Source organism: Thermobia domestica, chromosome 7 (assembly GCF_964235325.1).
Source record: "Thermobia domestica chromosome 7, izTheDome1.hap1.1, whole genome shotgun sequence".
In the NCBI taxonomy this organism is placed as follows: domain Eukaryota; kingdom Metazoa; phylum Arthropoda; class Insecta; order Zygentoma; family Lepismatidae; genus Thermobia; species Thermobia domestica.
Window position 1 is genome coordinate 196,669,750 of NC_137460.1, and position 72,089 is coordinate 196,741,838.

Sequence of the window (72,089 nt, forward strand, 5' to 3'; positions counted from 1 at the left end):
ATTTCTCGTATCCTCTCTGTGTCTTACGGCATAGTGTGACAGGCGACACTGGGAAATTCATTGTCTTCTTCAGGCGGGACTGAGAAAGTGGGTAGAGAGTCAGTGGGGCAGAAGCCTGGTTTTTCCACTACTATTGATATATCGCAAGACTACCTTTCCATTTCAAAAAGAATCACAGATTTCAGAATGGTGGCTTTCAAGATTTTTGCTGAGGTTGTTCATCTGCTCTTCGCATTATTCCTTTACCAATATGTGAAACTACCAATATTTGCAATCTCTATTTTTCACTACTTTTAAAACTCAACAGTTTATTTTATGTATATCAATAAATAGTATAGCCATTCTTCTAGCAAATTTGAACCCTCTCCCCCTGCGTTTCTCATGGCATTCAGCCGGTATATCTTTGCTCATACACATATTTTCAAATCCTGTATTAGGTGCACTATGTCTCATGCCGGAACTCGATTAATCCTTTGGACCCTTTACTTGTTATAAAACGTATGGACGTTAATTTTACAGAAATTCGATAAAGCCTAAAACCAATTGCTGTATCATAGAAAACTGGCGTTACTAATACAAATTTGTAGAAGTAGATACAGGAATTAAAATTGGAAGACTTCAGAATCTTTCATAAGGGGAAGTTACTTTCTGTTAGACTTTAAACAAAATTTCGTGGATGCGGTTATTATGCAGGAAAGTACTTCTTTTATAACAGAGAATTTACGTTTTCTTCAGAAGGAAAGTAGAGATACAGAGTAATTATCTTAGCGACATTGATCCAGAAATCAGACAAAAATAAGGATAATTTTTAAAATTATCGATATTTAAAAATGAATGTATTGCCGAAATTGATTATCGTCGCAGTAATTATAGAAACTGCTCTGTTAAAATGTATAACCAATTCGTCTCTCAAGAAACTTCGCCCATTTTCCCGAAAGGAATTCGAAACCATTTAACTGTGGATGCTGCCTCTACCCAAGGTTACGATTTACGCTGTCTTTTAACCTTGCCGAGACCTTTGGAATTGATCAATTTTAATCCATGATACGTAACTATTATACTCATTTTTATAAGACACAACAGTGTTTTGTTCCTTTTTTGAACTGACATTTTGAATTGGCATAGTAAATATTGCGAAATCCGCTATTGTTAAATTGATTGCCTATAAAGCATTTGAAAAGTAGTTAGGATAAGCTACTTAATATATGCTCTGTGTTTAAGAAAAAGGAGAAAACTTCTTCTTCATATTAAATCTGTGGTTATTCTTGCATTAAAATAATTAACATTCATGTTTTAGACTTAATAACAAATGAGAAAAATAGTTTTGCACTACTTGCAATAGCAAAGTAACATTGTTTGGAAATAGATAACGATGAAGTTTAACATTGAAAAACTTATATAAGGAAAACGAAAACGCCAGTAGAAGAATTGTGTTCGTTCTAATCTTATATGAAAACAGGGAAAATTTGCAGAAAAATAAATCTAAATCAGCTTTATCTCTCCGTATTTAACTGCAGGTATGAAATATTTGATACGAAATATGGAAAATAAAACGCCACCTTATACCCTATATTAAAAGTCCGAACTGTATAGTAATGAAAAGTTACGAATGTTCGAAAGTAAAAGTTTATCTTCCTCACGTTCCAAATTTTAACGTGAAGGAAAGATATTGAACTATAGAATGGAAACAAATTTTGTGTCAAACTAGCATAAATAAAATTTTGTTTTCAAATAACCAAAGCGGTTACCATTTTCTAGTATTTTCCAAAGATTTATCTGTTCCGAACAACCAGCATCGATTGCCTCTCTTGCTGATTTAACTTAATTTGCACAGATAGAATTAACAGAAGGCTAGGTTAAACGGATCATCATGTCAGTCGGATGATGTTGGTTAGGTTAGAGAACACCACTGGGTCGAGGACTCAAATCCGTAGTGACCCGTTAATTCGACTGACACTTGGTAACCAAGAGGATGAAAGAGATTTTAATTATTCCTGTTCCGTTTAAACAGTATTTCTGTCAGAGATGACCATTACTGGAGATGTCATTCACAGACCACGAAAAATACGACACCAAAGTTCGCAGTTAATTAGATTTTCCGGACCAGGCATATCGATTCTTGCTTCTTTTAACTTTGGAACACGCACATGCACATGAAGTGTGTGTGTGCATGTATGTATGTGTGTGTTTGTGCGTGTGTGTGTGTTTGTGCGTGTGTGTGTGTGTGTGTGTGACAGAGAGAGAGGGAAGAGGATATAAGTGAAAGATGCTAAGACAGGATAGAGAAACGTCTAGAAAGAGAGAGGGGTTGACGAATATAAATACGAAACATACTTATCGTTGCAGTGTATGGTGTAAAATACGCACACTGTTTATTGGAATTATCGCCAGTGTTACTTTGCAAGTTCTCCAATATGAGATGAATCGCGGTTTGCAGCCCTTTATTTTATGCGACAAAATCATACTACCTAATGGGGAATCGAACCAAGGTTTTCCACTTGGAAGTCTAGCGCTTTACCAGTACACCACCGATTCCTTTTCCCAAACTGTTTTACAAATTCTGTAGTTTTTTTCTTTCTGGGAATGATAACATGAAAAGTGTATGTCCTGGTATTTGGAATGTCCTGGTAATTCCCTATCTCTTTTCCAACCAACATTCGTAAATTCTCTCTATCATGATAGAAGTGTTTGCTTCCACATCCTTAACAATTGCTAGTCCAGCATGACAAGTCGCTTCTTCATAATCACTTTGTAAAGGAAATAAACTTTGGCGTGAACAGGATTTGGACCTATGTTAGATAGCTGTATTGTTCATAAGTTCATTATCCTACCCTTACACTACCATACCACCTGTAAATTCTAACCAGATATTACTTAACCTACTTATAAGCCAAATGTTATTTACTATCCAGCCTTGATCTTTGGAACGAATCGACTTCTCCTTGTAAGGTTGTTTACTCCAACGTGTATAACGGAATTCATTTATTCCACGGGGTAGAGATAAGTTAGTGCCTTTGTACAAGGAAAATAACATACATGCCAGGAAAAGTCACAAAAATAAAAAATATATAGTAATTTCCGCATGCAAGTTCAAAAGAACTTGAAAAATAATAATAACATATAAAATTGAAAGTATTTTTGTTTGTGGCTAATAATCTCTTGAACCAATCAGTAGAGAGGGAATGGGGATTTTGCAGACAAATTTATTATTAGCTCATTTAACAATATGCCACCCTATCATCTCTAATAACTTCTAATCTACCCCTAATAATTTCTAGCGCACTCCCTATCCCAAATAACTTCTATCACATCTCATATAACTTCTATCTTACTCATAATAAGTTCTAACACATTTTATCACTAAATCTAGTTACAAAAAAACACTAAATCTGGTTATAAAAAATCACTAAATCTAGTTACAAAAACAAAAAATCACTAAATGTAGTTATAAAAAATCACTAAATCTAGTAAAATAAAATTAAAAAACACTTTTATGATATTACCATAAAAGTTAACTAAATTCTACATAATTACATAATAGTTACAAATTAGTATATTAATAGTTACAAATTCGGATATTGATAGTGAAATTTTCTGCTAACTTCATTCTCTATAGGAAACAATGACTTCTTAAACTCTGTCCACTGATCATAATTCAAGCTGAATAGACAGCCGTTAATATCAAAAACTACTTGAACTTCGGTTTGCACATTTTTCACAATTACATTGAAATTATTAGTAAGTATAAATTTCTTTTGAGGATCCATTCTATTCACTCCATTTTTTACTTCTGACGACATATTTTTGATCATTTTTATTATTCTTTGAATTCACAAAACCGATCATCATTTGAAATTCACATACAGAACCCAACAGTTGGATAATTATCTTTTAATCCAGTGTATTTGATTTTTATTCCATCTTTAACGATCTCATCGATCATTTTATCTGTTAAGTGTTTTGTAAATCTAGGTGGAAGAAATACCTTAAACTCCTCACACTCAACTGAAATGCTCTTTAGAAAATTAGTTTTAATCTTTTCCATTTTCACAATCTTATATTCTGTATTTAATTCTAATTCTCTTAATCCAATAACTTGTTTTTGCTCAAGACTTCCAAGCTTATTTAAAAGTTCAATATGACTTGCCATATTTATTATATAGAATTTTTCTAATAGTCACGAATTTCATTAAGTATGTCATTGATTATGTTAACAATATCTCTTACATTTTCATCTGTTAATTCACCATTCATGAGCTTAATTACATTAAGCTCATCTTTAAACAGCCCAATTCGATTCTACATATTTTTATAATATTCTTTCTTTGAAGCTATATTGAACTGTGTTGATAGACCAGTGATAACAGCAGAAGCCGAAGCAAATGCAGTTGTAATAATTGAGTACACTGTAACAGGAATAAATACATTGATAAACCCTGTAGAAGCTGATGATAGAATTGATAACGTAATAAGAGTAGTATAAACACATTTTATTCGCTTAAACTTCCTTTTGTTTTTCATTAATAACTTCTCAAGATTTAATATAGTATCTTCAATTAACACAATTAAATTCTCACGTGGAATGTTATCTGGAATTGTCATTTTATTAAATAGGTTTTTATGATATTATCATAAAAACACTTACAAACTAAACAAATCTAATAAACATATAATTGATTTATATCTTCTCAATAATTTTTTCTTTCTCAACATCATACTCTAAATTTTTCTTACCAATCATAACAACATAGCAATTGTTTTATCTGGTACATCGCTTTCAAAATTAACAGTCAGTTTCAAATTAGTTCTATCACTTACAGTTACTGATTTATGCATGCTTGTGTTAATTACGAACATCGGCCTATTTTCTAAAAATTCTTTAGGAAAATAAAACATCTCAGTATTCTCAATTGTAGCTCGCTTATATACCGTATACATTTCATAAACTTTCAAATACTTATGTTTTGCAAAATCTAAGTTTAAAGATTCTAATGGGAAAGATTCATTTCTAGAATTACGAAAATGGATATTCTGAACTTTACAATGATCAAAATAGCATGAATCTTTTTCTTGATTATCATTTCTATCAGTTTGGAAAAAGGCAATCACAAAATTAGGCATATCAAATTCACTTGAGTTAAATTGTGTGGTTAAATCGAATTCTAAATATTTGCCACTAACTGATTTCTGTAAACATTGATATGTGTTGAATGAAATAGGAATCTTACCTTCTTTTAACATATTAGATCTTAACAAGGTGGCATAGTTAGGTTCATAATTAACAATAGGCATTCTTAACTCCATATTTGTAATTTTAATTTTACCTGGATGCGGTTGATCATTCTCATATGTTCCATCCTGCTTTTTTGTTTTCCGAATAGCAAATGCATTATCATCAGAACCACTTCTTTTAAATGTATATTTCAATCCTCCTTTCCACATAATATCTTTAAAATCTGAACAAAATCCTGGCAAAAGTCTTAGCAAAAACACTATTTCTTTATCTGTTCTTGCCCACGTAAATCCTTCCCATACACATTCATCATAGTGATTTGCCTCTGGTTTTGAAATCGTACATGTGTTTACAGCTTTTGAAGTTAAACCAGGATAATCTATAATATCTAATATCTGTCCATGCTTACTAATTTGAATTTGAGAAAACAAATGTGGGAAGAAATTATTAATAAGTCTAATATTTTGACCAGTAGTATATTCTCCATCAGCATCTCTACCTCTAATTTCAAAAGTTACATAAATATCAGCATAATAAGGATGTATGAAGCCATCATCCACGTCAATATCAAATTCAATAGACCTGTTTGGCTTATTTAAATTCTCGATGGTTTTTTGATTAGGTTTAAAGGATTGTAATTCATATGATTCTATCTTATCCATATTTATTATAAAAAATATTTGTAATCGTTTTATGAATTAAGTCCATAAAATAAACCCATAAAATCTTAAATATAACTTGTCCAAATATCCTTATTCCTGTTCACCTGACTAATAATTTCTGAAAAACTATATCCATCTGTAAAGATTTGTAACACTGTAATGCATAAATGTCCACAAATTACCGCGTTAAAATGTTGTATACGTCTGCTATTGTACTCTATATTATGACCAAGATATTTTACGAGTGTTTTTGGCGGATTACCTCCAAATGAATCAAACACATACTTTCTATTTCCTTTTTTCCAATAACAAATCCAATGCGTTCCTATATTTTTAGACGTATCAAAATTAACAATACTACACTCATTCTTCCTTGGTTGTTTAGGCAATTCATCACTCATAAATACAGCTCTAAAATTTCTTATCTTAAGTTTTTTAACAAGTTGTATTAGGTCTAAATTACTTAAAGGTATAATTTCTTCTTTTTCTTTACTGTTTTTGAGTTTACGTTTTTTGAAAGCTTACCACCTTGTTTTTCTTCCATTGCTAAGTTATGTCGCTTTTGTTCCTTTAATTCCATTTTATTCTTTTTTGCATCATCTACAGTCTTAGCAATAGCAGCCGCACCTCCAGCAACAGAACCTAGAGCACCTATTAAAGCTAAAATCGTTGGAATAGTAAATATAAAACCAGCATAATGAACTTTATTATCATTTGCCTTCATTTCTGTGTTTATTTTCTTAAGTTGTGGTATAGAAAGAGATAGAGACATACATAGCCCTTTACTTAGTTTTGCTTCCTTTTGTTTGAGTTGTTTGTTAGTTAAAATGTGATCTATATTTAATTGTTTAAGTTTCTCATTAGGAATCGTAAATGTAAAACCTTTTAAGTGCATATTTATTATATAATTAAAAGATTTTTATGAAAAATTTCCATAAAAAGTACATATAAACCTAAATCTAAAAAATACTTATAAGCCTAAACCAAATCTTACTTTTGTTACTTATAAACGTAAACCAAATCTTACTTTTGTATTCATCACTAAAACAGTTCCAAGAGCAGGTAGTTTTTCAGTTATTAAATTAGCATCTTTAGCAAAAACTCTTTCCCAAGCTTTATTTTCTAATTCCTTATCTGCAATATGTCTTTATTCTCTATGTTTATTATCCCTATAGCATATATCATGTTCTTTACAAGCTTCGTCTAATGCATTTATACCTTTATCACCTCTTTCTAATCTTTCTTGAGGTTTTGTACCCGGACCGCAAAATCTAAGACCTGGAATATGCAACTCAAATGGAAGTTTATTAATCAAATCATTTACTAATCCTTTTCCATACTTTTCACTATTCCAAAATTTTGTTGGCAGCGTATTCGATATCTTTATCAAATAACCTATACCCTTTTGATCATTAGGTATAAATTGTGAAAGTTTAGAAATAATCATATCCATAATACCTACTTTCTCATTATAAAAGTTATCATTTCCAGATTTTTCTTCTCCATCAATAACAATCAAGCGTTCAATCAGTTTTCTCACATCATCCATCCATATGTATTCTTTTGATAATTCGTTATATACCTTTATTCCTTCTCCAGATTTTGGCGTCTTTTTTGAAGGTGTTGTTGGTTTTATATATTCATCCCAAATAGGTTTGATAATTTCTTTATATTTTTTACCTTTACTAGATTTTTGTTTTTTTTTTGTATTCGGATCATTATTATGAAATGCAACACTAGAATCAATTACTATTTGTTTATATTTTTCTCGATCATCATCATTATAATTTGTTGGATTATGTTTTGTCAATAATTCCCATAAACCATCTGTTCCTGTATAATGTCAATTATTAATCACTAAATCATCACCATGAATTTTAACTTCTGCATTTCCTATCATATGTATAATTTTCACATCTTCATCATATGGTTGTATTCCAAAACTTTTATCATCTCTAGTTCCATAATATCTTGAAGCAATCTTACCAAAATGAGTTGTTGCTAAAGATTCTATTCCTTCTACTTTATATTTGTTTGTTTTTTCATGGGTTTTATTTCTTCTGTTATAGGCGTATCACTTTCATTTATAGGACTATCATATGTAGGTGGTGTTTCTAATAAGCTTGAATCCACTCTCGCACTTTTATGCACAACTGGAACTAACTCTTGAATTAGATTTTTATTTCCTTCTGCTACTTTTGATATATCTTGCCCTAAATCTTTAATTGCATCAATAACAGGCTGATCTTGTCCTTTAAATTTTTCATACTTACTTCGATTACTTTGTTTAATTTCCTTAAATCTTTTAATAAGTTCTTCTTTTAACTTAATATACTTCTTAGCTTTATTAACATCCATTTATTATATAAAGAAAAAATAAAAACATAACATAACGTAACATAACATAACAAAACATAACATAACATAACATAACATAACATATACGTTCACCTGCATTCATATACGTTTAGTTTACACTTTTAGAAATTCTTTAATTTTATTTCTATATTTACCATTATTCACCTTCCTAGTCATATCTATTCTTAAGAAACCATGTTCTTCACTGCAACACTTGCTACATAATAATTATAATTTTTCAAACGACATATCAGATGCAACAAATTCATCATATATATGTTGTAAATTTACATTGTCCTGTCTAAATATACAAAGAAAGTTTAAGTTGTCCCTAATTAATTGTTTTGGTACTTTAGAATATGTTTGTCCAAGATAGAAACAGTTCAAACCCTTATGACGACCTCCAATAAAATATTCTTTAACGGTTTTTTTTCTTCAAAAATGAAATCATCAAATACTACCACAGAATAGTCCTCACATTCATCTAATGGAATAATCTCTTCATTGTTTCCTTTTATTATTGCTACTGTATCTTTAATATTACGTTCTATATCTCGAAAAAGTTGTATTAAGTGTTGGTATTTAGGTTGATTTAGACTTTTAGAATAGATATAAACATTTGCATATTTTAACCATTTAGGTGCCAACAAAAATTATCAATCATTAACGTCGTTTTACCACAACCACTAGGCCCAACTATTAAACATCTTATATCATCAGGTAACAACTCACCATTCCTCTTTCTCTTCGCCGTTTCTTCTGTTAACCTTACTTTAATATCCCAATTATCCATTTTAATTATTTATTATATAATAAATGAAAGTATTTAATTTAAATGGTTATTCATCTGTATTAAACATGTATTTGCACTACCCATTTGAAAACGATTTAGAAGTAGCTGTTGCAGGATTTTACACAACATACTTAACTCCAAACATTACAGAAAAGAACAACAAATTAACATTTTGCAGTGAAGAACCTGAAGTTACAAGACAAGCCATAGTTCAACCTGGTCAATATAGTTTAAAAGAATTAGAAGAATATATTAAATCAAACCTTCCATTGTACACTGATGAATTCAAAGATACTTTTGAAATTACGGAAGACAGGAAGATAAATAGAGTTAATATATTTAGTGAGGTTTGTAATATAACCTTAGATACCATTAATACTGTATTAGGTTTTAGTGAGAAAGAGTTAGCTAATAATATAGAACATGTTGGAGATAAGCCACCAAAGTTTCATCCGTTTGATACTATAAATATCCGCTGTGATTTAGCAGAAGGTATGATTTTAAAACACAATGACACAACACACAACGAAACAGACTTAATTGCAACATTTAGAACAAATGCAGAGTTTAGAGAAACAATTATATATAAACCTAATGAAAAGATATTTTTCCCAATACATCACAATAAATTTAATAATTTCAAAGTTTCAATTAAAGATGAGAATGGTGATTTGATTGATTTTGGTGGAGCTCGTATAACTGTTTTACTTGCTGTTAAATAATTCAAATTATTATATAATAAATATGGACATCTTTGGTAATACTAAAAGGAGGACTACAAACCTCAATCATGTAAGTGAAGTTTTTACATCAAATAATATAACATGGGTTGATTTCAAAAACAAAAGACTTGTTAATGTAGGTGATGCAATTGACCAACATGATGTAGTAACTTTACAACAGCTAGAGTTAATAAATAGTAATGTTAATAGTGAATTGGAAGGTGATAGAAACAAATTTGAAGATGTATTAAAAACATTACAAGACACATATATAAAGAAAGAAGATTTTCAAAAGGTTAGGATGGATACTACTAAATTGATTATGCAAAAAGAACCTATAAATTTATTATGTCGATTGAGAACTAGAAATGTTCCAGATCCAATCTTTAGAATATTTAATCTCTCTAATGGTTACAAATTTCTCTATAATGGAAAAAAAATGCACATGGAATTAAGTTCTGATAAATACTTTCTAGAGATATATTTAGGTGATACTTTGATTGAAAATTTACCTGTAAACATTAAAAAGGGTGATATAATTACGTTTCAAGCAAATAAGAATTCAGCTATGGAAGAAGGGCAATTATTGTTTGTTATAATGTACATAGAAAGAGAGCTTTCATAAAACCATTTGCTATATTCAATCTATATAACAACATTCTAATTCAATCTATATAACAACATTTTAATTCAATCTATATAACAACATTCTAGATTGAATTATACAGATGAATTATAAATTGTTATATAGATTGAATTATTGTTTGAATTATAGACTAAGTTATAGAATGTTATATTGATTAAATTATATAGATGAACAGTGTTTGAATTGTAGAAGTTATTATATAGATTGAATTATACAGATGAATTATAAATTGTTATATAGATTGAATTATTGTTTGAATTATAGTATTAATCTACAACAGCATTAATTATAGTATTAATCAACAACGGCATTAATTATAGTATTAATCATCAAATATCGACATCCGTTAATTATAGTATTAATCAACAAATATCGACAACAGCATCAAACAAACAATGCTTGAATTATAGTTTGAATTAGGCCGATCTTAAGAATGATGCTGTTAGTTGAATTATAGTTTGAATTAGGCTTATATTTAGAATGATGTTGTTAGTTGATATAGTGTTTGAATTATTGATTGAGGTTAATAATTTTCCATATAATAAATAGTATGATGTATTGTGTTAAGAGTAAGAAATCAACAGATACAAAAATAGATAACATTAGAATAGAACAAAGAATGGAAGATATATTAAGAAAGGAATATATGTTGTATGTGGTACTAATAAATCCAAATTCATTAAAAAGCTCGATTGACTATATGAAGGTAAAGGTATTAGAGAAGACATTATAGAAGAAATTCATAAACCATCTAGAAAGAATTATCCTAGGTTAAGTGTTATTGTTAAAGGTATAGATGATTTATGGCAAGCTGATCTTGTGGAAATGGATAGTGGTGTGTTAAAAGGTGTTTCCAAAATCAATAAAGGGTATAAGTATCTGCTAACGATTATAGATGTGTTTTCAAAATATGCATTTGGTGTTCCTGTTAAAGATAAGAGTGGTAAGGATGTTACAGAAGCATTTGAACCAATGTTAAAAGTAAGAAAACCTAATAATTTACAAACTGATCAAAGTAAAGAGTTTTACAATAAAGAATTTAAGAAGTTGATGGAGGAAAATAGGATTATTCATTATTCAACCTATAGTGGTAAAAAAGCTTCTGTTGTTGAAAGATTTAATAGAACACTCAAACAAAACATGTGGAAGAAATTTACTGTTCAAGGTAATTATAAGTGGTTAAAAATATTGCAAGGTTTGGTTGATGAATATAATAAAAAAGTACATAGAATAATTGGTGTGAAACCTGTAGAAGTGAATAGGAAAAATGAGCATGTGATATTGAAAAAAGTATATAAGAAAGAATATAAGCCTGTTAAGTTAAAATATAAGATTGGTAATTATAATCGTATAAGTAAAATTAAAGGTTTGTTTGAAAAAGGTTATACACCAAATTGGTCAGCAGAAGTGTTTGTTATTAATGAGGTTATACCATCTAATCCACCAACATATAAAATTAAAGATTTAAACAATGAAGAAGTTAGAGGAAGATTTAATGAACCAGAATTATTGAAAACTAAATATAAGGATGAGTATTTGGTTGAAAAAATATTGAGAAAGAAAGGTAATAATGTGTTTGTTAAATGGTTATGGTTTGATGATTCGCATAATAGTTGGATAGATAAAAATAATGTAGTATTGTAAATGTTATATTTTATGATTATTTCATAAAAGGTGTAAAGTTTATTAAATGGTTAGGGTTTAATAATTTGCATAATAGTTGGATAGATAAAAATAATGTAGTATTGTAAATGTTATATTTTATGATTATTTCATAAAAGGTATAAAGTGTTTATTAAATAATTAGGGTTTAATGATTTGCATAATAGTTGGATAGATAAAAATAATGTAGTATTGTAAATGTTATATTTTATGATTATTTCACAAAACATATAAAGTGTTTATTAAATAATTAGGGTTTATTAAATGATTAGGATTTAATAATTTGCATAATAATTAAATAAATAAAAGTAATATAATATTATAAATGTTATCTTTTATGGTTATTTCATTAAAGGTAAATAGGATAAGAAGGTGAATGATAATTATGATGATGAGTGAGTTTATGAAAATGATTCAGATTTTATCATATTAATAATGACTTTGATGGGGTGATCCCATAAAAGCCCTTTACTAACACTACACACTAATATATGTAGACAATGGCAGGAGTGTACAAGTATTAGCAGTTGTTTTAGGAAAAATAAGTATGCTAATATAGGTATATATAACATGTAAAAATATTATGAAAATGAACTAAAAAATTTGGTAAATATATAAATAAACGATACAATATTTTTTCATATAAGATAAGTATAAATAATGTTAATTTTAGTGGTGAGGAGATGAAGGAGATGTCGATTACAAAACTAAAACTAATATGTAAAGTCAAGAAAATCCGTAACTATAGTTCTTTAAATAAGAGTGAATTAATCAAAAAGATCGAACAATATCAAAATGAACCAGATGAATTGAAAGTTATATACACAATGAAAGTTGATGAATTAAAAAAAACATTGTAAAGATAAGGGAATATAAGGTTATTCTAAATTAAGAAAGGCTGAACTTATTGACCGTATTAAAAATATGAAGATGAACAAAACAAATCACAAATTAGAAACATATTTGCAATTAAAGAAGATGTTTTTGAAGAATCGAAGCCACAACGAATACCAATTAAAGTAGAAACAAAGGAAATAGCAATACAGAAACGATTACAAACTATCACAATTGAAAACATAGGATTATATAAAGATCCGGTGAAGTTTTTAAATATAATTGGGAAAGTAGTTATTAACAAAATCAAGGAAGAATTAAAACACCACCCATTAAAAGTCAACCTTGTATTCATTTGTGATTATATTAAAGATAAAGAATTACAAGAACGCAATTTTAAAACTATGAATGAAAGAATATTACAATCAGCTGACTTAGATGAATATATAACCCATGCTAAACAAAAACTATGTAGAGAGATGGAGGAATTTCAAGGTAGAGGATCAGGATGGACATTACATCAAATTAAACATTTAGAAATCAGACTAAATAAATATGTACCATTACGAGCTTCTTACTACATTGACCTTCCTAAACCAATTAAAGATAAGAAAGCAGTAATCAATATTAAAAATCAAGATAATAAATGTTTCTTATATTCAATTGCAAGTTATTTAAAACCTATTGATAGATGTTCTCAATATCAAAGACCTTCACACTATACAGAAATTGTGAATGAGTTACAAGATAAATATTGTAATGGTATTGAATTTCCTGTACAATTAAAAGATATAGTGAAGTTTTAAAAGAGAAGTAACATATCCATTAACGTGTATAGTTATGATTATGAATATAATATATACCCACTTCAAATCACAAAAAATAAGCAGGACAAACACGTCAATTTATTATATGTAAAAGATGAAAATAATAGTCATTTTTGTTGGATAAAGGATTTATCGAGATTAATAAGAAGTCAAGTAACAAAACATAAGGAGAAATTGTACTTTTGTGATAGATGTTTAGTAAGACATTTTAGAAATGAGAAGCAATTACAACATGAGCTATATTGTAAGGAGCATGAATCTGTTAGAATAGAACTTCCAAAACCATATGACAATCAAATACAATTCCAAAATTATAATAGATCATTAAGAGTACCATTTACGATATATGCCGATTTTGAATGTTTGTTATGTAAAATGGAAGTAGACCATAATTGTTCTAAAACTGTGAAGTATCAAAAGCATTTACCAATAAGTTTCTGTTATTACATCAAATACTCAAATGGTATGTATAAAAGTCCTGTTAGTTATATTGGTTTAGATGCTGCAAAGGTGTTTGTGAAGAAGTTAAAACAAGAAGCAATAGAAATAAAGAAAATATATAAAAAAGTTGAAATGAATAACCTAACTAAAGATGAGGAAAATAGACATAATAATTCCAATAGTTGTCATATATGTGAGAGAAACTTGAATGATTTACCACCAGCAATTGAAAAACAAATAAATATGTTAAATAAGAAAATACAATTCGCTAAAGATAATGATAGCATGGTTGAAAAGTTAGAAGAATGGAAACATGAATTAGGAAAATGTTTAAAGGATACAAATAAAAATAAAGCAAAAGTAAGAAATCATGATCATTTAACAGGAAAGTTTAGAGGTACAGCTCACAGTTATTGTAACTTAAGCTATCGAAATTTTAATTTTATACCAGTATTTATTCACAACTTAAGTGGTTATGATACTCACCTGTTTGTTAAAGAACTTGATTATGATAAGAATGAATGAAACTAATTGCAAATAATGAGGAAAAATATATAACATACTCAAAATATGTGAAGGTTGATAAAAAGAATGGAATTAATTTACGACTTCTAGATTCATTTAGGTTTATGTCAAGGAGTTTAGCAGAACTAGCAAATAACCTTACAAAAGAACAATATAGAGAAACGTCAAAGTACTTCCCTAATGATTTGTTAGATTTAGTAATTAAAAAAGGTGTGTACCCATATGATTATATTGACTCAATTGAAAGATTAGAAGAAACAAAACTACCTTCAAAAGAAATGTTCCTTAATAAACTTACTAAAACCCACATCAGTGATAAAGATTATGAGCATGCGGAAAATGTTTGGAAGTCATTCAATATTAAAAATCTAAGTGAATATACAGAACTTCATAACAAGACAGATGTATTAATATTAGCTGATGTATTTGAAAGTTTTAGAGATGTGTGTTTAAAAGCGTATGGTTTAGATCCTGCTTGGTATTTCACTGCTCCTGGTTTATCGTGGGATTCAATGTTAAAGATGACTAAGATTAAACTAGAAATGTTAACTGACTACGACAAAATATTAATGATAGAAAAAGGTATAAGAGGTGGAATTTCACAATGTAGTAAGAGATATGTAAAAGCAAATAATAAGTACATGAAAAGTTATAACAAAGACGAACCTTCAAAGTATTTAGCTAATCTAGATGCAAATAATTTTTATGGTTGGGCTATGAGTCAATACATGCCTTACAAAGACTTTAAATGGGTTCAACCTTACATAAACATAATGAATATTCCAGATGATTTAGAAACTGGCTACATATTAGAAGTTGATTTAGAATATCCAGAATACTTACATGATAAACATACAGATCTACCATTAGCTCCAGAAAATATGTGTCCACCAGGATCGAAACATTCAAAATTATTAACAACGCTTTACAATAAAGAAAGATACGTTATTCACTACAGAAACTTAAAATTGTATATGTCACTTGGGATGATATTAAAGAAAATTCATAGAGTATTAGAGTTCAAGCAATCAAACTGGTTAAAGGAATATATTGATCTAAATACAAATACGAGAACAAAAGCTAAGAATGATTTCGAGAAAGATTTTTACAAGTTAATGAACAATAGCGTATTTGGTAAAACAATGGAAAACATTAGAAAGCGGCCATCTATTACCTTAGAATGTGATCCAATGAGGGTGGAAAAGTTAATAGCGAAACCGAACTTCGATTACAGAACAATATTTACTGAAGATTTGTGTGCGATACATATGAAAAAAGAAAAATTGACCTTCAACAAACCAATATATGTTGGTATGAGTGTGCTAGATTTGTCAAAACTATTAATGTATGACTTCCATTACAATATTATGAAACTTAAATACGAAATCGATATAGACGTATGTTACACGGATACTGACAGTTTTATATATGAAATTAATACAGATGACTTCTACAAAGACTTAAAGGAAATGGTTGATCTATTTGACACAAGTGATTATGGAAAGGATAATCAATATGGAATACCACTAGTAAACAAAAAAGTATTAGGAAAGATGAAGGATGAAAACAAAGGTAAAATAATGACAGAGTTTATTGGGTTAAGATCAAAGATGTATGCCTTTAAAGTTGAGAATGAAGAGGAGAAAAAAGCAAAAGGAATAACGAAATGTGTAGTAGCAAAAGAGTTACAATTTGATGATTATAAGCAAACCCTATTCAATGATGTGAAAACATACAAAAATATAAATCTAATTCGAAGTTGTAAGCATGATGTGTATACCATAGCTGTAGATAAGTTAGCATTAGATTCAAATGACGATAAAAGATATATACTAGAGGGTGGTGTAAGTACATTAGCTTGGGGGCATTATAAGATATAGTTAAAATGTATTTATGTGTAGTTTAGTTTTAGGTTATATTTATTAACTTTTATGTATAGTTTAGTTTTAGGTAAAATTTAATTAACTTTTATGTGTGGTGTAATTTACTTTTAGGTCATATTTAATTAACTTTTATGTATAGTTTAGTTTTAGGTAAAATTTAATTAATTTTTATGTGTGGTGTAGTTTAGTTTTATACCATATTTAATTAACTTTTATGTACAGTTTAGTTTTAGGTAAAATTTAGTTAACTTTTATGTATAGTTTAGTTTTAGGTAAAATTTAGTTAACTTTTATGTGTGGTGTAGTTTAGTTTTAGGTCATATTTAATTAACTTTTATGTATAGTTTAGTTTTAGGTAAAATTTAGTTAACTTTTATGGTAAAATCATAAAAGTGTTTTTGTAATTTTATTTTTACTAAATTTAGTGATTTTTGTAACTAGATTTAGTGATTTTTTTGTTTTTGTAACTAGATTTAATGATTTTTTGTAACCAGATTTAATGATTTTTGAAGTCAAAACCGGTTGTAACCAGATTTTGTAACTAGATTTAGTGATTTTTTGTTTTTGTAACTAGATTTAGTGATTTTTGTAACCAGATTTAGTGATTTTTTGTAACTAAATTTAGTGATAGAATGCATTAGAAGTTATTATGAGTAAGATAGAAGTTATTAGAGATGAGATAAAATGGGCTAATAATAAATTTGTCTGCAGAATCCCCATTCCCTCTCTACTCCAATCAACCGACCTCGATCAAACTCGATGAAACAAGAATGTTCGGGTTTGGAATTTGTAAATTTCTGTTTGAAAAAAGAACAAAAACAGAAAGTGAATTTTTCGTCATTTGATACTAAAATGTTTTCAAGAGCCTGAGTTTATGAACATCCTGCAGGTGCAGTGGAAAATTATCTGAACTGGTGACAAGGTCGTCTGCAAAATTTATGTTTTTATCGAGTAGTCCTTCTAAAATTATTCTCGTGGCAAGGGACAAGCTGTGACTAGATGTACGATGGCTTATCGTACACCTAAAAAATTCGTATGATTTTTTAGTATGATTGACCTCGAAAGTCATGTATTTGCGGCTCTTAGAATGCAACAAAATTTGTAAGTATATAGTCGAAAGATCGACAGTTGTTAAAAGGTTTTCCCCTTTATAGAGTTTAAAACGTCCTTTATTGATTGAAACGGCACCGATAAATACTTGGTATAGCTGTTACGTTTCTGTAGATTAAGAACTATCCGAAATTCTTACGTATTAGGCCTTTTGAGCACCAGAAGTGGGAAATAAAATTCATTATTGTTAGTAGGCCTATTTTTTTGCCTTGATAAATTCTTGAATCTGTTTATCTACTTGACTTCTAACATGTAATGGAATCATTGGGGAACGGTCGTAGAATACGGCAGATTTAGAAATCATAATTTTATTGAAGTATTCTCTAAAATAACCGATTTCATCAGGGACATACGGAAAAACGTCTCTATGTTTAAATAATAAATCATAAACTGCTTGTTTTTGCTTTCTGTCCAGGCCGGGGTTGACGTCAAAGTGATCTTTAGTGAAGAGTGTTTTTGTGTATTTTAGACGTTCTTCCATTTCCTCTTTTGTCTTAAACTGATGTGCTTTTTTCTAAGAAATGGGTTCTTCTAAGGCGTCGAAAAAGACTTCGTGTCCTTCCTCAAGAACCGCCTTTTGTGTATTCCGTTTTAAAGTGGCGTTGTTGCTATTAGGATTTGGAATTAAAATTGTTATTTTATATACTTCTATGTTCTGGTCAAGAGCATTTAACATATGTTTTTCGCATATTCTAGGAAGCAATGATGCATACAGGTACTCTTTTTCAGTCATTTTTCTTTCCTCCACTTGTATAAATGTATGATAAAGTAGAGGTAAAGTCATTTGCTTAGTCACGTATAAACAGTTCTGGTGTGTCTGGGATACTACCTGAGCCGTAAAAGCTGTCAATGTATTTTTTTTGCTCTCAAGTGTTAGCTGTGGCTTCCTTGGAAATTTAAGGAAAGAGATTGCATTCTTGTTTAAATCGATGGAAGAATGAGAACGTTATAGAAACTCAATCCCTATAATTATTGGCATTGTCTTGTCAATTTCTCTAAAGTAATGAGTATATGATGTTTGACATATTTTAAATTTTATCAATGCTATTTGGTTCAAACAAATATTATTTCCTGAAATTCCTTTCACTATTTTCTGGAATGGAATAAGAATTGTCCCAGGCTTTAGGGCGTGGGCTTGCCAGAGGGATACAGTTCTGCGTGTAACAATTATCGCATTCTGAGATCTTGATTTAGTTTTAATTGTTAAATGCGACCTGTTATTTTCATTCTCTAATGCAATGGTTTCCCCTTTTTCTGCCAATTGTCCTTATTGTTCTTTTATTACAGGAATTTCGTAATTTAAGCTACTTTGCTTGCTAGTTTCTTTTGGGTCTCCTCCTTTGGAGTGATACTGACTGTCGACTCCCCTGCCAAGTTGCTGCCACGGGGCTGCCTTTTTTGACGGTTGTAACAAACAGATGCGCCATGTCCCCGATTCCAGCATATTGCGCATAAGAAAATTTGATCTTTCGTCGGTGTAGCCTGTTGATTGTTCTGCGCTTGTTCATGCTTCTCCTTCCCGTTATTATTGTTATTCCTTTTGTTTTCCTGGTTTCTTTGCTTCGGTTGGTTTCTGTAGCTTGTCTGGGCTATCACCAGCGACAACTTTGCCATTTTATTGGCCAAGGTAGAGAGGTCATTTTGTGGATGATTCTGCTCTTTGTGGGGAATGGTCTTAGGTTCTTGACTTGATGTTTGATATTCTTGAGGGCTAGGTTGAGAAATTGCCATGGGAGGGTTAATTTGTTGTTGATATGTAGGTACATGACTATTCATCGGTTGCATAACAGGTTGCGTTTGTACGGGATACGTATGGTGATTTAACCGCTGTACAGGGTAGATCGTCTTTGGTTCGGTTGGTAAGCTATAGGATGTATTCTGTGGGTTAGGTATATGGTTCTGGCCGTATAGCATGTGCTGCTTTTGTGATAGCTCTGCATTTTCCCTCTTAATTAACAGGTCATCGGCGGCTTCCAAAGTGTTTAATTTACTCTGTAGAGCGTCTACTGTGCTATCTTACCAATGATATCTTATTAAGGAAATCCCTCTGTAGTCCCAAGGATTAATGACGAATTTTTGCTCTTCTGTCTCTTCCAGTAGTAACTGCCTGATTGCTCGGAGTTTACGTAAAAAGTATGTGTCTATGGACTCATCCATTCCCTGTTGAACCTCGAATAGTTCCTGTTCTGCTTTATAAGATGGGACCAATGGCCTATTTAATGCTATCAATTTAGATTTTTAATCGTCACATAACATTGTACAAAATTAATTTTGTTTTATATGCTGCAACACGAGATCCACATTTTAGCCGGTGACTATGATTGTATGGTAGATATGTTGTCAAACAGCATGAAAAACCTGTCCGGCTCCTCGTGCATGAGTCCTGCATACTTCGTCAAATGTGGCATGTTAAAAGATACACCCTCCGTCATATTTGTGCTATTCTCTTTTGAATTGTATTTTTGTTTATTTGATCTAGATTCCGGCACAAATCGCACTCAGGGAAGGTTAGAAGAGGAACGAAGGGAAATTATATGAAATTTAGTTGAATTTTGATTTTAACGTAATCAGTTCTTTTATAAAACGTCAAGAAAAACAGCGCCCTATACAAATCTTTGGTGCCTACGCTACGCAATGTGTTTACACGTAGAGTGAAATTATGGTCCGTTTTTTTTCCTTCACCAAGTTTCATTACAAAATGTAATAAGTACAAGTGTTTCTAATTCAATGTCTCTTCCTCATTGACCAACTGAAGGAATATTAAATATTTTTCCGGGTGCCCCTTCCACTCATGGCAGTTTCCAGAACACTTAGCAGGTTGTAGGTTAGCTTAGGATTATAAGTTTTAAGATGGGATCCCTAGTCCACAGCGACATAGGAAGGTAATGTTTAAACGATCAGTTAGTCGAGTGATGCTGGGTTCCTCGGTGGTCCGGCTTTTATCTGTCCTCTTCGGATCCTTCCGTGAGGTCCGTCTTCTTTCGGTGATCCTCGGTGCCTTTCGTGTCGGCTTCTTGTCTGCTTGGCTGTTGACAATCAATAGCACGTGTTGTGTTGACATGTGCTACTGTCGTAATGTGGGGTTCCCTACAATATGTAAAAAAATGAAGGTGGCTCTCTTTGTGACTTTATCACTCTTGAACCACCAGACCGATCTCGATCAAATTTTCAACATAAATGAAGTTTGAGCGTAAGATGGTATTTATCTATTTACTTTGGCGATATAACCTAGTTGGGAGGGGAGGGAGGACTTAAGAAACATAAATAAAACTTGTTAATCCTTGAACCAAGCGACCAATCTCGATAAAAAAAATTATCATGGATGATGTTCGGGCCTGGGATGATTCTTAAAATTCCACTTTCATGGAAGAACTTGGGGACGGGAATGGGAGAGGAAGATATATAAAAATAAATAAAACGTAATGCCTCTTGAACCACCAAACCAACCTCGATCAAATTTTCAACCTAGATAAAGTTCGAACCTTAGATGGTTCCTGTAACACCACTTTGATGGTGTAATTTAAGGGAGGGGAGAAGGAACGACATTTAAAAGAGAACGAAAAATGACCGGTATTAGTGTCGAATCTATATTTTTGCAGTCGCTGAGATTAACAGTGACACATCTGATGTTTCTTTGAATCCAAATTCAGTCCGGAAACTTGGAGGAGGTGGAAACATAAAAGTGATCGAAATAACCAATATCAGTGTCGAATTCATAGTTTTCAGCTCACTGAGATAAACAATGACAAAGCAGATGCCGTGCCTCACAACACAGGGTGGAGAGGGAATATATGACTCATGAAAAATGACCGATATCAAATAGCGCTTTAGAAACAGTAAAAAGTGACTGAGTAACGGAATACATTACTACTTTCTTCAAAATTTAACCTAAAAGGAGAGTAATTAATAATAATATTTGAGAACTATTCCGTGAATGTGAACATATTATTATTATTATTATTATTATTATTATTATTATTATTATTATTATTATTATTATTATTATGCACGGTGAAATTAGTGCAAAATATGTTTTATTTCTGTATTTTTTCCTGGATTGTATGTTTTTCCTCTATTAGTGGGCATTATTTTCTCTCTCGCTCGTCTAATAAATTAATTTCGTTCTGCACTTTGGTATAAATAGGCTTACACCAAGAAGCCAGTTCGTTCTAAAGATAGGGTTCTAAAGTAAGTAATACTTAGCTTCTAATTTAAGGTATCAAAGTATTGTATGCGTAACGTAATGACCTTATGAATAATATAGCTATGTTACATAAGTCCAAATCCTGATCACGCTAAAGTTTATTTCATTTACAAAGTGATTGTGGAGGAGCGACTTGTTATACTGGACTAGCAATTGTTAAGGTATGGAAGCAAACACTTGTATCATGATAGAGAAGAATCACGAATGTTGGTTGGAAAGGGCAAGGGAATTACCAGGACATTCCAAATACATCATTGATCCGCAGAATACACTTTTCGTGTTATCATTCTCAGAATGAAACACTACACAATTTGTAAAACACGGTTTGGGTAAAGGAATCGGTGGTCTAGAGGTAAAGTGCTAGACTTCCAAATGGAAAATCTGGTAAGATTCCCCATGAGGTAATATGATTTTTTCGCAAAAAATAAAGCACTGCAAACAAAGATTCATCTTTTATTGGAGAACTTACAAGGCATCACGGGCGATAGTTCCAATAAACAGTGTGTGAATTCTACACCATACACTACAATGATAAGTATGTTTCATATTTATATTTGTCAACCCCTCTCTCTTTCTAGACGTTTCCATATCATGTCTTTCCATCTTTCACTTCTCCCCACTTCTCTCTCTCTCACACACACACACTTGTTCCAAAGTTAAAACGGAGCAAGAACCGATATATTTAGTCCGGAAAATCTAATTAACTGGGAATTTTGGCGCCGTATTTTTCGTGGTCTGTGAATAACATCTCCAGTAATGTTATCTCTGACAGAAAAACTGTTTAAACGGAAGGGGAATAATTAAAATCTGTTTTTCATCCTTGGGTTACCGATTGTCAGTCGAATTACCTGGTCACTACGGGTTTGAATCCTCGACCCAGTGGTGTTCTATAACCTAACCAACATCATCGACTGACACGATGATCTGTTTGAGCTCTAGCCTCCTGTTAATTCTATCTGTGCAAATTCTAAATCTATCTATCCACAAGAGAGGAAATTGATGCTGGATGTTGGGAATAGATAAATCTTCGGAAAATACTAGAAAATGGTTATTTGAAAACAAAATTTTATTTATACTAATTTGACACGAAATTTGTTTACATTCTATAGTTCAATGTCTTTTATTCACTTTGAAATTTGAAACATGAGGAACATAATCTTTTCATTTCGAACATTTATAACTTTTCAATGTGATACAGTTTGGAATTTTAATATAGGGCATTTCTGATAGAAATTTTGCAGTAAAATTGAAATTTCAATTTTCTCTTTCTTTCTCTAATTTTCTTTTCGTTTCGTTTATTTATGTTCAGTTTGCATTAGTAGTCTGAAATGTAGGATGTGACCAAGCTACCTACTGGGTTTATTATAATGTAGTTTGGATCAGTACGTCCAATGAACACTACCGAATTTGAATCGAACCACGCGGAAACAAAGCGCGTGTGTTAAAAATTTGACATTATCCTAGTTATGTCTAGGAGATCTACAGTTCTACTGGAAATTTAGCGACCTAATGAAAGTTTAAAGTCTTTTCTATATATCCGAATAGTTCTGAAAAAAATTGTAAAAACAAATAATAATAAAATTTGTTCTATATTAGTGTTAGATTACTGGAAACGGAACTGTATAATTTTAGGTTCTTTTCTTACTACGTTTAAATTTCACATTTTTATCTATTCTCCCTTTTCGTTTCCTTCTTCTCTTCTCTTATCCTTCTCTCTATGCCTCATTTCTGAATTTCTGTGTAATAGTCTTACAAGAGTTTCAATTTATCATTGTGTGTGTTTCAGTTTCTCACTACATCAATTTAGGAATCTTGTTTCGTCTTGGTTTTGTTCTTTCATTTTATCAAAACTAATACAAGTGTAGTTTGAAATTAGAATTACGCTCAAGTTGTTAGGTAATTTTAGCGTGGAGGAGAGAGAAGGGGTATGTGTACCTGATACGATTATGGGATAAGATGTTGTAAATTAGGTGGCCTAACTTCATGGCGTTAGCTTTCGCAATTATTTTGATACGGAGTGTACCAGCAAAACGAATGCACCTTTAGTACTTATAGGATTATCCCTATATCTCAAATTACTTTCTACAGTTTATTTCACCGATAACGGAGAGTGTTAAAACATAGATTTCTAGATTGAGCACAAACTAGCTTCTGTGTGATTCCTTAAACCGCTTGGGATAGACCGTATAGTTTGTAAGCCAGGGAGCTTTGAAATGTGTTTTTTTTTTAAATTTTCGTAAGTTCATAACTCTAAACCTTTGACAAAACTTTAGTAGAACTTTTCTCTTTCATAACATGTAAGGCATCACCTCCCAAAGGTTTTCGGTGTTGTTACCTTCCACCCTGTATATGCTGAAAAATATAAAACTTAAAATATCGTCGCTTTTTAACACACACTCATCATTCTATACTGTATCCTTTAAGATGGAAGTAGATTTTTTAGTGATAAAACAAATTATATATTTTTCATAATGTTTTATTTCACTTTTCATAAATATACCTATACACCTGCTCTAATCGAAAAGTAAAAGGGAAATCTTTTTTTTTGTATTTTTCTCTTAATTTTACTTATAAGTTTCATAGAAAAGTATCTTAAATTTTTTGGCTCGAGCTGTACAAGAGAGAGGCAAAATTTGAAATCTTAAGAAAATTTTATTATGAGGTCTTTTATTCTGTTTCTAATTTTCTTCCTTTTCCAGTTCAATAGAAAAGAATAATTTCAAAGAAATAAGTGAAGCACGTTAGAGACAACAAAGTCCTTTCTAAGAATAATACAATTACGCTGTGTAGTGCAATCTGTCGTCTTTGTGTTCTATGAAAAGGGTGTTAGAGAAAATATGGAAATCCAAGAAACACCCCTTTAGTTTATTGTGCAATCGTTGTAATTTTTTTATCATTGGTCCTATAAGAAAGGAGGTAGTAATTTCAAAATATTTTTCTTTCTGGTATATTAGCTGCAGTTGTTATGTGGAATGGATAGTTTTAGTTCCAACCTTTATAAATAGATAATTACATAAGTTTGCGCAATACAAAAAAAAAAACTTAGAATTTGCTTCCTTACTTGATTATAGAACCAAAACATAAAAGAACCACATTCGCACTACTCAACCTAAGTAATTATTTTTCGAAATTCCATATTCCCTGTACCAGCCATTTCTTTGAACGAATAGAGGACAGATTGCATGACACACAATTGATATAATGTTGAAAAGTTCATTGTTCTCTCTAACGTGTCGGAGTTATTTTTTTTAGAAATTATTCATTTCTTTATAGAATAGAAAGGGGAACAAAAGTAAAATAGACAATTATAGCACATAATGTAATTGTTTTTTTCTTTGAAATGTCAAGTCCATCTATTTCAATTACAAACATAAATCAAACATATTCTGGGAAAAACAAAAAGCAGAAATATATTTATCTACATAGGACTACAAAAATTGGATTTGTATAAAAAATATAGAAAGCATATATATATATATATATATATATATATATATATATATATATATATATATATATATATATATATTCTCGTGTGCAAAGTGCACTACTCATTCAAATAAATGAAGACTAGGGAAAAGGTGGGTTGCATATTAGAAAGCAGCGATATTTTTGTTAGATATTATCGAACAATAAAGTACTTTTATATTGTAATAATAAATTAGGAGAAACAACCGTAGATTTCCACTACTGATCTCATACTCATCCCTGTTGCTGGTTTTCGTATTTCTTATTTCTAAATCTTTAAATTGAAGATTAACATATGTAATACTTGTTATCTGTACTTAAATGCAGATGAGAAAATCCCGATCAACCGGTTTTATCTGTCATGTTAACAAACTAAAACAACTCATCTACGTCTTCTTATAGTGCAAATGAGAAAAGACAAATTTCGGTTTTTGGAGTTAAATTAATGAAATTGAGCCCCAATAATGTACTACGTACCTTTTTTAAAAAAATTGCAGATGTCACAAATAATAACTAGGTATAAATGTTTTGTGTAATGGTGAATATTTATTATTTAAACAATAACAATCTCTGTTTCAAATGGACCTTTAACAAGTACCTGCAAAAGTGTGGATAGAAACTTCTTTAGACCTTTACACATTGTAACGGTAACTTTATAACAAAAGAATAAAATAATATTTCTCCTTTTTTCAGAAAGTGTTGTAAGAGCTCGTTTATTAAAATAGGGATTTGAAAGATCATGAACAGCTGCTAACCTTTTGAAACGATTCTTTATATATATATTCATACGTGTTATTTCTTAATGTACAATTGACAATTCTTTCTTAGCATTAATAATCGTAAAAACATGGATTTACACATTAGAACAACCAATACATTTCTCATCTGCACGAACGATATAAAACGTAAAATTGTGTCAACACCTGTATGTAGAGAATTCTTCCTTCCCACTGCAGAAAAGGAAAATACTATTATTAGAGATTTTTAATAAATCTAAAGCATTCATTTTAGAAACATCGGTCAGGCCAAAAGTAGGAACGTTGGATGTATGTATAATGGCCTTATCGACACATTCAGTTCTAAAAATACACGTAGACTTAACGAGACCACCTTTCTGCATGGGAATCCTCATAACAGAAGAAACTTGGAATAAATAATCCCCACAGATATGAACCTGGGTTACAAAATTTTCTATGGCTTTTATGCAATTTTTATTACCCTATACTTTATTTCATTTTGCACTTTACGTATTTTATGTTACTTTTAGAGCACACAACTATAAAGAAACTTATACATTATACGTTTACGAACACAATTAAAAATAAACATAAATATGAAAAAACACTCGCTCTTTCTGCCTACAAGAATCACTCTTAAAATTATCTAGCATAATGCTATATATAATTTCTTAGCTAACCGATTTATCGCTAATTTATTTCTCTGTCCGGTAATTAGACGAAAAATGTTTTGCAAATTTTTACAAGTTAAGAATACACCTAAGCCTTTTTAGAAGTAATTTTTCTAATCGCTTTTATAACTAATTTATTCCCAGTGTTTCAAACCTGAAATTTCAGTAGACTCAATCCGATCCAAAGTTAGCCTTGGGGCCGCCGTGGCTGAGAGGTAGAGTGTTCGCCTCTGGCACATAGGGCCCTGGTTCCATCCCAGTTAGGGGCAAGTGAACATTGTACTGGACAAACACCGTGTGAGTGCGTTTCTTCGGGGTTCTACCGTTTCATCCCACTTTATTCATTTTACCATTTAATTTATTTCTCAACATCGTCCTCTCCTGTAGCCTACTAGAAAACTAAAACTAGTGAAATTATAGGGCTTAGCCTAGAACTAATTGGAAAAGATACGAAACTAACGAAAATTTCTTTAAACAAAGCCAACGTAACTACATTAGTTTTAGAATTACAACCCAGTCCACAATTACATCTGATGGCCTTTAGATTATTTGAAGGAGCTGCACTGATGAACATTGGAATCAGAAGAAACTATTTTCAACCTGTTTCCATCCGTATTCCTCGGCTTTAATTGCTTATTTGATTCAATCCATTGTTGTACTTGCATATACACACGCATCGAATGGAACGCTAATGCATCACTAGTGGGTGGGGACATAGGGGTTTCACTACAGATGATTGCAATGAAATTTTTGACAAAAAGTTTGGTAACGTAACTTCTGTAACGTATCAGTAGATTTACCATTTAACAAACTACGGTTTTCTCACTAGCAGCGATGATGTTATTTTTGATGAACGAACAATCTTAAAATACTCTTGCTTGGTGAAAAAAAGAGTTCATTTTAATTTTCTCTGATGGCACAGTTTTACCTATATCAAACAAATGTGATGTCATATCACATCCAGCAATCTCATGAATAAATGGAATTTGCCTATAAATTTCTTCACCAAAAATGTTCTATGTCCAAAACTCGTTTTGAGCTGAAACCGCTTTGTCCATGTGATCTGAGTTACATTGGCAATCCACCTCTCATGCGAAATAACAAAGTAATATCAAAATATCAGTATCTCCTGTATAAACAAGAGTCTTCATTTTTCTCACAGAGTTAACAGACGTTTTTCATTGTAGATATCCGTGTTGCTAGTAACATTCATGTCTGGAGGCCCTCTGCTCGTAGTTTATCAATCAGCATGTTTATCAGACGCTGCTTATTGTTTAGGTTTGCGAAGAACAATTCCTTGTTAGAGTGAAATAGCATGTCCTCAGTAAAAAAAAAAAAAAAAAAAAAAAAAAACTTAATCTCCTTTTATTCCCAATGATCGACGAACATACTTTGTGTCTTTTATACTTGGTCCAGAACTATAACCTTCCAGGACAATAATAGGTTTGGGGTAGTTTTTAAAGGCAAGCTGCTCATAGCTAACACATCTAGAAATACAATTATCACATTTTTGCCACAGAATGTGATAGAGAAGAGAGACGCGATCCAGACCGACTTGTTCTGCTAGTAATATTTCACTTGCCTCATTTATTTCATTTAATATCATCTTCCACAACTCATCTGCAAAGTTACACTTTTTCGCTTCTCGTAAGTTCAAATTGGTGAAACATGTATGAAGGTATACTGATAATTAGTACTTGAACACCCATTCCGTATTTCATTATTTGATGGAGCTAAAAGAAGCATCTGAAAAAGAACTTGTTCACGCATAGGCACACTTTGACCATCCATAACAATGTTTCTTTTATCATTCACAGAGACAACCTAATGCGATCTTGTACATGAATATTTACCAATTTGTTTCTTGACCAACGAGCTCAGAATCTTATCTCCTACTTCTTTTGCAATATCAATATTAACATTCATTTCTAATTAACTTCCATTTATAGTATTGTGTAACTGTCTCTCCAATACGGAAGTACAAGGGGTTGGTTCCGAAGGCACTGCAAAATAATTGAAATATACTTCTGATCTCTTTTCCCTCTAGCAGATGTACTCTCCTTATGTTGAAGAATTGTTTGATATTGCAGTCCCGTTACCTCTTGTAGAACGTAGTTAATTTCAGTGCATGCTGGCATAGACAAAATCCAAAGTTGCTTTTGGGAGTTCCCAATACCTCTACCTCGTGTTAATCCTCATGTAGTTTCGCGTTCGCGTCTGTTCAATCACGAAATCATTAGAAAAACCTACCCAGTAACGATCACTTCGCCGGGTAATTTGGTGGCCCTCACAGAACACTATGTATAGTCCCGATGATCGTCTTGTAGTCCAGTCATTTTCCGTAGATATAGGTACACTGGTTTCGTATAGAGATGGTGGCCACACGCTGCAAAATATGAAAGCATTTTATTACATGTGCGAAGAGACGTATAATTGTGTGAACTTTTAACTTAATTTGATAAATTTAATTTTCATTATTTTATCAGATTATGTTGTATCTACAACTAAATTTCAACAAAATCATTGAACTCTTAAGATCCATCAAGAAAAAACTTTCATTCATAATGCACATTCGCATATAGCTTAAATAAGCATGAATTTTTTAATTGTTGTTACAAAAGCTACTAATAAACAAGACTAGTTTCCCTTCCAGATTTCGTACATTCCCTTCCTCCCATTATGATGCTTCCTAGTTCTCTGATCGCGAGTCCCATAGTTTTCTGTTGAATAAAACTCCCGAGGACACGTACACAGGGGTATTCACCATGAAGTTTGAATAGGTGTAGAATCGTAAGAAGAAGCACTACGCATGATTGGAGATATGCCAACTCCATGTCTTTATAACACCATTTCCGTGAGTTCATCACCGTAGATCTACTTTGAATAAGACGCCTGATTAGTGAAGTAGAAATGAAGGAGTACGCCATTGAAGATTCACCATAGAAGAGAACTCAACGCCCCTAGCTGCTCGACAGGATTAGGTTCCACTTTCCAGCTGGCTCCAGTGTTTCCAGATTCCTCCAGAGAGATCCATCGTTCCAGTTGATGAGGATAACGCCAGTCTAATAGAAAATCGTTCAGGCTAGTGCTCTTCCTTTGTTTTACAATTTAAACCTCTCACTCTCTCTCTTTCTCTTACCTTTCCCTCAACTAATCATCTTTTATAAAATTGAAACTTTTGATTTTCTTTCAAATCTAACATAATCTATACTGTAAAGTGAAGTGTTGGGCATCAGTTTCAACCCTGCACGTTGCATCCCTTCTATAAGTATTTAGAGATAATATACTGAACTACAGACTGATGCTCACACGCACGGCACACATGTACTCTAATACGAATTCCAATCCCCTGTCCTTTCTACTATAACAAGGCTACGAAGGATATCTACAAGATTCTTTTTCTGAATCCATAGATTGCTGGTAAGACTTTCGGCTGCCAAAGATGTTTTCATATCTTTGATATGACTGTGAATTTCCTTCAATAGTTCATGTGAGTGGAGTTCGAAGTGTTTGATTTATTTACTCATAACCATGTAATACAGTCCTTCTACAGCAAACCACATACCTGTAAGAGCATTATATCCGTTTCCAAACAAGGACGAGTCACTTGTCAAGGAGCTCTGAATAAGCTCAGGTGAACTTCCGTAAGTAAGATATTCTCAGATAGGAGTATATTTAGAAATTGCTATTGAGAAATGACCTCGCACTGCTCTTTAGCCTGCTTTACCACTTAGCATATGAACTGCAGTGTTTGGTGCGTACACTAACTCTAATATCTCTTCTGATCCTGTTCTACTTACAAGAGGGCCAAAAAAACCCAAGAAACTCATCACTAGGTGAAAACCTCCTAAACACAACACTATGGAACTCAGGGAAGTATCTACAGAATTGTCATGCTTTATCAGCTGTGCTTTCCACCAAGGGGTCATGTCAATCATCGGAAGAAAGATTACAGAAGATCGTCCAGGAAAGGAATCTTCTTGAACAGACTGCATCATGCCTGATCAGAATGGACGTGGTGGAGTTACGCGGAGCGACATTTTCACAAAACATCAAATGATGTAAACTGTTTCAGAGGTCGTATGTGTGTCAATTTAGAAATTTGTAACGAGTGAAAAGACGCTGTGTTTCCTTTGAAAAATAGCACTTGGACGAAGTTCGTGTTTTTCACGTCATCGAGAGTCACACATTCCGTTGGTAGAGCATTATTGTACTCGTAAGTGCAAGATCTAACACACCAATAATACACATTCCGTGAAAGGTGTATTCTTTCGTATCTTACATACTATCTTGCGTATTGTTCTTGTGTTGTTATCTACGTTGCTTGCTGCAATCTTAATGCATTGGACTTTATTAAAACTTTCGAAATCAGAGGTACCTACTATGTATTTTAAGTTATCACTTGATCCTGCAGCACACGATTTTAACTTTTTTAATTTCATAATAAGAAGAACAGTATCCTAGTTTATACAGAGTATTTATTAGAAACATGGATGCGAAGTGGTAACGACACTGCACATCAAGGCCATTATGAAAAGAAACTAACATCACTCGAGGATGACTTGCTTGAACAGTACACTGACCTACGTAAGAATCCTTTAGACCATTTTCTTGATCTTTAATTATTATCTCCAGAAATCCCTTTCGTGATTGTGGCACAAATGATAAATTATACTCCAAAGACGAGAGCTCATAGGTACAGGATACTTTTTCGATTCATTAATTGACATTATTTCAGTTCTAATTAGCTGCTGTTTTGGATAATCATTCTCTTCTCTTCCTCTGCCCTTAAATCCCGTGGACGATTAAGATATTCATGTAAAATATTTCTTACTGTTGCTCTGGTGATTACAACTTTATTCTTACCATTGATGTTTGTTATTATGACATCACCAGAGTGTTCTTTCAACTTTTGCTTCATACACTTGTGACTATAAGACATATCACCACATATGTCTTCCATCTGTCAGCCACTGCAATTTGCTCGTTATCTTTTCAAAAAAGATAATCTGCAACTTGAAGAAAAGCTTCCGTTCTATTGTTATCTTCTAGTCGAACTTGTGTTTCACATGTAGATCCACCATACGATAAAGGAAGATTTTTCATAGTTCTGAAATTTACATTACATCTTTGATGTAAATAGCATCTGCCCCAGGTAAAGCATTTACGAAAAGTAATCGAGATAATACCTTCTCGCTCCAAGAATCCTGTCTTCTAAGGGATACTTGTCTTATTTTCTATTGAACGTCTATCGTTCGCTCTGGATACACATCGTAACCCGTCTTCTTACCGTCAGGCAATTTAGTATGATCTTCAGGAAAAAGGCAAGTGTCCCGAAATTTTAAGTCACAATCTGAAAGATAACCAGGATATTCAAGTTGAACATTATTTTTGTTATAAAATTATCTAAAAACATTTCAACTGAAGATAATAATCATAATTTTCAAAATAACCTAGCACATGCTATGTTTTTATGGAAGTACTGAAAACAGCGGAGTTTCATTTAACATACATGTCAGGGATGGCTGAGTGATATTACTTTTTAATCGCTTTGTAGCGAACAGCAAGAGCCAACTTGAGCCTGCCCGGGCGCACGTGATATATGATTCTCTCTCTTTCTCTCTCTCAATCTCTCTCCTCATCTGTCTAGCTTTATGTGTGATTTAGTTCCACAACAAGTACTTGGATTATAGGTGTTAAACGTGACGTCATACCATGAAGAATAAGGGCTAACGAAAGAAACAGGCTTCCACGCCTCCTCGACCCCGTCAAAGAAAGTCAAGTGATCAACTTACGTTAGTGCTAACGTTCTAAAAATGTTAACTCGCGTGTTAAGTTTATATATCACGAGTTTCTAAAGTCTACTCTGTCGAACCTATTTTCTCATCATTAGGAAGATCTTTAATGTATATTACGGTATAGTATAGTTTATAATAAAACAATGAGCCCTCGGTAGCTGGGGCGCCATTTTTCCATCCATTACATTTAAGACATTTTCGTAAAGTACTAAACCGATTTCCAAAATTCTCTCGGTTTTGGAAAATCTATCTAACGCCACTAAAGATACACTACTTTTATCCGGAAAATGGACCCCTGGGCATTGTTGGAATTATTTTTTGCTTAAACGTGTTTAATAGAATTTTTCAGAAACTATTTCATCGTTTCCAAAAAAATCTTTCCTTGTTGGAAAGATGTATGTTGTCGGTGGCGATATGCTAGACTATATCCGGGGATAGGGCTCTTTGGCGCTGGTCACTTATTTTTTGATTCATTATATATAAGAAATATACAGAAACTTCTGAACGGACTTCGAAAATTCTTTCGGTGATGGAAATCTTTTCTAATGCCAGTGACGATACCTTTTATTTTGTCTAGAACAATAAACCCCGGGCGCTAGTCATTATTTTTTGCTTAAATATATTTAATAGAAATGTTCAGAAACTACTAAACCAATTTCAAAAGTTCTTTCATTGCTGGAAAGTATAGCTAGTGTCAATGATGATACGTTACATTTTATCCCGGAAAATGGGTCTTTGGTAGCTGGGTGTGTCGGCTTTTTTTTGTTTCTATATATAAGAAATATACAAAAACTACTGAACCGATTTCAAAAACTCTCTCCCCGTTGGAAAGCTTGTCTAGTGCCAGTGACGATACGCTACAATGTGTCCTGGAAAATGGGCCGTTGGGGTTTGAGGGTGTCATTTTTTGATTCTCAATATATAAGTATTTGTCAGAAACTACTGAATAGACGATAGAATAGCTAATCTAAAAAGGTGGAAATCAAAAAATTAGGTTTGTTGGTAAAACAGCTACGAAATAGAAGACACTTGCAGCATTTTCATCGATCCCAAGAGTTTCATCTCAAGAGTATCAAGGGACTACAACACCATTGTATTTTTAATTTAGTTGTATATTACTCACACACCTCAACATAAATATCCGCTGTTGCCAAACTTCCTTCCTTTATTCCTTGGCTTTTACTAGCCCTTACTCTATTTAAAAATATGTTTTCCGTAAATATCCCAGCAGGCAATTCTGAACAAAGGAAGAACGCATTCCGTACCGTGTCAGCTCCTCCGACACTTTCCAATATAGGCTGGTAAAGATCCTACCAGAGTCCGTCGCCCCACCTGGCTTCTATGTAGATTTCCAATTCAATTTCCAATTATTTTTTGAACGTATACACAACAAAATTGATATGAAACCATGTTTCTACAAAACTTGCACTATATTTTCCTTGATTAGTCGGAATTCTAACTGGGACCCGTAAATGGCTAATGTGGGTTCAAATGGGAGAGCTCTATTCCACAATTCCCACAAAGGGCATTGGGGCACCCAAGCTTTGCCAATGTGAGGGTGCTACTAGGGATGATTCTAATTCATTTTCATTTTTAAGTGGCTACTGAAATGTTTTAATGTCGCATATCCATTTAAGACAAACTTGTTTTATGAATGCGAGAAAAGAAAGAAAGGATACTGTCTTCAATTTCGATATTTAAGACTATGTTAATGGTCAAACAGTGAAAAATTCGGAAATTACTTTTTTAAAGTTATTTTAATATATAACTAATTAACAAAATCATTGTTGATATCAGTATTGGAAACTGATTATTTAGTTGTGTGTAATAAAAACTTTGAAGTTCCAGTAATTTTCACAAATCTTTGTATAGAACCAATGTGCTGGAATCCCATTTTCTTTTAAAAGAGCGTTAGTCAAGGACAGTTATTTTCCCTTGTTACGAAACTGCTTTCCTTGAGCTAACGTCTGTTTGAAAACAAATAACTTAATTAGATGATAACAACATTCATGTTAGGTCCAAAAATCGATTAATTCAAAATTACGCTTAGCTCACTTATATCTCTATATGTAATATTCTAAATGTGATCTAGAAATAATTAAATCACTGTAACCACATATCCATTTACATCCCTTTATTCTTAATCTGTACTCGTTCATATACTCATTAATTCTTATATCATCTGTATCTTATTATCTTACTTCTAACAATCAAAATTTGTATCGTGTTAATGCTCTTCCTACTATTTCAATAATCTTCGTAAAACTAACTTTATATATATATATATATATATATATATATATATATATATATATATATATATATATATATATAACAATCATATCTCATAATATCTGCACATACTAATTCCTCTTTTTCCTAACGGACAGCATCAATTAATGAGCACTTTGTGCCCTCTTATATTCCTACATTTCTCCCCCCTTTACGTGAAACAGAACCTCGTTCTTCAAAAAACATTTAAACTACTATACAATGATACTGAAGAATCCGAATAAAGTTCATTTGTTGGCCAGTCTTCGAACTGCTTCTTTTTCTTTTTTCATAGCATCTTGCAATCAGAAAGTCAATCTGTGTCTGCAATTCGTTTTGTTTTTCCATGAGATGTTTAATTAACCCCTCTAAATGACGCATCCTGTCCGACTTAACAATATCCTTCTCAGCTGCAGCATAATCATATCTTATGTTCCTCGGATTCCTAGTTGTTGCCTTCCCACTTCTCTCCTTACTTTTATTAAACTATTTTCCCATACACGTTTCCATCTCTTCGGAGCCTGATCTAACTGTTCCTGCATAATGCTCAAAGCCTGATCCTGATCAATGCTTCCTCTGACAAGATCATGTATAAGCACTTGTGGTCTGTCAGCTATTAACTCATCTGACATTTCTTTCTTCACGTACAAATTCTCCGCTTTCTTCGGGTCTCCCTGATCATAGAATACTATTTCCGACATTCCTCCTTGAAACTCACTATTAAATAATGCATGCTCATCGCTTGTATCACCTGATACTGAATGTAAATGCATTATATTAGCCAAATAGATTAGTTTTAGCTGTTCCTGACTTGTTACATTCTGATCCAATGCTAGCCTGTTCTGCGCTACCAGTGCTTGTTGCTGATGTGACTGGGAAGTAATTTATTGTAACGACATGTCAATGCAATATGATTCATCCGACCACATATTAAACACTGATGTTTTCCTCGTTCCGGATACGCTCCTCTGTTATGTTGCAATTTGCAATAACCACAACGAGGAAAAGCTTTTGGTGATTCTTTCGGTTCTCCCGAACTTGAGCTGGAAGTTGACACTTGCCTCTTTTTCATTTTGGAGAATCGATATCTGGTAGTTTGCATCGCAAGACATTATTCAAAACATTATCCCTGATAGGCTTATATAAACACAATTGATTTTCTGTACATTCCATATGGAGATCTATATCTATTCCTTTTTGAAATGTTAATTCTTTGGTGTTAAGCAATTTATGGCGTATTGAATCGTCGGCAACTCCGAACACAAATCGGAGATTTTCATCTAGGCAACAGTTAAATTCACTATAAGAGAATGCTTCTTAAGCTCCAGGACAAAACTAGTTACTGATTGATACGGTTTCTGACGCAATATATGGAATTGATAACGATCATATATTATGTTCATTTTAGAAGCAAATTAAATTTTAATCTGTTCCTTAAGTTCTGTGTATGGTTTTTCGGATGGAGAATCCGGCCAATAGATATTGGAACTGTTCTTAAGTCTCGGCACCCATTACCATTATAAATGTTGACACTTTTCTTTCTTCTTGAATTTGTGAGGCTATACACAAGTGTTCGAACCTGTCCAAATATAACTGCAACTTACCAGTCTCAACGTTCAATGGAGGAAAATTGGAAATTGTTCACATGGTGAATATAATCTTGTTGCTATACCTAATGCGCCAAAAATTGTTAGGTCCAAAAGGCAATTAATTCGAAATTACGCTTAGCACACTTATATCTCTATATGTAATATTCTAAGTGTGATCTCGAAATCATTAAATCATTGTAACCACATATTCATTAACATCCCTTTATATTTAATTTGTACTAATTCATATACTCATTAAATCATATATATCATCTGTATCTTAATATATTGCTATTAATAAGCAAAATTTGTATAGTGTTAATCATCTTCCTACTATTTCAATAATCTTTGTAAAATTAACTCAATATGTATCTCAATCTAACAATCATATTCCATAATATCTGCACATACAAATTCCTCTTTCTCCTAACAGACAATATCAATTAATGAGCACATTGTGTCCTCTTATATTCCGACAATTTCATTAACTAATTATATATTAAAAGAAACCACTACTAGTGTAACTTCCCGATTTTCCTCTTAGATCTTGAAATATAGTTAGGTAAAGATAAGGTTTGGGTTGGGAGCCTCAACAACAAAGTATTATTTTTTACCTTCAACATAAAATTAAGGGCAGAATTTCAGCTGGGATCCGGGTTTCGTTTTCTGTATGAATACGGTTACTTGAATTCGAATAGATATGTCATTAAGAAATATTTCACTAACAATCCATATTTTAATATTAGTTAAAATTGTAATTTCCGATTTTTTACAGTTTAACATTGAAAAGAAACTTGAGGGTCGAAATTAAATTGGTATCCATCTTTACCTTTCTTATTTGCATACAATTAACTGATCTGTGGTACAGAGTTAAAGCGGAAAAAAGCAGAGGCGGTATGTTTTGTTATGATTTTGACGCGATATACAGGCTATTTTAAAATTGTCTTGATCACTGAAAAACCAGAGACGGTATGTCCTCATTACTGAAAAACCTCATGCGGTATGGCATACCACCGCATACCGCCTCACTTCGACCACTAGTGTGGTAGTTATTCGATATTAAAAACATTTCAATTACCACCCCAGTAGCACCAACACACTGACCACGCTTTGGTCTCACAACTTCCCATGTGGGAAATGTGGGATGAAGCTGTACGCATTTGAAGCCACATACTCCAGTTATGGGTCCCAACAAGAATCCCGACTTTTCTACGAAAATATAGTGCACGTGTTTTAAAAAGGTAATATAGCAATCGATGTAGAAACAAAATTCCAGGTAGACTTTTTGTTTATAAGGCGAAGGAATATAAAGGAATAAATGAAGGAAAAGAAAATGGGCATCACATTTGGGTCCCAGATGGATCTATATGGCACCCTCATATTCTATCTGCTCTATATAGATCTATGTGGATCCCATGTGGAATTCCCAATTTCAGACTTGCAATTATGAAGTTAAAAGCGTTTAAAATACCTCACATTGCAATAATTTATTCTATTAAGTTTCTCTAAAACCAAGTAGTAAGAACCATGCAGTAAGTTAATCTGTATTTCTTTACTTGAGAAGCATGTTTCAAACAGCCAGTAATAACTTTATTTTAAATTAAATGTTCTTCGTTAACTCCCGCAGGAGAAACGTGGGAGACAATGCTAATTATATCCAACCAAAGTTTGAAGAAGATATTTTCTTTTATACTCAATCGAATAGCCTACGTCAGCATAAACAACACATTATCACATCCAGTCTTTCCATACGAAGGAGTACCGCAAGGTTCTAGTCTATCTCCTCTTTTATACATACTCTATGCTTCCGATTTACCGTCTCCATCGCCGAACACTTATCTCTTTCAATATGCCGATGATACAGCTTTTCTTACACTGGGAAACACGATACAGCAGATTAATACAAACTTACAGACTGCAATTACTAACTTTCTGAATTGGTGTAGTAAATGGAGACTTTCAGTTAATGAAGACAAAACACAAACACTTGTTATTTTACCTCCTAAATGCCGCAGCAAAGTTAGACGAAATCCAAATTTACTACAGATACGTGTGGGAGATCACTTTCTTCAACCAGCTAAAACAGTAACATACTTAGGAATCATTTTTGACGATAAGTTGCGATGGACACCCCATCTTCAGAAACTTGTTATCAAAGCAAAGAACCGCTTACAACTTCTTCGTCGTCTGGCTGGCCAAACCTGGGGTTTAAATTCCAAATTATTGCTTAACACATACAAAGCATTTATGCGGAGTATACTTACATTTGGACACATAGCCTGGTGTTCAGCGCCTCCGAAATTTTACAATAGACTTGAAATTCTTGAGAGACATGCCATTCGTCTTGCATTTAGGATAAAACTTCCGTATCATAATGCTGACTTGTATGACAAAATTACCTTTCCTCCGCTTGTTCAACACATAGCACAATTGCGTCAGAAGTTCATAACTACCAGTCTCCATGATCGTAAGGATATCTTTCTTGACACCATATTTACAGATTTACAACAAGAATCTCAATCTAAGTACTGCTATACACCACTCAGAGTTTTGCTTTCCATATACATCCGCACTCTTCCAGCAGATCACCACCATGCCACCTTCTTCCGTCACCAACTCATCCGTCAACATCTTCCACATCTTTTTCCATCATAGCACTTGTCTCACTACAACACTAATCTGGGCTTACCCCATGTTTCTCATCAGTCCTGAGCCGCCCCAGGACAGAAGATTAATCTGCATTTGTCTGTACTAACATCTATATGTTGTGTTGTGGCGCTGCGAGCACCTCACTCATCATTTTTCCATTTTTTTGCTTTATCTACGTTATTTATTAGTTTCAGTTTTTTCCGCACCTTTTTTGTTATCTTTTGTATGAGCACCTTTCCTTACTAGTTTGTTATTATTCATATATTATTAATGTTATTGTTGCTTAATATCTTTATTTTTTGATTTTTGTTAGTGTATAATAACAATAATTGTTCCACAGCTCTTTGACCAGCTATGAGTTTAATAAAGAATAATTGATGCTCCCACACCCCTGGCCAAGAGAGAGGGCGAAACCCTCTAGTGGCCGTTTCTTTATATCCATTCATTCCAAGTTCTTCAGCAATCAACCAATGTTATACTTAAATTGATGCCCAACACTCTCCAACTCAATAAATAAAGTACTGTCACTACCCACCACTCTAAAAAAAATTGAAGAAGATGCCAAGAGAGAGGGCGAAACCCTCTAGTGGCAGATTATATACAACTAATGTTTATTCAAATTTCCCAAAAATAAAGTTTGTTCCACCCATAATAAGATGTCCTCATACTTCCGTATATAGAAATAAAGTGTTAGCTCCAACCACTACCCTCTAAACAAATTGAAGAAGATGTATTTGCTTCGGTGCGACGGTAGCAGAGAAGTGGTACTCGGCAGGTGTCCTGCCGTTTTGTTGAAATTTTGCATGTGCTATAGGTACTTTGGATTTAAACTTCTTAGAAATGTTGATATTTCGTGATCGAGATTTGTGTGCCCTACCCAACCGTTCTCTCAGGGTAAGTACGAAATCCGTACTCCCTGGTTTTATGTCTACAATATCTGCAGGCAATTACTTTTACTCCGCTCTACCTCTTACCGCCATTAGGGCGAAAAATTTAAAAATTTTACATGGAAGCTTCTGCCCCTAAAATTTATCTTTAAAAAATAAAAATATTACTTATTTGTTTGTTTTGTGTATTTTCCCTAAATGGAGTTTCGCTGAAATTATGCATGTGCTTTAGGTACTTTTGAATTACACTTTTTAGAATTTTTTATATTTCGTGATCAATTTTTTTTCGGGGTCTGTGCCCCACCAGCAGTTGTTAAAGGAAAATAAGAAACATTTATTCCCTGATTTTATGTCTACAAAGTCTGTATACAATTTGTTAGCTTTGGTTCACTTCTTGTTGCCTTTCGGACGTCAACCTTCAAAACTTTGGTTGGGGGGTTTGCCCCCTAAACTGTCTTTTCTCTACAAATAATTAAATATAGCACGTATTCCTTTATTTTATGTGTAGTATATACCTGCAAAATTTTATATAAAAAATCAGAGTGTAACACGTGGTAGTGTTTCTTCTAAGTATTATCGTATTCTATATATAAAGTTCTCTAATTCAGAAACAGTACATAAAGTAATATAGTAAAGACCTTATACTCGGTTTGAAACGCTTCTTTCCAAGTGAAAAGACAGACTAGAACTGTTGTGGTAAACTCTGTTTAAGTATGTATTATTTTCGTTTCAGGAAGGATGGGTGGAATATGTCGAAGTAAAAATACTACGTATGATTTAGTTTTGTTTTTGGTTTGAAATGGGCGGGGATTGAGGAGAAGGGCGGGCTAAGGATATTTATCTTCGGACATAACACTCTGTATCTTAATTATATCTTAATTACTCTGATAAATTAAACCTTGTGGCAGAAGAAAGGGGGAAATAGGAAGAAATGACAAACAACAACAGAACAGAAAACGAAAGAAAAAACATTTGTCCCTCTTTTCTGAATTCTATCTGGCGTTTAGCATAACCAAAATAATTGGCAAGAAATATTGACAATGCAAAGGATGGTACTCCTTTGCATTAAGTGGTTTCATAATGATAGTGGAGTAAAATTTGTGGGACCGAATATTTCTGGTTTCACTTTCATATCACATGCACAGATTCCTCCTTAGCTATGGAATGAAAAATGACGAATTTTCTGGAAATTTGGAAAATCAAAACAGAATTTTATTCTGATATGTGACGTTGATAATATTCGCACTTAAAAATAAATATAGATTTCACGTTTTCTAGTGGCAGCTGTCACAATCCTGGGAAACAAAATGGATGTAACAATGGTAATCGTCTTCATATGGCCGTAATAAATTATGCAACAAATAGGTACTGAGGTGTATAAGGAAAGTAAACGCATGCTGTTGACCAAAATGATATTTAAAATAAAGAAGCACCTATTTACGCCATACAGCAAAGGAAAATACGAAATAAAGTACACTTGTGGGCAAAGTATGATGCTGGACCAGGATGACACTGAAACCGTGAAACGGTGAAGCTGCAAATGGATTATGATCACCTCACATAACAACACAGGATTCACAACGTCGTGCAATGCTGGTAATAAGTCCTTTTACCACCACATTTGGTATGTAGGTCCATTGTTGGCGAAAAGCCCACTGAAGATCTTGGAGAGTTCGTGGAGGGTGTACAAGGCTTGCAATGTGTCGCTCTAGAACATCTTACATGTGCTCGATCAGTTTAAGATCCGGGGAACTCGATAACCACTCTATCCGTTGAATATGATATTCCCACAAGTACTGATCGACCAGTTGTGCTCTATAGGGACGAGCATCATCGTCCTGTAGAATGAATCCCTGACGTGTAGCACGTGCGAAGGGCGCAAAGTGACGTTCTAGAACATTATCCGTATAGAATGAGTTGTTATTGTTCCACGCGTGAGAATATACAGATTTGTACGTCCTCCACGCTAGTTCCTACCACACACAAACACACCTGCATCACCATATCTATCCCTTTTAAGAATATTGGATGGATGGTAACGGCTTCCTGCTTCTCTCCAGACCAATCTGCGCCATTAATCATTGTCCATGGAAAATTTAGATTCACCAGTAAAGAGAACTGATTTTCATTAATCCTTGATGCAATTCACATGCGCTCTTGTCCAATTTCATTCTTGCATCTTGCGATAACGGATGAGAGGTACAGTCACCACTGTTCTTCTGGTATATAACCTACCTTCGTGAAGTAGCTTGAGTACTGTAGGGGGGCTGGGTCCGTAGTGAACACCCTTAAGGAAATTTTGAATTTGATATATTTTGTCACTTTACACTTTTAATGTTACAGTAGTGGATTCTATTCAGCTAAAGGAAAATTTTGTTCTCTTTTAATGCAACCATAGCTTTCATTCACTAGGGGAAGTAGTAAGAAAATATGCCAATTTTTCCTTGGTAAGAGCAGTTTTACTAGTAGTGCCACTTTTTCTAGTTGAGGTCCCTTTATATTCAGTACTGGTCACACATTTTAAGTGACATTAATTATAGGCTACTGTGTTTATTCGTATTAACTTTCTTGGTAAATTTTAATTTACATTCAAATGATCACTACTCTAGTGTGATTAAAGTAATAATGTACCTTTGTAATATTTGTTAGCTACAATGTTTAATGAAAATAAAGAATTGCATAAACATAGAAAATGATACTACAATATTATTATGTTTTAAGTAAAATGTTATAATTATAAAAGAAAAACATGTAAACCTATAGCAAAGCTATGCTTATGTACCTTTATATTCATACATAAAGTTCCAATCTGGCATAAAATAATATTTCAAAGGTCTTCCATACAACGAAATTAAACTACCCCTAATTTTACAGTTTTCTGTAATACCTTCGAAACAAACAAAAGAATTCGAGAAGTGAAAACCGGGTGTGGTAAAGAATATTATTTGTATGTGATATTGTTGTCGTATCTCTTTATCTCCTATTGCTTTGGAGCTCTTTATAGATTTGGCGTTTATTAGCGGGTGTATAAATATGTGTACAGCAATAGCAGATAGGTATGTCATGATAACGGGATCACATGCAAAATAGTAGTCTAGTTCATTGCGTTTTAGCTTTTCGATTATTTGAAGTTATCTCCGACAAACTGTACAATTCGCTGTAGAACGTAGTTTATTTTCACTGTTTGTGAAGACCCTTTATGCCAAACATACGATACCAAGCAACCTTATTCTAACAGGTCATTCAATAAGTCCGTAGGATAAGTAAGAAAAAAAAACGAAATTGTGACAAAACTCGATTTCATTATTCAACATAGTTGCCTTCGAGGGCGATACAACGAGTATAGCGATTTTCCAACTTTTCGATAGCACTTTTGTAGTACGATTTCTCTTTCTCATCAAAATAGGCCTCAGTTTCAGCGATGACTTCAACATTGGACTTAAATTTCTTTCCAGCAAGCATACTCGTGAGATCTGAAAACAGGAAAAAGTCTCTGTGGGCTTAGTATAAAGAATATGGTGGGTGCCTAAGCAATTCGAAGCACAATTCATTCAATTTTGCCATCGTTTTCATCGATCTGTGATACGGTGCATTGCCTTGGTGAAACAATTTTTTCTTTTGCAAATGTGACCGTTTCTTTGCGATTTCAGCCTTCAATCGATCCAAAAGTGCACAGTAATAGTCGCTGTTGATGATGGTTCCTTTTTGGAGATAGTCGATGAATATTATTCCGTTCGCATCCCAAAATACAGACGCCATCACCTTACTGACCGACTGTTGCGGCTTTGCTCGCTTTGGATTCGGTTCGTCGACTGCTGTCCACTCAGCTGACTGTCTTTTAGATTCTGGTGTGTAATAGTGAAGCCATGTTTCATCCATTGTCACATATCGACGATTGAATTCCCTTTTAATGGGCTTAACAGCGCCAAACACTCCTCTGAAGCATCGATTCGTTGTTGTTTGTGGTCGACTATGAGCTCACGCGGCACGCACTTTGCACAGAGCTTTTGCATACCCAAATGTTCATGTAAAATGGTAAAAACGCTACCATCTGATATTTTTACAATGTCAGCTAGTTCGCGCACCTTCAATTTGCGATCGTTCATAACCAATTTGTGGATTTTTTTAAGTTTTCTGGAATAACAGCCTCATTTGGGCGTCCACTACGCTCTGCATCATTTGTGATGGTACGACCACGTTTAAATTCAGCAATCCACTTCTCTACCATTTGTCTCGATGGAGCAGAGTTCGGATAATGTGTATCAAGCAGTTGTTTGGTTTCCACTGTAGTTTTTTTCATCAAAAAGCAACGCTTTATTAAAACTCGTAATTCACTTTTGTCCATTATTTTTGCACTAACACAAGTTGCTTCACACAAAAAGCTATAACTCACGAATCAATAGTCAGATTGCTATCAAATGTATACACGTATCGTTTGAACGTTAGTACTACCTAAAAACCATATAGAAAAAGGTCTAGTAACGCCATCTCTGTGTCATCCTATGGACATTTTGAATGGACTGTTACATCGTCTGAACAGAGATTATCCAGTTTTCATTTAAGTTATTTTATCTCAGCCATTTTATGAAGGTATAAAAATCAAATATCCTCACATTGTTTCCTGGATACAAAACGAAAAAGGAAACAATTTTTCATTTAGTACACTGCACCCATCTTGACATATTTCCGGCGTGGATGTGCTGAGATCTTACATTATTCTTTCGACACTCACTTCGTTCGATGTTTATTTTCTAATCAATTTAACAAGTTGCTTTTCCCTCATGTGAACTGTTTCAATTCTTTGACATTGATTTTGCTTCATCTGTTTTCTACATAAGAAGTACGAACAGTGCTGGATTGAACTGGAGTCACCAGGAAAGAGCAGCTTCCGCTTTTTGGAATTTTCTCCTAAGTTATTTTGAAACAAATTTCTTTTGAATATACTAGACACACAGTTTGAAATTTACAATTTACAATAGACCTGAATTGGTTATAACATGTCGAACAGTCGATTTATTAGAAACCGAAAACAGGTTTCAAAAAAACCGAAATCCGAAAAATCGAAATTTTCGTTTTCTCCGGTTCGGTTTTTCAGCGAAGCCGCTCTTTGTTTTCTCGAAAACCGGTTCGTTTTTCGTTTTCACAGAAACCGCTTCGGTTTTCGGCAAAAAAGGTTCGGCATTTCACCAAAACCGGTTCGTTTTTCACAGAAAACGGTTTTGGTTTTCTCCAAAAATCGTTTCAGTTTTTCACCAAAATCTATTTCGGTTTTCACCAAAAACCGTTTCGGTTTCTGACCGAAACTGGTTTTAGTTTCCTGCAAAACCGGATCTGTCTTTCACGAATCCGGTTTTGGTTTTCTAAAAACGATTGGTTTTGTGTCAAAACCGGTTCCTTTTTCACCGAAACCGGTTCGTTTTATCACTGAAACCGGTTTTGGTTTTATGTTGTTTTCTCCAAAACCGGTTCGGTTTTCATCAAAACGGGTCTTGGTTTTCTCCAAAAAGTTTTTCGATATTTCACCGAAACCGGTTACGTTTTTTTTTTCAAAAAAACAGTTCGCTTTTTCACCGAGATGGTCTTTGTTTTCTCCGAAACCGTTTCGGTTTTTCACCAAAACTGGTTTTGGTTTCCTTCACAAAATGGTTCGGTTTTTCACCGAACTCAGTTTCGGTTTTTCCAAAACCGGTTTCGGACACATAAAGCTATTTATGTGGAAACGGATTATGTTTCCAGAACAACGAAATACTATTCTGGTCAGAAATAGAACCAATTTTGAAAAATAAACGGAACCGGTTTTAAAGGGTCCGATGAATTATGGTCACCTAGTGTGACAGTTACTGAAAAAGTAATCATTTTTATATTTTAGTAGTGGTCACACCTACAACTCACGTCTCCAACAATGTAAGCGTAAACAGCGACAATGTAATATATATTTGACATAACTGATCATTACTGATTTTTTACATACTAAAAACATTCACAATAGTTATAAAATAAACTAGACATAGTTGAATAAATCGAACGGTTTGCTTACCTTCAAAATTTGGAAATTGGAAAAATTCTCCACATACACAAAAAATATCTTCTACACTCATACTTCAACTAAAAAAGCAATCCATTTGGTGTGCAGTATACAGAAAGTGTAATATGCAATTCAGTAAAAGTGAAAAACTAAAGCTTATTGGCTAATATGAGTCTGCACTTCCAATTTATTGTCCTAGGTGACCATTACTGAAAGGGTGACAACTACCGGCCAAGTCACCCTACGCGTCGCAGCAACATCCTCTTCACACACTTGAGTTATTTTTGCAGAGCTGCTTCTTCCACTTGTCAAACGGATATTTCCATCATCCGTGGCCGATGTCACACACGGTCCAGAGCCACTGTAATTTCTCGACGGATTTTCCATTCTCTGCTCTATAAGTTGCTGATCACTGCACGATCGACGTTGGGCCACTGGGCCACGTTGAGCTGACGCTGCCCTGCTTGCAATCTACCGATGCTAACCATCGTAAGTCATTCGGCAAATTATGCCCCGTTGCCATATTCGTCTGTTTCACTTCACTTGACTTGCCTCTGCACCCTACACACACTGCCAGCCAACAATTCCGTAAGCTCCTTTGCTTAGTACTTAACGAAGTTTTGTGAGAGCAGCATAATCCTTCGCAAAATCTTTCTCCAATCATTCGCCAATGCTCGCTATATTATACGACATCCATTTTCTCTGCATTTCATTACCACAACCATTGTCATTTCTTTATCATTGCATAATGTGTATTAATGCTTAATTTACGACGAACTGTGTATAAACGTAGTTATTCTGCTATTATTGGAACGTCACTTGCTGCAACAGAGAAACTTTGGTCCTCCATTGTCTTCCGCTAGCCTCTTCGTGTTCACGAACGATTTTTCTGTTTTGATTTCGTACATAATTATACGAGTTTCCTTTACTCTCAAACTTCCCTCATGATACCGTTCCTTCTTATCCAATGTCCCAACAAGTTTCTCTTCCTCTTCTTACTCATATACCTCACATCGAATTCCGCATCGTATACAAGTGACAATTATGCCAACCTGGAATTGAAATTCGAATGCTGGCAATTCCAACGGAATAGGAAATATAAAAATATGTCGGGAGTGATTTGTTACATCAAACGAAGGCAAAAAGTCTCCTACATTGTGCATTGATGTGCACATCTTTATATTCCGTTGCAATTGTCACGATTCAAAATCAACTTGGCAACCTTGTCATTCTTACATGAGGCGTAATTCGACAACATGCCACAGGACATTTTGTCTTCTTTTGATGTGACGAGTCATCTCCGTAACTACGTACACATCCTTCTTTTCCGTTGCAATTGTCACGCTTCGATTTTCGATTCCAAGTTGCCGATTATCTATTTTGTATTTAATATAATGTTGTAAACACCATGTTTATTTCTCTATTCACAAATACATTGTAGAAAACGGGCTACATTGACCATCTTCTGCTAGGACATCCGGCAATATGTTTCTTTACCATTTGGTCTACGACGTATACTCCATATTTAGTGTTGTTTGAAAATATATCTACCGACTTTAAATTATAAGGATTTTCCTCACTGATGTACTCTTCACTCTCGCTTTGCGATAACAACGAAACTCTTTGCTCTGACGCTGTTTTCATAAGGATCGCAATCTTCTTTCAACGATTCATTTTCTGTACCAGACCCATCATCAGGCACATCTTGCAAGACTATAAGAATGTCTTTTGGTTTTATTACAATTCAATGTGGCATTACCAAAAATCTTTAAGTTTTACGTTCCACGTTTATGCCAATTAGCCTAAAGGAGACGATGATGATGAGAAATACATAAAGATGATGGAATGAAAATAGTGGGAGCAAACCGAGGACTCTGAGAAATTATTCGTTCAAGGTGTTTGCTCACAACAAAGTTTACCAAGCGCCGGATGGGATCTAACCAAGGACCCCATGCACCAGAGGTGACAGCAATGCTCTTCAAAGAAAAAAATACCCACATGACATATATAAGTATTTTTATTGTTATCTGTTATAGAAGTAGAATATACTATTTTCAATATTGAGTACAGAATTCAAATCTTTGTAAATATTAGCAGTTATGATACGGTAAGAATAAAATAAAATAGTGCCACCTACGAACCATAACAACCATGAAACAAGCATTAATGCGTGTTAATATTGGAAGCAGTCAAACTGACAGCTTGATACTTCCAGGCATACCTGACACTAGCGACAAGCATAAAATTCATAAAATTAGAAAAGAATTAATCTCGAAAACCTTATTTAAAATTTTAAAATTCAAGAAAGAAGAACATCCTATATGAAATAATGCGAATGTTATCGCAAAAACATTTCATTTAGGCAGTCAAATGACCGCATGGTATTTCTAGTTCTAGATAGATATTAAATAATGTAGGCGAGATACAGCATTCATGTTGAACTCACCTTCTAATTACATTCTCCTCTGTTATTTCCTACCCTATTATAACGTTTACTCGTTGGTTCATATATAACTTTGTTGGGAGTCTTCGGTCCTTCCACTCCAACCAAAATTTGTTCAGCACTTCCAACAGCAATTCACAATTCACGAGGCAAAAACCATATTCCAGATCAATAAAACCGCATACAACTCTTTCCCCTTTTTCATAAATTTTTACTGAACACTCTAAATAATGCAATTATACCTATTATACCATTAACTCTCCTGAATCTAGACTGTTAGTACTAACCTTTCTCATTTGTTCTTCCATATAACTCTCTGTCCATTTTCACATCGTTAAACTTTTTTCAAATAATATTTATCACATACATTTTTTTCTAAATTAATATTTGCGCGTAAATAAAGTACGTATTTATGAATTAAAAACAATTTTCGGGAATTTTCCATGACAGGTTCTAGCCCTTGTTTCATTCGATAATATACAGTAGCAAAAATATTTGACTTTCTAATTTTGCTGTAGGGAAGTGATTTGGAAACGTATTATCAACTAATTGTCAGTTACGTTTGAAAAAAAGAAGAAAGAAAGAAAACCAATGGGTGAACTGAAGTAGATATAAACATGATAGGCTTTGGATAATCTTAAAATTTTGGATAGTTCATTAACATATTTCCCAAATCAATCAAATTTGTTTTTGTCTGTAAATGTGGTTCTATTCTAAGCATTTTCGAGGAAATAAGTAGCAAAGGAATTGAATCTAATCGACATTTATAATTAGAAACTAGAAAAGAAATAATATTCACTGCAAGAAATGTAACTGAGTGCCGTCAATGAGTTCAACAATTCAGTTGTTGTACTTTATGTGACTGGAAACGTGCATCTTGTTCTGAAACGTCGAGCGATTTTATGCTTTAGAATAACACATTCCGTCGAACAATCTAAACGCTGGTTGAATTCCATGTCTTAACATGTGTCAGTTGCAGTGTGTGTAGGATATAGTTAAACCTTGAGTAGGTGCTTTTATGACTAGGATATTCCTCGTAAGTATTTTTCGTGAATTTATATTTATGAATTTAAAACATAAAACAACATATTCGGAAATTGTCACAGGCCCTATGTGGTCGCCGGCTCATTTAATTAAAATAATTTTGAAGAGATATTCACATTAAATGATCCGGGGACACACAAACCCTCACAACAAGTGAAAATTTCACCGTTGTCGGCCAAGGCAGCTAACAGCAGGAATACGCTTCCTGATTTCTTACTTAAAACGCAGGTAAAACACATGTGAGAAAAGCTACAGCTAAAGGCATGCGATTCAAGCAGGTGGATGGACGAAAACAATTGAATATGAACAACAATTTTTATTAGGCTGATGGCCTCAATATTTAAATATACAATTTAAAATGTTTATATTTCAAAGTATTTAAGTAAATATTTGTCCACTGTTCAGAATAGTAGGATACTTATGAAGTTTAGTTTGCCGTCCAGCAACCGTCCTATTCTTCTTTCTTGATTAGGAGCTCACTACTGCTCCTGCCTGCTCCAGCAACCGTCGAGTTCGAAGTGGACGAGCCTCTCTTGCTGCCTTCAGAGTATGTCCGCTTCGTAGGCTCGCCGACTGGACATCAGTGCTGCAAACCCTTTGGGTGACGTTACCTGCATGGTTCTGTGGGAGGGGACTACCACAGATGGTGCTCCGTAGACGGGCGAACTCACGAAGTACAAGTCGACTGGATCTGATGAAGTGGAACTGCGCCATCACTGAGACTCCTGGGCCTCGCTGGTACAGTGAAGGGAATGCAACTATGAATAACAGGAGAAAAAAAATGTATTAAGTTTGGCGATTTAAAAAAAAATGAGATGCAAACGCTGCATGGAATTGTTGATACTTAAAGTTTGTTGGACGTTTTTTTTTTTTTAATGACGTGGACTGGTGTACACTACACTCTTCTTGAATATTGACGATTACAAATATATATATATATAGAGAGAGTACACGAAATAACATTATATATATAAAAACAAGACGATGGTTGATATATACATTGAAAATCACTGCAGTCTTTTTTTTTTTTTTAGAATATGAATGTACATATAAGCGTTCTAAACACTATGTCATTCGATGTAACGCATTTCCACTGAGTGGGACACTTGAACACAAGACACACATGAGACACTGGATTTCATTTTGAAGTGTTCCTGGTGGACATCTGGAGATCAAAGTCTATCCGTGGAGATTGATGACAGCTCACTATTGTAGTTATTTTGCACACATTCTGGGAGATTGTTCACAGTACACAATGGGACAGTTTTTTTTTTGTTCAATGAGATCACACCATAAAACCTTTTTTTTTGTTTGTTTGTTACTGAGCTTGACGTGGGATGTTGACACTAAAGTTCGTGCTGGACGATGAGTGAATTGAGACACTGGTTGCACTTTTGGGATAAAGTTCGAGGTACTATCGAATATACTTTTTTTTTTGCAACGAAAATATTGAGCCTCCGCCTGTGCACTGTGTTTAATCAATCGTCTCGGTCACCCACCTTCGTCTGTCCCACGCCCCGCAGCCACTTTTCCCGCATGTGTGCTGTTGGTCTCCACAATTTCAAATTGTCGACAGAATGTGTGCCGTGCAACGAACCGTCCTTCAGGTCTAATAGCTCAAATACTTTATTGCCCACACGCCTGTGACAAAGATAAGGCCCCAAATAAACGTCAAAGAATTTATAAATTTGCTTATTGATGGCACTGCTGACTGGTTTTTGTATCGTTTGAAATCCGTGCTGTATCACGCTCGAGATCCACGATACTACTCTTATTCTTCGCAGTTACGGTTTCAAGGCTCGTACAGCGTTTGTCAAGAGACTGAATGCAATCACGTGTTTCTTCCAGACCTTTCTCCGTGTTTTGCATAACTGTAACAACGACGTCGCAAAGTGACGACAATTCCGTTTTCATCTCGTCATTCGCGGCACTAAATTCAGTACGTAGATTTGTTTCTAAATCCTTTATTGAGCCAGAAAGTTTTTGTTCCACGCTTTGTATTTGTCTGGTAAGCTCATCCTGGTTAGATTTGAGCTGATTGTTTATATCTTTTGCCTGATCGTTCATTAACGATTTCATCATTTCTTTAAGCCCTTCCATGCTCATAGCCATCTTGATTTGACCACTTCTTAATAACATACAATTATCATGAAAACTCTAATACCGTCGCAAAGGAAAGACTGAAATTGAACTTCGCGAGAAAAAAAAAACTCAAAAACTGCAGAATGAGGGTTGCATGTGAATACAAATGATCTACAATCGATGGTCTAAAAGTACAGATTACGTTGACTTCTTTTTTTTTAAGATGAAGGTTGAGTTATACTGATATCAATATGAGAGCAAGTAAGACCAACATGCATGGGGGCATGGAAACGCGTGATCAAACAAAAACTTTCTGATAGTACTAAATGAAACGGACATATAAATACACTTCACTCGCGTGCTCTAAAATCTTACATACTACGGACATTTATGGCACTTCACTCGCGAAATACAAGCAAAACAAAACAAAAATAAATGCACTGACACTTCATTAGAAAAATGTGAACATGGACAAATATTCATGAATGGAAATTGCTTCCATGGGATCTGGTGGAAAAACTGATAAAAAGTACACGGAACGTCAAAATGAAGGTAGAAATTAAACTCAGAATGCCAACGATAGTTCTGCCGAAAATAAAAACGTGATCATAAAATAGCTCAAATTGACTCTTTCCTTTGTCACAAAACAGGCGTGTAGGCGTGTTAGAACCTGAAATCGGAGGGGTCGCTACCGACATCCACTCTGCATGCCACGTGGTCGAAACTATGGCGACCTTTAGCTAGCCTTGTACGACACAGTGTTATCTCGTTCTGCGAGCAAGAAAACGAGACTTAAGTCTCATAATCTATTAATTTGTGGTCGCCGGCTCATTTAATTAAAATAATTTTGAAGAGATATTCACATTAAATGATCCGGGGACACACAAACCCTCACAACAAGTGAAAATTTCACCGTTGTCGGCCAAGGCAGCTAACAGCAGGAATACGCTTCCTGATTTCTTACTTAAAACGCAGGTAAAACACATGTGAGAAAAGCTACAGCTAAATGCATGCGATTCAAGCAGGTGGATGGACGAAAACAATTGAATATGAACAACAATTTTTATTAGGCTGATGGCCTCAATATTTAAATATACAATTTAAAATGTTTATATTTCAAAGTATTTAAGTAAATATTTGTCCACTGTTCAGAATAGTAGGATACTTATGAAGTTTAGTTTGCCGTCCAGCAACCGTCCTATTCTTCTTTCTTGATTAGGAGCTCACTACTGCTCCTGCCTGCTCCAGCAACCGTCGAGTTCGAAGTGGACGAGCCTCTCTTGCTGCCTTCCGAGTATGTCCGCTTCGTAGGCTCGCCGACTGGACATCAGTGCTGCAAACCCTTTGGGTGACGTTACCTGCATGGTTCTGTGGGAGGGGACTACCACACCTATTTGCCATTTCTATAACAAATTAATTATGAATATACTCTGCCCGTTCCAAACATATTTTGAAGTCACTTTAAAAAGAATACATAATATTACCTAGGAATGATAGGGTATTTCAGGGTATTACGTAAGTTATTTTGAATACGTTATTTCCCCTTAATAGGAAAAATCAAACTACATTTAATTATTTCAAGCTTTCAGGGTTTATTTTTTGCCTATATTCTAGACTTTATAACAAGTACGTATATTTGTATAAATATTTCTTTAATTACGCTAAATAAAAATAATACATTAATCACATGGCAATTGATCTGAAGTACCTTGTTATCCAAACAAATACAAGTTAAAAATGTGTTTTAGAGCAACATTTTTGCTACATAATCCTGAAAACAAACTTATTTCTGTATCAAAATTTGACTTTTTGCAAGTAGCAGTTTAAAGATATTTCCTACCAGACATACTGATTGTGAGATTAAATGTAATAGTGATAAAATTCAGAGTATGAATCTATAACTTCTGTATGTAGAACTATCATCGTTAATAATGTTACATAGAGAAATGGTATTATAATCGAAAATATATCTTGCTAGTTGTTTTCAAACGATAGATTACTCAACGCCAATGTTCGGTCCATAATTATTAAGTTGTTCCCATTTTATTTCTATTAAATAAAGACTACGCGCATTTGGTTTCCTTAAAATGGAAAGTAAATGAAGCATGTCCTTTTCCTTTTTCCCACGACTATCAATTCAATCGGGAAGTAATACGCGTTCCTAAATCTATGAATCAACCTATCTTTTGCTTATCTCAAGGTTTTCATTTTATTCATTGTGCTTATTTATTATTTTTACTTAGTAATGCATTGAACACTCTGACACTTAATACCCTCATTTTAACTTACAGGGACAGGATAAGCCAAAAGTGGTATGCCTAGATTTTAACAGTAAGAAAATTTCAGAAACAGATATGATAAGTACTCGGTTCGGAGCATGCGTATCTTGTCATTCGGCCTTACCATTTATAACTAGGTATGTGATTTTAATATTTAAGTTGTAGATCTACATAACCATTTCTTAGTACTTACAATGTCAAAACGAACAAGATTCTTATCTTTTACGACCAATGCACATCACATGTATTTATTATTCTTAAGTATTCAAACTTTCCTTGAGAAATGCACATAACTTAACAGAATAGACACTAAATTTTAGTCGAGTACAAGATATTTTTTGTTCTTAAAATGCTTTGTGTGCATTTGCAGCATACAAATTAAATTTTCAATAGTTTTTTTTTCCTTAAAGAAAGAGGAAGAGTAAACTACAGTACACTTTAAATTTATTTAGTAGTATTGTCTAGTTATGTTCGGTTGCTCCATAAATTAATTTGATAAATTATTTTTACAAAGATTTTATTTATAATGTTAATAAAGTGATATACGCTCATGTATATCTTATAAAACTGGTGAATTGTAATATATAGTTTGATGAAGAATTTATTTTATTTCTCTTCTCTCTCTATTTATTAAGTATGTAAAATTAAGTTCATACATAAAATATTTGCAAAACATCCAGCGCCTTTTGGAGAGAACAATAAACTTTCAACTTTTGAAAGATATTCCTCTTTCGATACAATTGCAAATTTTACTAAGGTACGCGTAACAACACTCCTAATTAAAGTAAAATTACCATTTACACATCATTACAATTACGACTTTAGGTTCAGTTTAACTCTAATTTTTTGTCCTTTCAGCCACTGAAACAACAGGGGTAACTTTTGAAAAGTTTTCGACAAAAATTCCTTTGCGACATACGCTTAGAAGTTGACAGCGGTAAACTGATAAAATCCCGTGAACAAATCTCATGCCGCGAATCATCTTCTAGACAGAAAAGTTCTCTCAATAAGAATATTAGTGAAAATCAGTGTTTATAATAAGAATAATAATAGCAAGAGACATAAATTTATTACTTTGAATCCTAGAATCGAGAATCTAATAGACCAATTAAAATGAATTGCTACATAATAGTTGATCTAGAAAAGGCTTTTGACCGCATGAATTGGGAATTGTTGTTGGGAGTTCTAACAAAGATAGGGTTGGAATGGAAAGTTAGAAGACTCATAAGAAACGTATACATGAACCAACAAGTAAGTGTTAGAATAGGGGAAGAACTGACGGAAGAGAGTGCAATTGGAAGGGTTGTTCGACAAGGATGCTGCCTCTCGCCAAGACTATTTAATGTCTATCTAGAAGAGATAGTGAAAAAGAGCCTACATGATGATGATGGCATTTGGGTAGGAGGTAGAATGATTAGATGCATAAGATTTGCAGACGATATGGCCCTTGTTGCAGAACCTGAAAAGAAAATCAATAAAATGTTAGAAAAAATGAGAAGGTGCTTTGAAGAATATTTAATGAAAATAAATGTTAGAAAGACAAAAGCCATGGTGATTGGAACGAAGGGGTCTGTGTCAAATATAAAAGTAGGAGGGGAGAAAATAGAACAAGTGAATAGTTTTCGATACCTGGGTAGTGTTCTTAGTAATGACGTGAAATGCGAACGTGAAATAAAAGCAAGGATAGGAATGGCGAAAGAAGCCTTTAAAAGAAAGAAAGGTCTGTTTTGTGGGACCTTGAACAAAGAGTTGAGAAAAAGACTCATAAAATGGTTCGTGTGGAGTGTTGTGCTGTATGGGGCGGAAACGTGGACATTGCGTAAGGGTGAAGAAAATCGACTGGAAGCCTTCGAAATGTGAGTGTGGAGAAGAATGGAAAGAGTTAGAAATGGTGGGTGAGAAAAGAACACTTTTAGATATTATTAGGAAGAGGAAGAGAAACTGGTTGGGACATTGCTTAAGAAGAGATTGTATCATGAGGGACGTCCTAGAGGGTATGGTGTCGGGAAAAAGAGGGAGGGGGCGAAAGAGACTACAATTAATGGATGATATTAAAACAGAAAGATCATACGCGAAGACGAAAAGGTTAGCGGAGGATCGTGGAGCATGGAAGCTTCTCAGCTGCGGCAAGTGACCTGCCAATAAAGGCAGAATACCTATGATGATGATGATGATGAGTCAAAAAACAAAAAATGGGAAATCGTAGTCAACGCTTCTTTTAATTAAAACATTTGGTAAGCATGGATTTAAAGATTATTTTTGAAGAAATTATTTCTTTAACATACGAGAAACAATGAATCGATCTTTGAGGTAGAGATAAAAATTTTTGATAAAAGGACGTATTTATTGAAACGTGTTGTCAATATAAATCATTTCTGTTTTCTTTTATAAACCAAACCGTCTAGTAAGAAACAGCTTTTGTCATTTCCCAACGTTTTTTATTTCCCGACATACGCCCGTTTAACAGAAAGCAGTTCAAATTCATTTGTATGTTATATGTTGTAGCTTTACAGTAAATTGGGAAATATGATTAAATATGATCATGCAATGGAAGGTAACAAATCTACAAACTGTTTAGTAGTCCAATAGCAACTCGTTTCACCCAGAAACTCAATTTCATAATAATTCACACTTACCAACTGCAGTAGGTGGGAAGACACCTGACCTCACTTTGTTGAATATTTACCCTTTTTTCAGAGTGTCCTGATAGCAAGTAGTCAATTTTCCAGGGGTCCACAATACGTGATGGCACCCGTATCGTCCAGCTATGGAAAATCGAACACCTCGAAAATTCGTTTTCTTTTATAACAATATATATATATATATATATATATATATATACTAAAAGAATATGGCCACCTTTTTAACCTATCATGTATCAAAGCAGAAAGTCTATACGTACTGTTTTGAACCTTTCTTTACCATAGCAGAAATTATAAATGAGTATGGCTTATCTAAAAACCCCTATTTAACATAGCACATGACTACCTATCCTGAACACTATGTAGCATAGCAGAGCTGATAAGAGTGTATAACTTATTTTTCAACCCTTAAGTAAGAAAGACTATGACCACCTCTTTAACCCCTATGCAACATAGTATAGAATATCTACTACATCTTTCACAAGTAAAGCTATGACCCTATGTAACATTTTTGTTCTTTTTTACGACATAGCAGATGCCCCTTTTTAAAACTTCTATTACGAATATCATATTTATCTTTACATAAATCTTTTAGTTTATGTGGGATAGGCGGTTTTATAATAATTTCAACCGATTTGGATGAAACTCGGTATATAGGAGTTTTTGAACATGCTAATTACGAATATCATATTTAGTCTTACCTATGTCTTACAGTTTATGTGGGATACGCTCTGTTATTGACTAAAACGTTTAATGTCCAGGTCAAGGTTCAAATATTTAAACATGTATAACTCGTGAACAGAATAAGGTAATAAGATAGTGTTTCCACATTTGGCAATAGCTCATTGCGTACTATGAACTAAGACAGAGGTCATCTCGGGGTCAAAGGTCAAATATTTAACCATGTTTAACTCGTAAAACGATACAACATTAAAATTTGGTGTGCAGTTTTTGGTGTAACAACACCAAATATTTTATGTGAAGACAGCGGATCTCTTATAAGAGAATGGCACTTTCATATAATTCTATTTAATATAGCAGAACCGTAGAGTGAGGCCACATGAACAGTTGGTCTTTTAGGCCCCTTTTTCATTAGAGTAAAAATTTCAAGAGAAAAGCTATGACCGTTCGAAGGACTCCTATGCAACATACCAGAAATTATATACCTAATTTAAAAGACTACATGAATTTTTTTTTAAAAAAAACTTACAAAATATATTCTATTAGGCCTCTCCAGAATATTCCTTATAAAGGTTTGAGGTCAAAGGTGAAATATTTAACCATGTATATCTCGTAAACAGTACCAGAATATCAAAGGTTACATACTTAAATATACATAACTCTTAAACGGTACAATACAGAAAATCTGCTTTTACGTTTGGTATCAGGACAGTGAAGCGTAATGACCTTCCGTATTTAATGTAACCCGTATAGTAAGACATTTTATAAAAAGGCTATAACCAATTTTGGTGTGATTACGAAATTTATGGAGTTTTCGAAAAACATTATATTTCAACATATTCCCTAATTCAAAGTTGATTTAATACGGGAAAATTAGTTAAAGTGTATTGTTTTCAAATTTAAATTTTAAATAGGTTAGAACTTTGTTCTATTTTGTATCAACCAGGAAAATGTTACCAAAATCAAATGAATTTCAAGTTTAACTCTCTTGGAATTTTGCATTAATTTGTACCATTTTCTCCTTCCAAAAAGTTTATTATTAATGAACAAAGAAGAGCTGTTTTTAAAATTAAGCGACTTTAAATACATGTATGGCGACAATTTTAATTAGCTTATTATTGTTTTGCTTTTTCTACAACAAAGAAAGATTATTGACCTATCAAATTGTTGTGCGACATTTTTCTAATATAAGCAAAAAGGACCATTTTAACATCCAAAAAGGACATCCTGACAAACGAAGTATTAAATTTGAGTATCCTATTTAATTATGTACCAATCAAAAAAAAGTGTATTATTTAAATAGGCAAAGAGAGATCATTTTAACTATTTCAATTCTATTCGATCTTTTCTATTTACTAAACGAAGGAATAAATTTGATTGGACTATTTATTTATGTATCAACTAGAAAAAAATGTGTTATTTGAAAATGGAAAGAAAATCCATTTTTACAAGCTAAGAATTTTGTACCTGTTTGTACTATTCAAATAAACGACTGGATAATTTTTAGTGGTCAACAACACGTTAGTAATGTCTATTTAAACTAGCTCAGAATTTTATATCATTTTGTACTATTGTGACGCTGGGTCCAAAATATGGTTATGCTGCTCTTTATGGGAATGAATAGAAAATGTTATTTTAGATTAATAGACATTTTTCCTCTCTTGGCTTGTCACAGCTAGCAACAGAGAAAGGAATTACGCAACACTTTTGAAGGCAACTGATGTTGCTTTTAATGCGCAATTTTCGTAGGAAGTTTACTTGTTTAACGTTATACATAATCACCATACAAGATACACAATGCTTAGTCGCATTTTGACAACGCATTAATATGCGGAAATTGGTCAAATAGTTAAGGATCTATGGATAATTCTAGAATTCATGACATTGAATTCTTCCGGGTATGACTGAATGTGTTGTCCACTTGTGTACATGTGTGTAATGCCATGTATCCTGGGTGTGGTAGGAGGACCAATCAGAATGCAAAAGAGCAATAGGTTTCGATATATAGGGATCTGACGCAAAAGGATGAGCTGACTGTTACAGGCTTGGGTGTGTCCCTCAAAAATAATAAAAAATGACCTCAAGGTCTAAATCAGCGATTCGAGACTCGGCTTTCATCAACGGAACGTCGGTTGTGAGTTATCAGAAGCGTCGAGAAGGTTTTTAAGAGCAACGAGACTACTGTAAGGTATGTATGAGCAGTTATTGCATCATTAATTTCATGATTAGAGATGTTATGCAGTTCCTTAAAATGTTCTGCCTACCCACAGTAAAACTTTCAAGATTAAGACCTGTTGTCGCATAGGCGCATTTTATCAATAATCTCCACTAGAGTAATTATCTGAATTTCTATCTGTCAGATCAATTTGTCAAACTATAAAATATTCTATCAAATAATTTAAAATAAATGAAATGAAATCTTTTAGTTTTACGTCCCACGCGTATGCCAGTAAGGCTAAAGATGACGGTCAAACAATTTGAATCGTTCCTTATGCTGTTGTATGATACCAGACTAAGCATGTAATAGAACTTACATATTTTAAGAAATTTATTTCGTTATTCCCCTAGATTAATCTACTGTTCCCATGAAAATCATTGTGTAATTTAGTTATAATTCTTTTGTGACAACCGCTAGGGTTTAGCGTGAGCAATTCTCTGATTGATGTGGAAATTAACGACCTAAGTAAACAGAAAGAGACCTGCACCATGGTCACACATGGGTGCTGCTATGACATCCCTACTTTCATATTCCCTTATTTCATGTTTATGTTTCAGTGTAATTTTCGTTGTGCATGTTAATTTAAGTTAATTATTAAGTTGTTATGTATTCTTATGGCAATTAGTCATTTGATTATATTGTTCATAGTGAAATCTCCCCCACCCCACACATTTTTTGAATAGTGGAAACAAAGTTTAACGAAGTAATTCGAGATGTCTTTCCATTGGTTCCCTTTTCTGAAATAAAAGAAATCTCCGCCAAAGTATCATTATTGGTATATTGCAAAATCGCGTGAAGCAAGTTGCAAATATTGTATGAAAAATCTTGCTCAGGAAACCGCACTCACGAAGGCGTTGCGTTCCCAATTATGTCCCAAGGCAAAAGTAGCGTCATATTTGTCAGTGCAGCAAGCCAGTTTGCCAAGTAACCAGTTCGCCTACTTCATTTGAACCGCGGATATACCATCCTCTGCAGTATAGTTTACCAGATCTTGTGGATAGGCAAGCGATAACGCAAACGCAGCGTTATAGAGAAAATTTTAGCGAAGTTTGAAGAAACTTGTAGTAAAATGCCACCTTTGACTCCTTTAGATAGTACACAGTATAAACCGGTGGTTGCGAAACGTACAATTTTCCTTAAGGCAGAAAAACAGACTGACCTTTCAAACGAAGGCGCAGCTTGTTCTTCAGATGAATCACCAGGCGTTATGACAAGCGATTTTGAGTTTGGCCCTAAGCTATCGTCAACATCTTTAATAAAGGAAGAACAGCAGCATATAATTGATTTCCAAGTGGCGGAAGTTGAGGAAGTTTATTTCACATTCGGTATACACCTCAAGTGGGAAAACTCTTGGAAGGTAAACTGCCGGAAATCTCGCCACCTGAATCAAATAAATATGTTTAACTAACTAACTAACTAACTCTATGGCCTACGGAACCCGGAGGTTCAGTGCCGCGTTCACAAAAGCTCTCCACTGACTTCTATCCTTAGCTAATTGCATCCAGTTTCTACTTTGTATTCCTATCTCTGCGAGATCCATCTTAATATTGTCCTCCCATCTGCGCTTAGGTCTTCCTAATGGTCGTTTTCCTATTGGTCTACCAGTCAAGACTTTGAAAGCGTTTCTACCTTCTTCCATTCTAGCTACATGACCTGCCCACCTAAGCCTCCTAGACTTGACGACCCTAACAATGTTGGGTAAACCGTATAATCTATGTAGTTCCTCGTTATGAAGCTTCCGCCATTCCCCATTCTCGTTCCTCTTGGGTCCGAATATTCTTCTCAGGATCCTCTTCTCAAATAATTTCAGTCTATGTTCTTCCCTCAGAGTGAGCGACCATGTTTCACAACCATACAGAACAACAGGCATGATTATCGTTTTATATATTTTAAGCTTCAAATTCCTCGACAGGATTCGCGACGACAAGAGATTTTGAAACGAATAGTAACACGAATTCCCTGCTTTTAGTCGACATTTAATTTCTTCGTGAATATGATTTTCGTCTGTTAATATTGATCCTAAATATTTGAAAGTATCCACTTTATCAAAAGCATTATTTAATATTTTAACGCCTCCACAATTTGCCGTATTACGGTCCCGACGCACTTCCATGTATTTAGTTTTCTCTGCATTTACTTCTAAACCCATGTCCCTGCAAGCGTTTAATAAGATCTCAGCATTTATTTCTACTGTTCTCCCATCATCCCCTATTAAATTTACATCATCAGCATATGCCATAACCTGGTGAATGCCGTTCAACTCTAGGCCCTGGTTGCTATCTTTGATTTTCCTTATGGCGTATTCCAGCACAAAGTTAAATAATAATGGTGACAACGCATCTCCTTGTTTCAGGCCATTTTCGACGTGGAAGCTCGTGGACAAAAATTTTCCTACCCGGACTTTACTTTGGGATTCACTTAAACGTATCTTAATTAATCTAATAAGCTTTCTCGGTATTCCAAGTTCTGTAAGAACGTTGTATAATGTTTCTCTCCTAACCGAGTCGTAAGCCTTTCTAAAATCAATAAATAGTTGATGTACCGGGGTATTGTATTCCCACTTCTTTTCGAGTATTTGGCGCATGGTAAATATTTGGCCGATAGTTGATCGATTTCGTCTAAATCCGCACTGATAATCTCCAATAATTTCATCTGCGTATGGGGTCAATCTTGCTAATAGAATATTTGAAAGGATTTTATAGAATGTTGACAGAAATGAAACGCCTCGATAATTATTACAGTCAGTTTTTTCGCCTTTCTTGTGAATTGGAACAATGATTGATTCTTTCCACTCTTGTGGCAATTCTTCCTTGTTCCAGATAAGGAGAATCAGTTTGTGTATCTTGTTCCACAATTTTTCGCCTCCAGCTAAAATTAACTCAGCCGGAATTTCATCTTCACCCGGAGATTTGTGTTTCTTCAATTTCTTTATAGCGGCTTCCACTTCTATTCGATTGGGTTCTGGAATATACGGTTCTGCGGTGTGTATCTCCTTTTCTCCACGCACATTAGGTTTTGGCTGCGTGTTCAGCAAATCGTCAAATAAATCTTCCCATCTATTTAAGAGGCTATCCGTATCGGTGAGAACTGTACCGTCAGATTTCTTTAATATATAAGCACGAGGTTGATAGCCTTTCTTAAATTCGCTGATCACCTTACGCATCTCCCGAACGTTTTTATTTTTTACTATTATCTTCAAGTTCCGTAATTTTAGCTTTCAAAAAATTGCGATTCTTTGTTCTAGAGGTTTAGAAAGTTTTCCGCCTGTCATCTGAGAAATATTTGTGTAGTTACTTCATCCGGATTTTGAAGCGTGCGTAATTTTGCCTGTTTCCTCTTCTCTGTTGGTTTAATGCATTCCTTGTCGAACCATGGTTTGTTCCTATGTATTTCCGCGTGTCCCCATTTTTCTTTTGCTGAAATTTTAATGCTATCTCCAATTTCAATCCAAGTATCCTGAACACTAGTGCACTCCGAGTCTTCTAAGACCGTGAATCTATTCGAAACTTCACTCTGGTATTCCTCTCTTACCTGGCTCTCTTCTAATTTCTTTAAATTAAATCTCTCCGTTTTCGGACATTGAATATTACCTTTATTCAACGATAATCTCTCCCGTATTATCGCTACTACCAGGTAGTGATCAGTGTCACAATCAGCCCCTCTAAACGACCGGACGTCAATTATGCTAGATTGTCTTCTTCTATCTACTAAAACGTGATCAGTTTGATTATGTGTTTTTCCGTCTGGTGAAGGCCAAGTGTATTTATGAACGTCGCGATGTGGGAATTTTGTACTCTTCACGATTAGGTTTTTGGATGTTGCAAAGTTCACGAGTCTAACACCGTTGTCATTACTTTCCTTATGCAAACTTTCGTTTCCTATAATCGGTTTGAAAATATCCTCTCGTCCTACCTTCGCATTGAAATCCCCTAATAGAATCTTCATATGGTATCGCGGGTGTTGGTCAAATATCCGTTCCACTTCTTCGTAAAAACTATCTTTTATATCGTCACCCTTATCTTCAGTTGGAGCATGTACATTTAAAACAATAATATCACACCACCGTCCCTTAAGAGTAATAAAGGAAAGTCTGTCAGTAACAAATTCAACCCGCTTAATTGCTGGTAATATTCGTTTGTGAACGAAAAACCCTGTTCCTAACTGGTGATTTTTATTTCTTTCCCCGTAAAAGAACGTAAAATTTCCGGAATTCTCAAATCCAGTTCCTTCCCACCTAACTTCCTGAACTCCTACTAAGTCCATCCTGTATTTCTCTAACTCACTCGTTACAGATTTTAACGCGCCTGCCCTATAAAGACTCCTAATATTCCATGTTCCAAATCTCATGTCCATTTACTTTTGCTGATGTCGTTCCAAGTTATCACTCCTTGTCCGAGGCTTTTGTGAATGTTTCTGAACAAGTACCTTTTTTCACAGGATGAGGGTGTTAGCCTTACCCAAACCCCCAAGCTGGAGGACCACTCCTAATTGTCTGTCCGCGACTGCTTATTCAGTATATTCGCAGCTAACCTCAATACCTAGAGGCCTTCCCCTCGATCCGCAACCTGAGGACGCGCCATGCCGTGGTGACAGGAACCCCCGATGATGAAATTAAACTAGCAAAGAAGAAGTTATATCAGAAAAAGACTGCTCGTGACGCCCGAACTCCAAGTCATCTTTCATAAGACTCAAGCAAAGAACTCAAGGACTTTATAAATTCAAACCTTGTATTGTGAATCTAAGTTTTTCTAAGTATTCACAAGTTGATTTTCACCCTTCTCACGTGAAATATTCCCCCACAGCTGATAACGCACTTTCACTATTGTTATATAAGAATGTTAGACGAGAAATTTTAGGTAATCACAATGTGAAGACTCTATCAGTGGATTCATAACTTTAGACGAACATAAGGGTATAGAAGTTAATTCACCCCCTCCTAAAGAACCTCAAGTAGAAGAAAGGAGGAAACTAGAGATCGAGTAACCAATGTCCCAATAATGTAATTCCCAAAATTTAAAGGAAGTCCTAAAGAATCGGTTACCAGGTTTCTCGACATATTTCAAACCATAGCTCGTGCTTGTAATTGGCTCGTCCAGGAGCAATGTATTTATTTGGCAGCTTGCCTCGAAAATGCGGCTCTTGACTGGTACTTATGTCGTAAGGAAGGCATTCAACAGTTGCACTTTCAAGAATTAAAACAAGCGTTTTCTAAGCATTTCCTGATGATTTGTATAAATGTCAGCCTGAAAAAAAAACTAAAGAGAAAACGACTACCTCCTCGTTTCATACCCGATAATTTCGCTTATACCTTAACAAGATATTGGAAATTTGCAAGACTTGAAATTGGAGAGAAAGAGAGAGTTTTTACGCTTACTATACAAGGCGTTGCCTTGAAATTATGTTCAGGCCTTAGTATTAAAGGAGGTATCAAAAATAGATCAAGCCATTCATTTGTTATGGTTATTGTATTTAGCTGACATTTATACCGAATCTCATAGGGAAATTAAGAGAAAAAGTAGAGAATCAAGAAGACCCTATCATTCAAAACCTTATATGGGTGTTGAAAACGTTTCTTTTCTTAAAAGAATGTGGACGTGTAAACGTGATATCGGGAGAGATGGTAGGCCAATTGAAGTTAAAAGAGCTCCAAAGAAAGTATGTGAGCAAAGATTGCTCACAATTCGCATTCGGATTTTTAATAAGAAAGGTAAATGCATTGTTGGACACTGGTTCGCAGATCTCTGTGTTGGCTGAAGAAATAGCTCCTCAAAATTTTCCAATTGCTAAGCGAATGCGTGCTACAATTCTGTTTGCGAACATTAGGGGATAAATTAACTCAACCACTCCCTGTGGTTCGGTTAAATTTTCAAGTTGAAACCTATAGTCGAAGATCTCGTCGACTATGGTTAAATGTAGCATTCGTTAAACAGTCTCAATTAGGCGAGAAAATGGTTCTAGAAATAGATTTCATTCACTGTTACACGTACGGTAAAGGGTTACAATCTATCATTATTAAAGGCAATCAAACGCAGCCAAACATGAAGTTTAATGTGCAGTATTTGCCAAATCAAAAAGAACCAACAGTACTTAATCTGTAATATGTTCAGTTTTATAACAAAAATGGTAACCCTAGGAAAAGTAGAAATGTTAGCTAAACACAGTAGCGCGTACGAATGCTGAAGTGAAACAAAATAGTTTAGAGCTCAATGATTCAGGTTCCTTTTCTGAAGATGCTCTTCTTATTTCACAACCGGAAAATGAATGTCTTATTTTGAGGATCAATTGTATTGAAAGTCAATCATCGCGTAATTTAATCACAACCGCAGAGTGCATGCAAATACGTGCTGGGAAAGTTGGGCTAGTAAAAGTTACGCCAACTTATCCTATAGCTGGAAGTTATTATGTGGAACCGAATGACGTTTTACATCGATCTTACTACATCGACTTTTACATCGATATTTAATAACACCCATAATTTATGTGGACGAACCTGGATTTGCTAAACTAGCTGTGTTCAATCTGAGTAAACGTTATGTGACTATACCTGACTCTCAAATCGTAGTACATCTAAAAGAATGAGTTCCTACACCAGAGGCAAGAGAGAACATGGTTAAAGCCACCCCACTCTCTGCTGGGAAGGTTGAGGAATCGAAATTTAAACTACAGCATGATATTGATAAGGAAATCGATATTTTCCCTGACTTTTCCCCAGAAAATCTAAAAGGGTAGTAGATCTGTTAACTGAAATTCAAGATATTACGGCATGGACCATAGAATATATGACCGTAACGCACGAATACGAGCATAGCATAAAATTAATTTCAAATATCGCTGTATCTTTACCTCCTTATAGAGAGACCTTATAGACTAAGAGAGCCATGAAAGAAGAAATAGACAAATTGCTCAAACAAAACATCACTTTTCCTTGTAGATCTCTGTATGCGTCTCCAGTCATTTTATTCAATATATGAGATAATTCTAAGAGGCTTGTGGTAGATTATAGAAAACTGAATTCTATCATATCTCCTGATTGCTACGCTCTTCCATTAATCAACGGCTTGATACATTTATTCACAAACATTCAACTTGTAAGCTCAAGGAATCTCAGATCTGTTTTTTTTTCAAATCCCCTTAAGGGAAGAGGATAAATTAAAAACTGCATTCATATGTAGTGCAGGTCTATTTTCTTTTAATGTTATTCCTTAGGGTCTTTCCACTTCCCCAGCAGCATTTCAAAGAATGATCGATAAAGTGTTTGCCGGTTTAAAATTTGATATAATGGCATGTTACATGGATGATTTGATTTGTTTTTGGACAATCTATAGACGGAAAAGTAGATAGGCGTAGGAAAGTATTCACTCGTTTGCGGGAAGCTAATCTAAAATTAAAAATCCATCAAAATCTCATTTCATGTATTCAGAACTACCAATTCTAGGATTCGTCGGAGTACGCGACGGGGCAAAAATAGATCCAAAAGGAATCGAGGCTATCACTAAATTTCCCGAACCGAAATCCGTTCGTGATGTAAGTAGCTTTGTTGGAATGGCTAGTTAGAATCGAAGGTTTATTAAGAATTTCTCAGCTATCGCGAAACCCTTAATAGATTTGACTGAGTCTTATGTACTCTTTCGATTTGGAGATAAAGAGCGTCAAGCCTTTAATACTTTAAAGGAGAAGTTTGTTACTGCCCCTGTACTAGCCATGTTCGATCAAGAAGCAGATGCTACCGAGTTGTACGTAGATGCATGTGAATATGGAATTCGTGCAGTACTAATGCAGATCAAGAAAGGAGAAAAGAGACCTATTGCTTATTATACCAGAAAAAATTCAGATCATGAGCAAAGTCCTTAACGATCCTAGAAAAAGAGACCAAGACATTGGTACAAACTGTGTTACATTCCATGAATATCTAATAGGAGTGCCTCACTCCACTGCATTCACGAACAGTTGTTGTCTTTGTTATTTGAGAAACATGAAAAATCTAAAAGGAAAATATCTTCGTCGGTTAATCATGCTTCAGTCTTACAACTTTTCAATTAAGGCGATAAAAACCAACCCCTCTAACCCGCACAGTGACTGCATGTCAAGGTATCCCACACACAACCTTAAGTGAGGAAGAAAACGCAAATCGAGCAGAAGGACTTTGAATAAACACAATGAAAATTGACGCGACTGATGTAATCAAGGCACAGAAATATTTCGGTAGAATACGCGAGTTAGTAAAGTCTGATCCTACTAATAATAAGGCTCGTCCTTATGTATTAGCAGACGATGTATTATATCGTAAATCCAATAAGGATTTAAAACAATGTGTTTCACGAAGTATGGTTCCCGAAGTTTGTATGCTACCCATACATTATGCCTAGAAGGTGGACATCTTCGAGAGCGCAAAGTGTTTTCTCGTGTCAATGAGCGACTTTATTGGCCTCGGATGGGATCTGATATCAAAAATTATAGCAGGACTTGCTGAGAATGTCAAGAACGGAAGGACACAACCACTAAACCATTAGGGTTGCATGCACCAATCAAGACAATTGCACCTTTTCATACCTCAAATTTTGACGTATTTGGCCCTCTGCCCTCCTCTTATGGCTATAAATATGTCATCACCGCTGTCGATATGTTTTCAAATTATGTACTGGCGCGACCATTAAAAACCATACCAGCCAGTAATGTTGCAAAGTTTTTATTAGATGATATTATTTGTTATTTTTGTCCACCCCGTTATATATTGACATATCTTGGTTCTGATTTCCAAGCCGAAGTAACTCGTGAAGTTACGGTCATACTAGGTATAAATCAAAAGTTTAGTATGGCTTATCATCCTAGGACAAATACACGAGTGGAAAGATATAATCACACTCTGGCAAATTACTTGAATAAATATGTCTCTACATCTCAAAAAGACTGGACCTTGTTTATTAAAACTGCTTGTTACGCTTATAATATGGCAAGACACGAACACCACCCTTATTCACCTTATGAATTTATGTTTTGAAGAAAAGCTGTGTTAGGCATCGAAATCGAATCCAGTATGGAAAACTAGTGAAAAAGAATCTTAGTCGTATAAAAAACTAGCTCAAAAGTCCTTAATTAGTCAGCAGCAAAAACAAAAATTCAAAATGGATAAACATAGGAAGACCCATAGGTTTAAAGTAAATAATTTAGTCCTCATTAGAAAATTGGCAACAAAACCGAGTTAGTAAGAGCTCGATATGTAGGGCCTTATAGAATTGTACGCGTACATCCGAAAAATATATGTGAAGTGCAGCATGTAAATGGGAAAGATCAGCCAAAGAAAGTTAATGTTGAACGAATGAAGTTCTATTATCCAAGTTGTCTGGTTCCAAAAACGGATCGATTTTGTTCGACCATCTCACACTGCAAAGTCTAATTAGAATAAGTTATTACAATAAGTATTCGCGATAGGCATAGGAACTTGAAATTTAATTAGGATGCAGGCTTTCTGAAAGAAATTATAGATTAATACAGAAATAAATACATAACGAAATAAATAATTAAGTAAATTGGTACCCAATTAAGTAAATATATTTATATGTATAGAAGAAATAAATAGTGAAAGCTTGTTATGAAAAGTACAAGTTAGGTTTTAAAACCCATTAATGGTCAGAAACCCTGGTATTGAAACAATAGGATGCATTTAATACAACTAAGGAAGCTAATTGCTTACCTTAAGAAGGTATTATTTACCTGGTGTTGACAGACAGACCAATGGGCAGACAGACTGACAGACACAAAACATAACACCAAGTGAAAAAAGGTAGAGGTAGACAAAAAAAGAAAGAATTTAAAAGATTAAACTCCAATCGTTAGAAAGATTTTAACGCTGTTTATGAAATATATTCAACGATGAAAGAATACAACTAAAATAGCATACGCCTTTCGTAGTTTGTAGGTCCAGATAGTGCAATATTATAATCCGGCTACTTCAATCCGGATGACGTGTGGTAACAAGTGTGTAGATTATCAATTTCCTTCTAGTTCTCCCGTGAAAGATAGCGCGTCAAAATTAAAAGAAGAAACATGTACAGAAGTGGCAAGTACGTATAACTTTAAAAAATAAGTTACCTTCCATCAAAATTCCTCGATTTTCTGGGAAATTAAATGAGGACTTATATCAATTTTTTGACGCGTACAAGACTTGCTCAGTTCTATATTCCTGGAGTGACCAGAGCAACGGAAGTACTTGCCTGCGTAACCTTGCAAAGGAGTGCTGCTGATTGGTATCATATGAAAAAATAATAATTAGCGTCTTTGACAAAATTTGAAGATCTGGAAGGTCAACTAAGAAAGGCCTTAGCAGCATCCGCTGATCTTGGCGAACCATTTGCCTTATTGGCAAGACGGAATAATACCCCCCAAGGAAGTTTTTCCGACTATATTTATGCAAGTAGATCCTAACATGAGTGAAACTGAACGAAAACGACACATATTAAAAGGATTGGACCCGCGTGTACTGGAATTTGTCATTAAACGTGTGCCAGAGAGTGTCATACAATTTAAGAAGTCGATGGACTACTTAAATTGTATGAATCTGTTAGGGTTCAAGCAGGTTTACGTCCCCTCTCAGGTGCTCTCCTGTAGCTCCCTAATGTAGAAGTTAGTCAAGCAAGTTAGAATCAAATCAACAAAGTGTATCGATAAATCGTGGAGGACAACGATATTATAATAATAGAGGTCGTGGTACAAGAGGCCCCACGTTCTAATCTGATTCGAACGTTTCGGAATATAAATATTAATGACATACAATGCTACGCTTGTGGTAAATATGGGTATTTTGCTCGCGAGTGCCGAACTCGACAAAATCAAAACCAGTATTGGAATCGATCAAATAGATCCCGCCGTGGAAATCAGTATTCAAACAGAGGTCTTCCGAATAATAGAGGACAATCTTTTGGAAGACACCCAAATAAAGGAAGACAAATTAACAATGCGGACGGAACTCAAAATGTAGAAACCTCAGATAACACACAAAAATAAGCATGTATTGGTATTTCCTTTTATTTTCTTCCTTTCTTCTCATCACTTAATCTTTATGATGCGCAGGTAATTAGTAATTAAAAGAGTTAACTAAGAAGATAAATTTGTATTAAAAGGGACTGATATAATAATTATATCCCCTTATATTGTAGGATGACCATCCATGAACTACTATATGTTTTATCCTCGTATAACAGAAGTGCGTATGTTTCCGAATTCCATAAGATCGTTAGTGGGGCATTGGATAAAGGAAATCTTAAGGCTATGTTTTGAAAATATTTTTGAAAAGTATGTTAAACTCATAATATCCCTTGAATTTTCAACATCAGCCACTGAAGCTTATTTAAAATATACACACTTACGTTCCGGGTGTTTATTTAGATTTTGGCTACATAATTAAAAAAGACGATTAGTTTCCATAATTCGTTAACTTCGCAAAAAGTATGGAATTGCCTTCAAACTAACATTCAGAATAGATAGAAAAACTCAACAAGAAATATTATTAGTAGTATCACGAGGAATAACATGGCATGAATTTTTGATTGCCAACTAATTTGATTCACATATTCTCTATGAATCAGCGGTAGTAATTCTCACAAAAATACACTTACCCACCAACCACTACTGAGCAATATGAATTTAAAAATTTCGATCAAAATATCTTATCTGAAACCATATCAGCCGATGACCTCCGCACGGGATCTTTCTTTCATACAATTACACGATTGCATACTAAGCGACTGCTTTTGACAAAAGATAATTTGGATTATATATAACTAACTAACTAACTCTATGGCCTATGGAACCCGGAGGTTCAGTGCCGCGTTCACAAAAGCTCTCCACTGACTTCTATCCTTAGCTAATTGCATCCAGTTTCTACTTTGTATTCCTATCTCTGCGAGATCCATCTTAATATTATCCTTCCATCTGCGCCTAGGTCTTCCTAGTGGTCGTTTTCCTATGCGTCTACCAGTCAAGACTTTGACAAAGTTTCTACTCTCTTCCATTCTAGCTACATGACCTGCCCACCTAAGCCTCCTAGACTTGACGACCCTAACAATGTTGGGTAAACCGTATAAACTATGTAGTTCCTCGTTATGAAGCTTCCGCCATTCCCCATTCTCGTTCCTCTTGGGTCCGAATATTCTTCTCAGGATCCTGTTCTCAAACACTTTCAGTCTATGTTCTTCCCTCAGAGTAAGCGACCATGTTTCGCAACCTTACAGAACAACAGGCATGATTATCGTTTTATATATTTTAAGCTTCAAATTCCTCGACAGGATTCGCGACGACAAGAGATTTTGAACCGAGTAGTAACACGATATCCCTGCTTTTAGTCGACATTTAATTTCTTCGTGAATATGATTTTCGTCTGTTAATATTGATCCTAAATATTTGAAAGTATCCACTTTATCAAAAGCATTATTTAACATTTTAACACCTCCACAATTTGCCGTATTACGGTCCCGACGCACTTCCATGTAATTAGTTTTCTCTATATTTACTTTTAAACCCATGGATTATATATATAAAAGAATATTTCAATATTCAGGAGAACCAGTTTTTTTCAGTTACCCAATCGGCAGTTGAAATCCGAAATTGATTTGAAAAAAATATTGATTTTCTGCCAGCGAAGAATGATCCACCCCTAATTAATTAAGATAACTGAATTGTCTGATGTAGTAGAAGAAATTCAATTTAGTT